Source organism: Balaenoptera physalus (assembly GCF_965194825.1).
Source record: "Balaenoptera physalus genome assembly, chromosome: 3".
Lineage (NCBI taxonomy): Eukaryota > Metazoa > Chordata > Mammalia > Artiodactyla > Balaenopteridae > Balaenoptera > Balaenoptera physalus.
The window spans coordinates 173035202-173107290 of NC_138890.1; positions in this window are offsets into that span (position 1 = coordinate 173035202).

Consider the following 72089-nt stretch of genomic DNA (forward strand, 5'->3'; position numbering starts at 1 on the left):
AGTACAGTAGTGCAGTACAACAGTTGGCACACAGGGGCTGGCATCGTGTTAACAGGTGAGAAGAGTTATTGACTGGAGGAGGGAGAGGAGTTGGGAGATGGTAGAGCTGAAGGGTCGTCAGCAATAGGAGATGGAGGGCAAGCTGCAATTTCACTCACGCCTGACGTTGATGGCACAGGTTCTGGTTCCTTGCTGGATTCAATTCCATCTACACTCTTGAAAACATGATCCAGTGATGTGTGGGTAATAGCTCTATTTTTTCTCATCATAGATGACACAGTAGCACTGAATTGCATTCTGAACAGCTGCTGCAACCTTTGTGTCCCATTCTATGTTCGCGTCCTGTGCCTCAAAAACTAACAGTGCCTCCTCAAATAAAGAAAATCCCCTTGCCATTTCCTGCATCGTGAATCTCTTCAGTTCTTCAGTTACTTCTTCCTCTTGTCTCTCTTTGTCCTTTCTCTGGGCCTCCAATTCCATCAGGTCTTCATTAATAAGTTCCTCGTGTTGCTCAGCAAGGAGTCCAATGAAGTCGTCCTCTTGCAGATCTAACTGGAAATAAAGATACTGAACTACTGTACTCTATACAGTCCTGTACGGTAAAGTACACAAAAGCGCAACCACTTGTAGAGGGTGCACGTGTGTGACAAAGTAAGCCAGATATGTGAACTAACTTACGTGATTGGACATGCAAGCTCACGTTCGCATCTTTGAAAGTTTGAAATGTGAAGGTTCATATGTAAGGGACTTACTGTCCTCTGTGCTAAGTAGCACAGTGGTGACTGGCTGAGTGGCCATTTAGACTTTCCCCACAGAGTCTGCTGGACCAGTTGCCCAAGGCTCCCCTACTGGCAGAGCTTCCGGGGTGGATGGAGGGTCTGCCTCCCTCATCTCTCCCTCTCTCTCATCACCTGCAAATGACCACCCACACAGCTCTCCTTTTCACACACACACACACACACACACACACACACACACACACACACACAGTGCTCGTAATGCCATAGGCCACATCAGCAAATTCGCAGCTCTCCTTTGCTGCCTTTGACCAGCCTTGCAGGCAGAAGTGGCTTGGAGACCTCACAGCTCCACCACCCAGAGGCCCTTGTCTTGCCGACCCTATGACAGACAGTCAGGTTTGAATACCTCCCTTGGTGACTAGTGTATGGGACCAAATCTCTGAGCTGCTCAGCCTGATGGTCCAACCTGTTTACTCCCCACTAGCATAAAACAGAAACATTCACAGGACTCCTTGGCATTGTTGTCTTCTTTTTTTTTTTAACATTCTGTGCCTCAGGTACCAGAAATGCATTTATTTATTGAATCTACATTTAAGTTGTAGGTAGTATCAGTGAAAGAGGTAATGTGGGAAACTAGCAAATTAAAAAAAAAAAATCATAAGGAAAACTCTCATAGCCTTGCACCATAGATGTGTCCTTCTGATTATGTCCATTTTAATATATTTAAAAAAATTTTTAATTTATATTGAAGTATAGTTGACTAACAATGTTGTGTTTGTTTCAGGTGTAGAGCAGAGAGATTCAGTTATACATTTACATGTGTCTATGCTTTTTCAAATTCTTTTCCCATTTAGGTTATTACAGAATATTGACCAGAGTTCCCTGTGCTATACAACAGGTCCCTGTTGGTTATCCGTTTTATATATAGCAGTGTGAACATGTCAGTCCCAAGCTCCCAATCTGTACCTCCCCCCAGCCCTTCCCCCTAGTAACCATAAGCGTGTTCTCTAAGTCTGTGAGTCTGTTTCTGTTTTGTAAATAAGTTCGGCAGCAACATGGATGGATCTGGAGATGATCACACTAAGTGAACCAAGTCAGACAGAGAAAAACAAATATCATATGATATCGCTTATATGTAGAATCTAAAAAAATCATCGTTGTCTTCAAACTGCCTTTTCTTTGTGTTCTTCAGTTCACATCCTTTATGTCGGAACAATTAATGGAAGGCAGGTCTACTTGGATCGGGCAAACCTCACCTCCAAAGGGAGCGTGTGGAGTTGAAGACACACTTTGCTTCCATCAAGGTGGGTCCACCTTTGGACACACAGGGCCTGGTCCTCCAGCCAGGGGACACGTGCTGTCTGGAGAACACCTGGGGACAATTCCCTGCCCCAGGAGGGATTCACGGGGTGCTGCAGAAAAGCACACTCACTAAATCGCAAACAGGAGTTCGCTAGTGAAGCCTCCACTTATTTATTCAAGGCTGTTTGTGCATGAGCCACACACCATTAAGCGGATGCCACACGCTCAATTTTACAACACATATGCAGCACACGGGGGATGAGTGGTGGGGGGAGAGCACGAATCAGGGATGTTATAAAAGTTCAGTACTCGGGGATCCTCGGCTAATGTGCACGATGTCGATAAAAGCGAGGCTGAGTTGTTTGTGAGCCTTGTTCAGCTCTGCTCTGGTGTAGTTTAAGGCTTGATGGATCAAACAGGATAACCCAGAGCTCATTTCACCCAGGCCTACCAGGCTGTTCCAGCGATGCCGTGCATTAGAATGCTGCTTACAATCTCCAGGACAGCCGGCTGGCTGCTCAAATTCCCAGACTAAATGACTCTCCAGGTCCAGAATGGTTTATTTAGCTTTTGCTTAGAGTTTTGCCCAGGTTGGATATATTTGTATACCTGCAGCCAGGTTTAGAGACCATTAAAAACACAGCTGTTCGAGTGAGGACTTGGCATGCAAAAGCAAATCACTGGACACACAAGCACACGCACACATCTTCTGCATGAAATTACTGGGAAGTTTCAGGGAACATATTCATAGGAGTATTTTGGCTTTTCAAACACTCATTCACCAAATATTTATAAAGGATGAACTCTGTGTCTGATCCTACCCGGAGGCAAGGGAGAGGGCAGTGAGAAACTGACAAAGCCACGTTCCAATCTTGGTCAAAGTTTTTTCTGCATCCATCTTGGGACCATGAGATGTTGATTCTTCGAGATGACACATGGCCTTTAACCAATGAAAGGACAAGGACATGTGACCAAGGAGCAGCTATCATTCTCTTTAACCAAAAGGAAACTGCTCCAAAGGAGGAGACACACAGGTGCCTACATACATTTGTCATCCTGAACATCATAAAAACATTTTCACCACGTCCTGTTTCTTCTTCATCCTTTTCTCATTCCTAATATGGAATCAATGAACATTTTCTAGTTTGCAATAGAAGTTGAAAAACAATGATGTGGGTCTTTTTTAGGCTCTAAGGTAATGTGGGAATGGAATACTCCTAGAGCATCCCTACCCAGACAATCCCTGTGGTCTTGTTAATCCAACTCTACAATCTACAGAGTGGAAAGAAAGATGGCATATTACCCAATGGATTCCAGTCTTGTATACAGTTATTCTGCATGGCAAATCATTGCTTCATCTACTCCCAGTTCCCAGATGCACAAACAGTTGTTTGGGCAAGAGATCCTTACATCTCTCTGTGGCAACCTACCAAAAGTTACAACAGATTCTGATGCACCTGCATTACAAAAGGAAAGATGATTTTTATTCCAGGGAAATTAAATGGTGGGGTGGACAAAAGTAAAATGGACACAGGGAGAGAAGTGATCATGACATGTTGCTCTGCTGATGAAACTGTTTTGATACGTATTGAATTTTTTTAAATTCTTTTTCAAATTCTTTCTCCAATTAGGTTGTTACAGAATACTGAGCAGAGTTCCCTGTGCTATACAGTAGGTCCTTGTTGGTTATCCATTTTAAACATAGCAGTGTGTACATGTCAGTCCCAAACTCCCTAACTATCCCTCCCCTCAACCCTTCCCCTCTGGTAACCATAAGTTTGCTCTCTAAGTCTGTGAGTCTGTTTCTGTTTTGTAAATAAGCCCATTTGTATCATTTTTTTTAGATTCCACATATACATGATATCATACGATATTTCTCTTTCTTTGACTGACTTACTTCACTCAGTATGACAGTGAAACTTAGAAAATATTCTAGATATGCTCTGCCAAAAAACAAACAAACAGACACCTTTGAAGTAAGGGAAAGAGCCATAAAAGATAAGCATTAAACTATGAATTGAGACATTAGGCATGCATAATTAAGAAGATGGGCATGGAACGATGAATGAAAAGAGGAGAATTAACCTCAATTACATGGCTACATATTCATTTATCATGAAACCAGCACTTTGATCCTGCTGTTTTGGGACTTGCAGCATCTAAATTTATCACTGTTTGGATTCTTCCAAATAACACCAGCCAATATCCTGCCTCACAAGGGATGGTGGGGACCCTTGAGCTAATATGTCTGAAGAGCTTAATATTCTGGGGATGAAAGGATTCATATGAACATAAGATATTATCAAAGCTAAACACATTTTAAAGCCCCAGGACTCCGATTGAGTTTCCCTTCCTCACAGGCCTGCTGAATAGTTTCAGTGTCTCCAACGTGACTTTGAAGTTTTATTAAAGATGGCTGAAAGATCAAAAGCCTGAAAGCTTAATACATAGAGACATGTGATTGAATGATAGGATTAGCCAAGCCATACCAACGTGATATTGTTTTATTAGATATCCTTTTATAAACTAATTTTATTTAAAAAGTTTTAAATAGAGATAACTACCAAGAATAGGAAAAGAAAACCCATATTCCTACATTTATAATTAACAGTTGACAGTTGTATACTATTTGATTACAGTCTATTTAAACACATGAAATATTAAAGCTATAGCTAAAATCACTTCCTGTGGCCCCCACCAGCAGGAGTCCTGTGCACCCCAACTTCTGTGCTAAGAGTCAAGTGTCAGAAGAAAAAAAAGTACACTATTCTGTTTTTCATATTTACTTCATTTCTATATTTCTTGCAGAATATATTGTACTCCTAAAATTATATACTATTTTGTGTCTACTGTTAATTTGGGAGGATATGACACTATACTTACTGGTGTCCATTTTGCTTTTTTGTTCTCCATTTATTTTTGAGATATGTCTGCCCTGATATGGAAACATACATACCACAGTCAAGCTAGTGCGTTAAAACTGGTGCCATATTAGGTATCCTACCTCCAACTAATAGACATTCCATTTGTCTCTGAACTTTCAATATTACAACCATGCTGCAATAAACACTCTTTTGCATATCACTTGGTGTTCGTGTGCACACATTCATCTAGGTTATGTAGTTATGTATCCAGAAGTGGATTGATTGCTTGAAGGACATGCACATTTTTTGTTTTTTCAGTATGCTGATGCACTATCTCCACAATAGCTGGACTAGCTAGATCCCCCCATGCTGAGCAGAAAAGGCCATTTCTCATCCTTTCTGACCAACATATACTCCATCATACTTTTAATCCTGTTGTAAGAATAGCATTTCCTTGATGTTTGAATGTGCATTTCTCTGGTTATTAGTGAGGGTGAGCATCTTTTCAAAGATGTGATAGGTACATTTCCTCTGTGAGGTGATCATTCATTTACTTTTCTTATCAATTTCTAAAAGTCCTTCATTTATTATGCATATTTACCTCTTGCCTGTTACATACATTGAAATTATCCTTTTTTCAGACTGTCACTTGTATTTTAAACAATTACAGTGTCTTTTGAGATATTAGGGTTTTATATTTTGAAATAATCTAATTCACCTATAATTTTATTTTTATTTTTTAAAAATTTTTATTGGAGTATAGTTGATTCACAATGTTGTGTTAGTTTCAGGTGTACAGCAAAGTGAATCAGTTATACATATTCATATATCCACTCTTTTTTAGATTCTTCTCCCATATAGGCCATTTCAAAGTACTGAGTAGAGTTCCCTGTGCTATACAGTAGGTCTTCATTAGTTATCTATTTTATATATAGTATGTGTATATGTCAACCACAATCTCCCAATTTATCCCTCCGCTCCCACCCCCTGGTAATCATAAGTTTGTTTTCTACACCTGTAACTCTATTCTTATTTTGTAGATGAGTTCATTTTTACCTTTTGTTGTAGATTCCACATATAAGTAATATCATATGATACTTGTCTTTCTCTGTCTGACTTACTTCACTCAATATGATAATCTCTAGGTCCATCCATGTCACTGCAAATGGCATTATTTAGTTCTTTTCTATGGCTGAGTAATACTCCATTGTATATATGTACCACATCTTCTTTATCCATTCCTCTTTTGATGAACATTTAGGTTGCTTCCATGTACTGGCTATTGTTTGTTTGAGGTTTGGTGTTTAAATAATCAGAATAAACTAGAGAAGAATAACTTTATAACATCCAGGACAAAAGAACATTGTCTTAGAGTTCTTCACTTTTAGTTTCTAAATCCAACTGGAATTATTTTTGTGTACTGTGTAAATCAGGAACTTAATTTTATTTTACTTTATTTTTCCTTATGGACAGTTAATGGTCTTGATTCCACTCATTAAATAAGCTTTTTTCCCACTGGTCTATGATGCGAATTCCCTCACCTACCCCACTCTACACCTGTGTGGTCGCATCGTAGTATCTCTGTTCTGTTTTTCCCTCTGTCAACACCACACAGTTTATTACAGCTCTTGGAAAGTCTTCACATCCAAACAACTGTTCCTCTACCAGTTTTGATTCTTCAAAACATTGTATCTACTCATGCCCTTTTAATTTTCCATATAAATTTCTGAATTAATTTGTAAGTTTCACAAGAATATTACTTTGTGGTTTTTGATTGAAATTTTTTTAATTTGCAGGAAAATTTGGGGAGAAGTGACATATTTACCATCCTGAGTCTTCTCATCTGTGAATAGGAGAGTTCTGTATATTTATTTGTATCTTCTCAGTCTTTTATGGCTTTTTCCCCCATAATTAATGGACTGTTGGTTTTACTTTAATCTCAGAGTGCAGTTTTGATGTTTGTGTTTTTCCTGTAATGAACTATATTTTTAATATTACATTTTTTAATTCTTTATTTCCAATATAAAGGGCATATTTACTGGTATCCATCAACCTTATGCAATTTGCATTGGTTCTAATAGCCTGTTCATTGATTGTCATGGTTTTTCTGTGTAGACAATCATATAACTTCACATAGTGACAGAACCATCTCTTCCTTTTCCAACTGGTTTAAATGTGTTTTTTATTTCTTATTGTTTTCCACTAAAACAGTGAGTGCCAACTTGAAGACTGTTGTAAGATGGGCAACTTGCTGTTATTTCTGATTTTTAAATAGAATATTCCTAAGATTCATTATACGATGTATAATGTTTCTTTTAGGTTTTTAGAAGATACTCTACATGTCAAGAAAGAGCCACTCCATCCTTGTTTGTTAAGTTATGTTTGCTTGATGATGAATGGCTATTGACACCATGAAATCTTTTTCCTGTGTCTGCTGAGATGAAAGAATCATTGATTTCTCCTTTAACCTATTAATGTGGCAAGTTATATTGAAATTTATCTTTCTATGTTTATTCGAATGATGTTTTTCCTTTTTAACACAAATAATAAATGCACATATTTCAAAAATTGGATACTAGGAAAGAAAGTAAAAAAACCGTAAAGCTTAGAGCAAAATACAACACTTTGCTACTCCCCTGCCCATTCTTCTGTCTTGTTCTACAAAAGAAAAAAAAGTGGATCTTCAGTTTTTTGTTTAAGGATAAGATGTTGATCTCTGTATTTCTAAACAATGAGTTTATTCTTGCTTTCTTGGTCTGGACAAGACCCTAAACCTGGAACTTCTCTTCTTCACACTCTGGTGTTGAACAGCCTGTGTCCTAGATTTCAGGCTCTCCATTTCTTGGTTTCTTGATTCCTCTGGGGTAGGGAACAGAATGGGGGGTGAGGAGCTTGCTCCAGGGTGGATCAGGTGCTCAGCCTGCACTTGCAGACCCCCCATAGGTGGGCATGCTGCCCTGGGGCCCACAAGGCCCTCACTCATCTCACCCTAGCCCTGGCTCGTTTACTCCTTCTTTCTGTCACACACAAATTTCCATGGCTTCCTGGGAGATGTGCCTTCTCAACTTATCTGTTGTGAGTGTCATAGTTACTGCATTTGGTCATCAAATTTAGTTAGTCATTTGGCTAGGTATGGAATTCTATGATGAAAATCATATTCTATTGTATTTGAAGGAACTGCTAAATTGTCTTCAAACTTCCAATGTTGATGAAGAGAAATGTGAAGCTATTTTTTATTTCTTACTGCTCAAATATAATCTAATTTTTAAATCAAATTCTGATTCATGTTTTTCCCATCTCCCCTTTATTCCCTGCAGTAATGAAATTTACTTTTTGGTGGATATTTTTTATCTATCAATAGTTTACCAGGCTCACAAGAGAAACTTTCCAAACTATGGGCAGTTTATTTCTCTTTGTTTTTTTGCAATTCCTAGCAATTACACTCTGGACTCTTGTATCATCCTTCACATTTCATTTACTCATCCAATTTTCTTTTCTGTCATTTTTCTTCCACTTGCTGAGGGTTTTTCTATACCTTGTCTCATACCCTTCTATTGAAATGATATTTCTGCTTTATTTATTTCCCAAGAGCCTTTTCTTGTTTTCTGGCTGTTCCTTTTTCATGGCATCCAGTTCTTGTTTATGGATGAAGAATCCTTTTGTTTCTCAGGATATTTATTATAGCCTTGTTCTTACTCTTCTGTCTTGATTTGAAATTTGCTTCATTCTTTTCATTTCATATACTTCCTCTGACTTTTCCCCTTTATTTTGGTCTCTTTCTTGTTAGAAAGAGCTCCTGATCACTGGATAAATTAGCTCCTGGTTACCAGTTAGACACTAAAGTGGTGATTAGATCCTCTAACTAATGCATGCATGACAATGCAGATTTTTCCATTTCCATTATCCAAATACCCTTATTTGGAGGGTTTTTTTCCCACTCTTGGGGTTCTTAGATCTCCCTATGAAGCATCCTCCACTGCTTATTTACTTGGGGACACACCTACAGCAGTTTAGATTCAGAAAGCTGAGAACAGGTAAATGAATGGGGTTTTCATGATTCAAAACAGTGAGCTTAGCTTTCCCCTTCCTGCTTCCAGACCTCTGCCTTCTCTGCATCACCCACAATAAGAATTTGGCTGCAGTTTTCCCTTAATTCCTCATCAGTTCAGCGTCCCTTACATTTACTTCAAAATATTTATTTCCTTGAATTTTTCTTTTCCCATTGCTTTGTCCCTCATGGAAAGATATACTTTCCATAACTCTACTTATACTTTAGAGGTGGTGCAGAAGAGAGAGAGGCTAAAGCAGGTGGTTAAGTCATAAGGTTTGCCAGAAGTATTAATAGATTTTCTAATTTTTAACCTTTCTTTAAACTCTCATGTAAACCCTTGTCAGTAATGATATATATTTACTACATGGTTGGATTCAATTTGTCAATATCTTACTAGGAATTTTTACATCTATTTCAAAATAAAATTTAATATTTTTCTCATGCTTCTTTTTTTTAATGATTTGGGGATCAAATTTATACTAGTTTCACAAATAGTTCATTCTTGCTTTTTCCTTATCCATAGTTGTTTCTCTCTTCTCTGGCAGAGAGGATCCTGGCTCTCATTAACCTCAATGTGGTCACTGCCTTGGTCAGTCCTCCTGATACGAAACCCATACAGTACCCCTGCAGGTACCCTCCTCACTCCGCTGGACGCCCACCTTACTTTGTGCAGGCTCCGTGCCCCAAGTCATGTTCCTGACCCCACCAGGCCAGTGGCTCTGCTCCACGTGGAAGCCAACCTCACCTGGCCCCACCAAATGGTTTTTGGACTAAATTGTTTTACAGAAGCAGAAAGGTTGCCCACATTTCTTTATTTAAGAAAAGGAAGTAGAAGTAATTGAACCACTTACGACAAAAGTACCCCAATGAATCAATTAAAAAGAAAGATTTATTATTGTGGAGGAAATAAATATATAGTCAGTATAATACATATTATTATATAATATAAAATTATGATATATATTATTGTGGCAGAAATAAAAAAACAAATATATAGTCACTATAATGCATATATTATATAATATAAAATATAATGTATATGTTAGTTTATAATTTTATATCATATTATATAATAATAAATATACTGACTACATATTTATTTCCTCCACAATAATAAATCTTTCTCTTTACCTGACTCAGTATTTTATAATTTTATATTATGATTTTATATATATATGTATAACTGAAATCCCTGAACAAGAATAAAGCCTGGCTCTACCAGGCTTTATTAATCCAGTGTGATTAATTTCAGCATGGTCTCATCAACAGTGGATGACATAACCTCCACCTCCTTTCACTCCTGAGGGTCACTGAGAACCGACTCCACTGTTCAGACTATGTTTCTGTTTTCTCAGTGTTCTCAGTTTTAAAATTAGAAGTTGGCTGAGAATTGACTATTATTATGTAAATTTATACTTTAACTGCATATTATAGTCCTACTGGACTAAAGCAAATCTATTTTTTAGGGCACTCCACCACTGGAAATATTTTTTTCCAAACAAACAGTTTCATCATTTTGGATCAGATTATAATTTATTTTTTATCCTTCTGCTTCTTTTGGAGTTAGGTCTGTGTTTGGTTTTACTAATGCTGTGGTTGTTATGCATAAATTGTAAGCACTCTCAAAATGCAATTTAATTCATCCTCAGCAGAGCTGTGAATGGTGGGAAGGTTTTTTCAATGACTTTGTTTTTCTAATTTTATTAAAAAAATACAGCAAGTCCATTTTTAAACTTTTCATACAAAAGATACAATGAAAAAAAAAAATCTCTTTTTTCTTTTTACCCAAAATAATTAACTTTAATAATTTGAAGTATAACATTACCTTATTTTATAATAATTTGAAGTATAACATTACCTTACCTTATAAGTATAACCTTACCTTATTTTATAATATATTCCTATACTTTATAACATTTAGATTATGCTATACTTTGAACACCATTTTGCTTTCTTCATCAGTTATTTTACAGTTAGCATTTGCTATGTCTATGAATATTATTTTAAAATTATAAATAAGCAGAACATTTTACTTCATAGATAGAATAAATTTTATTCTATAGTCTCCTATTCTTGGATATTTGCCTTGTATCCACCTGGCTAATATAACAGATAAAAATGTTCATTTTGCATGTTTTTTGCTTATTTATTAATTATATTTTTAATATTTCTTAGGAAAGAATCTTTGAGAGGAAATTGCTATAAGATCTTGTGTTGGCACCTGTCTGTTCTGTTTTCCCTGAGATTACCAGGTTTTCTAACACATGGCAAGTTCACAAAATTTTTACCTAATGAATAAGTGAATGAATGGCAATCAGTCAACCCAAATCTAAGATGCTTTAAAACCTCTTTTTTTTTCTTTTTTTAAACATCTTTATTGGAGTATAATTGCTTTACAATGGTGTGTTAGTTTCTGCTTTATATATTGCCAAATTGTTTTCAAGAAAGATGCTTCCAAATTATATTCTCCCTATGCGTGGTATCAACCAGAAAATGCTACTTTACAATAACAAACACTGCTGTTTTGGGAACTTAACACACACAAAAAGGTTCTTCTCTTGTCCATGTCCCATGTCTACTTCAGGTTGGCAGTTTTTCTGTTCATCATTATTCTCAAAGAACCCAGGATGAAGGAGGCTGAGTGGAAAATGTGCTTCTAGCCTTGGCTGGGAAGACGGTATCACCATATGCTAGAGGGAGCTGGAAGCTCACCCACATGGGACACACACCACTTCTGCCTACATGCTCTTGTCCAGAGTTAGGGTTGCATGGCACATCTACCTTCAGGAGCAGAAAAGTGCCCCAAGGATAAAAACCAGGAAAACATTTGGTAAATAGTATTAATTATTACCACAAAGTGAATAGCCTTTGCTAGTACTGATATTAATTTTTAAAGTTTTAATAAAATGATAGAAATTGTATCTGCTCAGAATTTAAAGTTCACTGAATACAAGTGAGCATGGAAATTGTTTTATGTGTTTTACCTTTGTTTTTATGAACTTTGGGCCTTGTATTTTCTCCCTGTATTTTAGTAATACCAATATTAACAATAACAACAAAGTAATAAAAAGCTCATATTATTGCTCACTTAAAATTGCTGAACACTGTTCCATGGAGATGCCAGTGCACTAGTAATCGATGTGTATGAGTTTCTTATATATTTAAGGCATGACTTCTTCATCAAACACATTGCAAATATTCACTTAAGTTTCTTGGTCCTTTCATTTTGCCTATGATGTTACCAATGTGGTGAAAAACTATATCTGATCAAATCAATTAATGTTTATTCTTGCATTTACTTTCTTGCTATTATGCTGACAAATCCTTCCCCATCCTTAGATTAAATGTGAATTTGCTGGAGAGGGTGTGGAGAAAAGGAAGCCCTCCTACACTGTTGGTGGGAATGTAATTGGTACAACCATTATGGAGAACAGTATGGAGGTTCCTTAAAAAACTAAAAATAGAGTTACCATATGATCTTGCAATCCCACTCCTGAGCATATATCCAGAGAAAACCGTACTTCGAAAAGGCACATATACCCCAGTGTTCATTGCAGTACTATTTACAATAGCCGAGACATGGAAGCAACCTAAATGTTCATCAACAGAGGAATGGATAAAGAAGATGTGGTACATATATGCAATGGAGTATTATTCAGCCATAAAAAAGAAAGAAATAATGTCATTTGTAGCAACATGGATGGACCTAGAGATTGTCACACTGAGCGAAATAAGTCACACAGAAAGACAAATATCATACGATATCACTTTTATGTGGAATCTAAAAAAAGGTACAAATGAACTTATTTACAAAACAGAAATAGAGTCACAGATGTAGAAAACAAACTTATGGTTATCAGGAGGGCAAGGGGGGAGGGATAAACTGGGAGATTGGGAGTGACATATACACACTACTGTATATAAAATAGATAACTAATAAGGACCTACTGTATAGCACAGGGAACTCTTCTCAATACTCTGTAATGACCTATATGGGGAAATAATTTTAAAAAGAGTGGATATATGTATAGGTATAACTGATTCACTTTGCTGTACAGCAGAAACTAGCACAACATTTTAAATCAACTATACTCCAATAAAAATTTTTTAAAAAAGAAGAGCTTGGTGCAGAATTACATCTCAATATCTCTGATATTTCAACGTTTTTCTTTCACATGTATATATCTCTCCTTTTTTTTTTTTTTTGCTTTTTAAAAAATATATATATTTATTTTTTTTTTTTTTTAACATCTTTATTGGAGTATACTTGCTTTGCAGTGGTGTGCTGGTTTCCGCTGCATAACAAAGTGAATCAGCTATACATATACATATATCCCCATATCTCCTCCCTCTTGCATCTCCCTCCCACCCTCCCTATCCCACCCCTGTAGGTGGACACAAAGCACCGGGCTGATCTCCCTGTGTGATGCAGGTGCTTCCCGCTAGCTATCTATTTTACATTTGGTAGTGTATATATGTCCATGCCACTCTCTCACTTCATCCCAGCTTACGCTATATCTCTTAAAATAACAATTTTTATTGTATTTCATGTGATAATAAAGTTAAATCAATCATAGTAGAAAAAAATTAGTGAAACATCAATACTTTCTCATTTATAAATAAACTTACATTTAATCTCAGAATTTACCTTTTTCATTTCTTTGGGATTATACTGAATCATGATGTGAGGTCACAATCTATGGAGACTTTCCTAAACAGCTAAAAAGTATAGACAAATGATACAACATGTATGCAAAAATATGTAGAAAGTAATCTTCATTTTCTCCACGATTTGTAATGAGCCCTTTCCTACGCACTGAAATGTTCTATTAATATATGCTAGGTTCTCCTATTGCACTGATCTGATGCCTTTGCACTATTATTGGATAGATGTGTGTCACTTCCAGAGGGAGGTTGGAGATATGAGAAGGGACCAGTCCATGCAAGCCTTTGTCACCTACATCAAGGTGATTTGTCCTCAACCCAAGGGCAACAGAACATTACAGGGATTTTTAAGAAAGCTGGGTGATGTTGCAAGGGAGAATGACAATAAATACCTGTGAAATAAAGAAGTGAATTGCATAAACTAATGAATAAATAAATGAATTTTGCTGCAGACATATGTAAAAATGCTGTGGTGACAGATTGAATGGTCTTGAAAGATAAGAAAGCATTTTCCAGGCAGTGAAATGCCAGGGAGGGCCTTTTTAAGCCAAGGAGACATCTAGGATTTCATGTGAGAGATGATCCTTATCACTCACTCACGCAGACACACACACACACACACACACACACACATGCAATTATTACATCAGGATGATTGTTTGTGATTATTGGATTCTTTGATGGAGATTCCAATCCAACAAAGTCTTTAGGTTTGAGACAGAGAGAGAGAGAGAGAGAGAGAGAATGTGTGTTGACGGTGATGATATGGAGGCTTTATGGATAGAACTCTCTTTACTCTCTTCCTACCATGAGGCCCCACTCTCCTGCTTCAGGGCTCATGCCTGCTTTGTGAGCAGATTGTCCTCTAAGATTACAGGTGATTCGATGGGATTTCACACTGTCAGAGCTGAATTGATTATGTCACAGTTTGGGTCGTGGCGTTAGATTTTGAACGGGAAGCTAGGTCAAGTTGACATTCTAAAAACATCGTCTACTCTTTTTGGAGGAAGAAACAGGTAAGCAGTTTAGAAGGAAAGGCAAAGCTGAAGAAGAAATTGGTATAAGATTATTTTGTTTCTGTCACGGGAGTCCTAGGATGGCAACCAGTGGGGTTAAAAGGTAGAAGATGGGGCTGGCAAGGGACAGGACTGGACAAATGAACAGGGTCAGGTGGTGAGGGGCATGCTATCCCTTGTGAGTTAACTGAAGGTTTGCCATGGAAGGGTATTGAGTTACGGGGGGGGGGGTGTGATCAGGTGTGGGTACAAAGAACACACTAACAGCAATGTGGAAAAAGATTTTGAAGGCCAAGATAGGAGCCAAAGAGACCAGTTTGGAAGAAACGTGTTATGGTATTCCAGGAGAGATGGCAGTCTATTAAAATAGGGTGCCATTGGTGGGGATGGAGAAAGTGAATCTGATTTAAGAACACTGAGGAAATGGAATTGCCAAGAGTGGGTTGGTGATCTGTGTGGGTGATGAAAGAGAGGGAGGTTTCAAGAATGCTGCTCAGAACATGGCTGGGGTGGGCAGACAGTTAGAGGAAACAAAGTAGAACAATAATAGAGTTCCTGAGAGAGCAGAATTATCGTGTCCAGTTTTGGTGTTTCTGAGCTCCAGGAGCTTGTCAGCCCTAAGGGTGAAAGTCCACGTGTCCTGGGCTTGTCTCTCCTCCCCTCAGGAAGACTGCAGAGGGAAATGTGGGCAGCTTCACTGGTCAGAATACACAAGGCAAGGGGCAAATTACCAGGGACTCTGTCCTGGTCTCTTTGTTTGGAAAGAAACAAACAGGAAGAGCTAAGAAACAGTTGAAAAGCGAATTCCCAGGGACAGCGGCTCTGGGTGGTGCTGCAGAGCCGTGTGTGGGCATCTGGCCACCATGGATACGTGTCCCAGCTGGCCGAGTTTTCCCAAACTACCAGACAGTCACAAGCCATTCACCCGTGGTCTGGAGAAAACCCAGCCGCCAACCTACATCATCACCTCTGCTGTGAAACAGACTGCTCTGGGATGCTTTCGAAATACAAACAGGAAGTTGGGAAGCTTATGTCTGCTGATGCTGCCAGCTCGAGGAAATGGGTGAGTCTCCTGCTTAAACAGAAGGAACCCAGGAAAGGGACTGAACTAAAGGTCCCTTATCCTTCCTCTATGCCGCTACGGGGGTGTTGGCTTCATCCACTATAACACCAGAGACGCTGTCAGTCAGTCTCTGCAAGAGAGTCCCACTCAAAGAGATGTGACCAACGAGTTCAATGAAGGGGCTACTCGTGGACATGTAAGTCAGCTCAGGTAACCAGCGAGGGCCCAGGCGCCCTGCAACAGCAGCTAAAGAAGGAGGGGAGGGAGGAGCATCACCTAAGACAGGTGAGAGAGCTGGAGCTGAGGAGCAGGGACTTAGAGGGATGGAGCCAGGACACAACACCTGGGTCTGCAGCACAGATCTTATTCTCTGTCCCTATCTTCATTAACTCTCCTTGACAGGAAACCAGAGGGACAGGGAGCTGGCAACTGCAGGCCTTAGTCCCCTTGGAGCCCAGGCGAGATGGAGGCCAGAAGAGATGGGCCGAGAGGGGCAGATGGAAAATGACCAGCACAGGGTTCTCTGCACACAGTGTGGCGGATCAGACCAAATGTGTTTCCCAGGGGTCTGCTTAAGACTATAGCTGTGCTCCTTCTGCCCTCCTCTGGCTGCAAGGTTGCCCCCTGGTCCTTCCCTCCGAAGGGGAGGGGCAAGTGGACAGGGAAGAAAGCCGCTGGGGATGAGGAGAAGATGAAGGGGACCGATAGTGTGGGAGAGGGGACCCAGCATGAAAAGGAGGCGGGAGCCCCTTGTGCTGAAGGCCGCACTTCTGTGCCCCTGTCGCCCAGCACTGCCAGCTACTGCTTCGCTCCAGAAACCTCTGCTTTAGGTCTGTATCACCGCTTGCAAAGGATTATCTGACAGTTGTCTATATCAAGGCTGGCTGCTTGTCACATTGATCTGTTGTCAAGGGGAATGGTGGCTGAATTCTCTTTAAAGAGAATAAAACTACTGTTGATAGTTCTGAAAGTAACAAGAGTCACAATCTAGCAAGATGGTGGAAAGGTGTTCAAAGCCATTCCCACCCTTGCCTGGCCATACCCTTCCCCCGCCACCATGTCTGAACTGCCATGGCCACCACCAGGGAGGTGACAGCACATGGACCAGGGTTCAAGTCCAAGGCCTTTTCTGGCCCCCTCCTTCCTCCCTATTATAAATATGTGGGTTCTCTCAGGCCTTACGATAGCTGAGGACAAGTTAATGCCAGCCCCGCCCTGATGATCTGAGATTTTCAACCCACCTGTGGAACACACACCCCCACATAACCACACACACCACACACACACCCTACACACACCCACACACACCCCACACACACACACCACACACCCACACCCACACCTATACACACTACACACACACCACCCACACCCACACCACGCACACCTACACACACCCACACACACCCTACACACACCCACACACACAACACACATCCACACAACCCTACACACCCACCTACACACTCACACCCACCTACACACTCACACACACACCACACACACCCTACACACCCACACACACCCACACACCTACACACACACACACACCTACACACACCACACACATACCTACACACCCACACACACCACACACCCACACATACCACACACACCTATACACTTACACACAGCACACACACCCACACACACTCACACACACCCTACACACACCCCACACACCACACACACCCACACACACCACACACACTCACACACACCCTACACACACCCACACACACACATACACACTCACACACACCCTACACACACACACACACACACACACACACACACACACCCCACACACACCATGGAAACTCTCTGGAAGTCACCCACCGGGTTGCAGTCCTCTCAGGAGCCCTACAGCACATCGCACTGGATTGGAACTGGAGAACTGAAAATTCTCTGCCTCTTCCTCAGGTCCTCTCCCCACCCCACGCACAGCCCCATCAGGTAGGACGCTGACACTCTTTGTCGCATACATACAATTTCTAGTTCCCTATTAACCAATCTGATCTTTCTGACAAAGATATCTCAAACTCAATCTTTGAGTTAAATTTAAGGGCATCCTTGTGACTGTATATGTTTTATGGAAATGGTCTACAGTACCAAGGACTAAAATGTCACTGATTCAGAAACCAAGCTGTTTAGTGGATCTGTGTAGGCAAGGATGAATCATAATCCCTGGTGAAGGCAGAGTGGTGAACGCATGTATTCCTGTAGTAAACGCCTCAAATAGCAGGAGAAGGGAACCAGCCCCCAAAGAAGCTAACGAGACAGCCTTCACCACCTCCTTCGTAACTAAGATAGTGTTAGCTAGTCAGTGAAACGCTCTGATTCCTTTCTCTGTCTTCCTTCTTTTTTTTAAGTGAAATCACATGTTTAAGGAAGAGAGGTGCTGAATACATATATTAATGTGAAGTTGTCATTTCTTCCAAGGAAGAGTGTGCCAGCAGAGTGTGGAAGTTGAGTATGAATTCTTTAGTCTTTTAGATAAGCATTTAAAAAACATTTATAGTTTCCCCCCTAAATATAAAAGTAAGCATATATTGTTTTAGAGCACTTGAACAACATGCAAAGGCACACAGACACACACACTCACACTCACACACACACACACACACCCTCAGTCAATTCTCCCAGTGATGACAATAGTTTTGCATATTTACCCATATCCTTTATTTTGATGGATGGATAGATAGATAAATAAATAGATAGATGACAGATCAGATGGATAGATAGCTGATTGATTGATAGATGACAGGTGGATAGACAGATGGGCAGATATGAAGGTGAGTTGGAGCACTTGTACAGAAAAGGATAAAGTAGTACACAGGAATTGTGATGAAAATGATGAGCTCTTCTCTTTTTTAGTTAAGCGCCTGCCTTAGTTTGAGTTCTCCTGGAACCGACCTTGAGATCAGGATTTGGGTGAAAATGGTTAATTTGGAAGGCGACCCCAGGAAGCACCAGTAAGAGTGAGGAAGAGAGAGATGGAGCGGGAGAAGGCCAGAGCGGGGTGCCTTCCTGAGCAAGTTACAACTGTGGAAAGCTAAGACTCCTGGGGCTCCAGGAGACTGTAGTCTACTCCAGTAGACTGCTCTGTGGGATGAGAAAACATGTACTTACCCATCCCCCTCCCATCCTTCATCATCTGGAGGCTGCTCCCAGGCACGCTGATTTGCTGGCACTTTCAGTCAGTCTCACGTGCACACCTCTGATGGGAGAAAACAGCCAGGGATGGAGCCACAAGTGCTTTAGGAGGAAGGCTGGGGTGTGAGCCTGAAGGGAGGGGTGTCCAGAAATGTGGGCAGGGTGCCTCCTATGCTTCCAGCCAGATCCACCATGTCCGAATTCTCTCCTCCACCTCATGAGATGCTCTGTTGTCCTGTTGGCTCCACCTCTGCAGCAGCAGCTCTCAGAACTGCTTCTTCCTCTCTCCCTTTCAACCCTCAGAGTCTGGATCAGACCCTGACAACCTCCTACCCAGAGTTTCCCAAAGTGTTACCCACAGAACAGGAGTCCTATGAGCTTCCTTGAGAAAAGAAAACTGCTCTAGGGATCGAATAACTTTTCTAAATTCTGCCTTATGTTTATCCTCCTTGGAAATGCATAGTGATCAGTTTAAAAAATGTTTAATTTTGTTTTACCCCTATTATTGTAACATCCTTATTATAAGTGATATAACAATGTAAAATTAATAACCCATGGATCTCAATTGAGGAAGTGCTAGATTATTGTAGCAACTTAACTTGTATGTCTATTGTCACATCCCCTTCCAATACATATTACCATATTTTCTTTAAACTTTATATTTTATATTGGAGTATGGTTGATTAACAGTGTTTTGTTAGTTTCAGGTGTACAGCAAAGTGATTCAATTATACATGTACATGTATCTATTCTTTTTCAAATTCTTTTCCCATTTAGGTTGTTACATAATATTGAGCAGAGTTCCCTGTGCTATACAGTAGGTCCTTGTTGGTTATCCATTTTAAATATAGCAGCATATTACCATAATTTTTATGCCACATTCAGGCTTCTACAATCCTGCCTTCCATCTTATAATTCCCTAATGTCCCTTCAAATATCATGTACTTTAGCTAAATTATACTCAGTTTAATTTCCCATTTGTTCCCTATGCTTTTCTGCATTCGTTCATGGTTTATTATTTATTCATCTATGCATTAACAAGTCTTTTCTGACACGCAATTATCCCAGTGTTTAAAAGAAGTAAAATAAAAAAAACTTCTCACCCTTTGCTGACATTTCTTTGGGCTCTGGCTAAATGTACCTGGATTTCCTGCAGACATCTCTTTGCTTGATTATCCCACTGTTATTCATTCATTCAACTGATATTCAGGTGACAATAGAGCATAAATAAATGACCTGTCATATTTTTATCTGAAAGTCTTATGTATCTGGGGTCTTTATTCTCAGATCAGCCCCTTGGGGGAGTTCTACCTTTTGCCATTTTCTGGAGTTGATGGCACAAGAACACCTCTGCCCAATGTCTACTGACCTGAATAAATCAGGCTCTTTAAAGACAGGAGGACTTGCCACTCACCAGCCTGCAGACACTGGGTCCAGTGTCTCCCAATGGAAGAAAGAGCATATGATTATCAGTTGCTGCAGAAAGTGCCTGCCCACACATGCTGGTGACCTCCTGGTTGGCATTTCATGAAATATGCAACTCTTTAAATTGGGGATGCAAAAGAAACTTTTAAAGGACCCATTAATCTTGTGAGAAGTGCCTGGGATCTCTCATGAGTAGGAACAGTGATGAGAGAAAAGCTAGGCAAAGGTCTCGTTTCCATTTCTTATACTCAGTTAGAAATGAAAAGAATTGAATATACCCCACATTTCAAGAAAGAGAGACAAAGGTATTAACTCTCTGAATCACTTAAATGGCTTTCTAGCAAAAGAGTATCATTTCTGTGTATATGGTGAGAAAGATGATTAAATGTTGGGCATTTTCTCCTCCCATAACAAAGCAGTTCCACTCTACTCACATATTTCAGATGTCATATTCAGCTCCACGTACTCTGTCTTTAATCTGCAGGTTGATAACATGAATCTGGGAGAATCTGTAAGCTCAGAAAAGCAGGTTGCTGGGGAAATGAAAGAATTCCCACAAACATACCACAGAGCACATGCGGGACCAGGCTGAGCACAGACGTGAGCAATGTTGAGCGGGGCCTCATCACAGTTCCTATTACATCATCTCAGGAGGTCACAAGACCTTTGTTCAGTGTCCAGAGGGAAATAACGCACTTTGAAAGTTTCCTCAGTAAGGTAGTTGTGAGCTAGAGTCTGTCCATAAGGAAGGTCTCAGATGATTTCAGTTTGGAGGAATTTGCCCATCATGATTATTCAGAGATGCTCCAAATTCAAATACCTCAAACCAAATGCTAACCAAGAAGTGAGTTGTAGCCAACACCTCATAAGAAGAATCCACATTGAGCCTCCGATAAATTCTGAGACTTCTGGCTTTGGGATAGTCCCCAGGATAATTGAGAAGTTGGACTTTATTGCTCATGAGTTTCTGACAAATTACCAATCTGGCTGCTATACTATTTATATGTCTCTCACATCCCTCTCACAAGAGATAAGGAATCTGGCTCTTTTTAAGAAATGGCTGACTGCTACAGGCTCGTAATGAGAAAGCTAATAAAGAAAGAATTTTTAACAGGATAAGTGGCTTCGTGAATAAGAGATCCCTTTATTACTTCATGAATCAAAGTTAAAAGCTTTGAGGAATTGTCTGCAGTGCAAAAAAAGAAAAAGAAAAATTTTAAAAGTGGGAAACTTCTCAGTATGTTGGCTGTTGGTGCAGTTTATCAGAACTGAACCAAGAAACTTATGAGATTGCCACTTTATTTTAGGGAATGAGAAACCCTAATGTCTCCTATGTGTCACTGACATTGATACCCAGACACATTTCTGATGCCACATTTGGTGTGTGTTTTATAGTTATTGCTAAAAGTAGAGACAAACAATGCTTGGGTTATTAAGCACATTACTGTTTTCCAATTTTTAGGGACCTAAGGATAGGAAAAAAAAAAAAAAACAACCAACCAACCAACCAAACAAACGAAAAACCAGCAGTGCTAGGACTGAGGAAGAAGGAGCAGAATTACTGCTGAGGCACCGGAGGGATGGGGCTCACGGCCCAACCGATGCTTCCACCTGGCCTCAGTTTTCTGGAGTTCGCAACGCCCTGCACGACGTAACCAGGAGTAGTGGACTGCACACTTCGGGGAAGCGGGATTCGCCCACAGGACCCAGTCTCGCTGGCAGGTGGGAGCACTCAGCGGCACCGCCTGGGGCCTCCTCAAAGCTCGGCACAGTAATCAGGGGTTCTGAAGAGGAACGGTGCTCGGCGCTCGCTGGGGTCCGCGGAGCGTGCCCAGGGCACAGCACTGATTGGCACGAGCAAAAGGCAGTCCTGACGCTGACCAGTGGGCAGGTGCCACCACCAGGTGCGCGGGATCACAGCGCCCGGGGCCGCGACCAGACCGCCGCGCGCGCCCTCTGCCGGCGGGAACGAGAACCTGCTGCTCGGGCTGAGTGGGCGGGGCCCGCGGGGCTCGAGGGGGCGGACAGGAGGGCCCGCCGGGCTTCCGCGGGGACGCCTTTGCAGCCCGCGCAGCTGTGCACGCACTTGCGAACCGGTCTGTACCTCTTCAGAGAGCGGCCTTGGGGAGGGAGTCTCTGCAAATACTGCTGACCTTGACAACACTGAGGGGGCAGTGGGAACCCGGGAGATGGGAGGGAGGAACCCAGGAACCTCCCAGGTCCCCTTACACCTGCGTGTGGTTGAAATAGTCACACCTTCTGCAGGAGAGCGTCAGCAGCGGGAAGTCTAAGTCCAGCAAATAACCTTAAAACCAGACGTGCTACCCACGTGACCCGGGCCGCTGTAAATAAGTGGGTGGGCTGCTGCCTTTGGGACACCTTCCCCCGCCAGCTGAAAGCCCGCGCAGAGGGTGACGGACGGAAGGTTCCCAAGAGGCATCTTCTCAGGGGAAACGCCTCCGACACACTTCCTGTGGCCTTCTCGTCGCTTCGCCGGCCATGTGTCCACCGCAGCAGGTGGCCGCCCGCCGTGCCCCTCCTCTGCCTCGGACTGTTGATTGCCAGGCGCAAAACCAGGGCTTTCATCCCCGGAGCCCGGGCGCCCAGAGCAGCCGCTGGCCCGCCTGAATGCTCTTCCAGTGTCTGGGGGGCAAATAAATAAAGGGACGGATGAACGAGGGGACAGTTGAGAGAAGAGAAAATGTCTCCCACACAAGTCCTCTAGAAATTATTCTACCAGGTCCTGAGATGGAGCCCCAAATCCTGGGGAGGTTGCTTAGGACAAGGAGGGAGGGAAAGTAGGAAGGGAGGAAGAGAGGGAGGGAGGGAGGAGGGAGGGAGGCAGGGGGTTGCTTTGCTCAGACAGCAGCCCTCAACGCTGTTTTCAGCCTTGTCTTCTCAAGACATTTTGAATCCCCGCCTTCACTGGCTCTAGCACTAGAGAGCACAAAGGGAAGCTGCGATCTGTACGGCGTGGAGAACAGAGAGGCACAGCCCACGTGCGCTGTGGTCCCCGTTCGGTTCTCCCCCACCGCGTCTGTCTCCTGTCATGGCCTCAGGGGTCACTCTGGGGCCACGGGTGTGAGGGGGGAGGGGAGGGCCCACCGAGGGCCCACCCGCCCCGAGGAGAGCTGCTGTGGCCAGAGTCACCTTTTAATGTGTTTTCCTCAGGAAGCATCCGGGCTGCTGCAGCTGCTGTGGCATCTGGGAGATCCCACCAGCACCATGGAGTCTCCAGAAGCCCATGCAGTGGCTCCTAAGGTCTGGAAATCATGGATCCCGAGGCTCTGGGATCTCCCCTGATGCTCTCATTTCCATGGTGACGGAAGGAAAAGCCTGCACAAAACCCTGCTCCCTGTTCACCCTGGCCTCAGTCTCAGTACCAAGACACCTCTCATTCCAGTGACCCCTCCCGGATGGCCACACCCCTTCCCCAGCTCTGGGGACACAGGGCGAGCTCTAGTCTTGGGATGCAAACAAGGCCCATCTCACTGCTTGCCCACACCGCCTGTGTTCAGCCGGCCGAACTTGAGCTCCGGTCCTTCCCACGTCACCAGCACCACTGTCCTCTCCCGAGCTGCACTGCTCCTCAGCTACCCCCATCTTTCTCAGATGGTAGAAGCCTTGAAGACAGGACCAATAATAACTATTTCTCCATCTAATATGACTTGTAACTTAAAAATAATAGAATGCAATGATTTTTTAAATGAATAAGTAATTAGGAAGGAAGCAACTTCAGACAACTTTACTGGAGAGATCCAGGATTTGTTTTTCTCCCCACAGGATATTAAAATCAAAAACTTATTTGTAGAGTAAGAATCTGGCCTGGAATGATTGGATGGGGAGGGAGCAAAGTGAATGGAGAGAAATAAGAAAAGGGAAAGAAATGGGGAAGGAATGAGAGAGAGAGAGAGAGATTGACAGGGACATTTAGGAATCTATGGATTTGGGGAAGAATGACCAGTGCTACATGGGAGATGAGAGAGCCCATTGGATTCCCCACTGAGTCTAGAAAATGCCTCCCAGGTCAGGGCAAGGACAGATGTCCCAGCAGATGCCAGAAAGGTACTCAGCAAACCACCCTTTGTTTTCCTTGCCAAACCTCTGTGCCCCATTTTCACTTGCCAGGGATGCAGCAGTGTCAAGTCTCCATCGTTCCTGTTTCCAGGGAAGTGGGCGCCAGAGCAGTGCTAGCCCTGGAGGGACAAGCAAGTGCCCGGCGGGTGGAGAGCCTGGCACTTGCGAAAGCACCTGGGAAACCACCTGGTCACTGGTCTCCTTCCCCGACCCAGGAGCAGGAAGCAGCCCCTAAGCTCTGTCAGCCAGTCTTCCGTGGGCCAGGCTGCAGGTGATGCCAAAATGCTCTGCCCTGGCCAACTGTGCCGATTTGGCTGGGAGCACAGCCCATCCTTGGCCTTTGAAGTTGCAGGTGGATCTGAAGGCAGCTGCTGTCTGCATCCAGCTCTTAAAAATGATGTCCCTGCAGCTTTTCCTGTGACAGAAAAAGGCAATTTAGCCTCTCTATTGGAGAGACTAAGAACCCACGATTTATCCCAATTAAAACTTTGTATTATAAATCTGGAAAAATCATTATATTATTATGTCTAAGGTAGAAAAGTTGAGTCTGTGTAATATGCAAATGAAGAGAGAATGTACAGTTGATTTTCCCCTATCCTAACTTAGGCGCTTTTGACAAGCATCAGAGAAACAGGAGGAAAATTAAACCAAGAGGGTGTGGTCAGAATGACCGATTCTTTGTGGGACTTTGGGAACTTTGATGAGAGAAGTATCTATGTTCTTTCTCTACTGCACACATTTTAGTTTTCTTATTGCTCTTCTTTATTAATAAAGATGATGCTATAACCCACTTCAGAAGTGCATGTGCTCGGACTATTTCTAAGAGGACATAGTGGATTTGGGTGGATTATATAAATAGGGAAATTGACGTTTTCTACAACCACAGACAGAATTAGGTTTATCTTTTGTGCTACACAACAGAGCAAAACTCTTTGGTTCTACTGGGACGGCAGCAGGGCAGACTCTGACCTGTAGCGTGTATATTGGAGAGCTGGCCACCACTTTCTCCTTGGGGAATGTCCTCGAAGCTTAGTTGGAGACTGTACATACTTGGATAGACTAAAGTAAGTGAGCAGCTTGCTGGGAAGGAGGTTCAAGTTCTCACCCCTACAATGAAAGCAAGGAGCGCTCCCCTTTCCAACCGCCTCCCACTGCCCCATCTGGGCCTCTTTGTTCAGCATCTGAACCAAGACAAGTTCTGGAGCTCCTCGTTTGCTGCGGGTTCTCTTGGCTGAAATTTGGCCTTGAAGGACATGGGACAAACAGAGGTCCCACCAGCGGGTCTCCCTGTATCTTTCAGCTGCTGAAAGACCCACCTTTATGTCCTTCACCAAAAAGCAGATGGAGATGTAGCAGAGCGTGAAGAACGGAAAACTGGACTGGAAAGGGGTCCATTGTGATTTTCAGTCTCGAGTAGGTGCCAGACATTACATTTCTGCTTGAACTCCGAACAGCCCTCGGCACCAGCACCGAGGCATTTGTTGGGGGTCCGTTGAGGTAGATGCCCTGGAGCTCATCAAACGCCCAGGTTGTTTCACTGATTGCCCAGAGCCCTTCCAAACAGCTGAGTGTCACACACTGGCTGGGAAAGATTATTTTCCAGATGGAACCCTGGCACCCTGAACAATCTCATTTATAGGCTCAGGCCAAGTGTTATGTGCGTTGTAATAATTATTTTCTACTTCTGGCCACTGCTGAGGTAGCTACCTGTCTTTATAAATCAAACATATTGAAAGCATACATCCAAGCCAATTACTGCTCCAAAACTCCAACATCTTGCCGACTCTTTTGGCATCATTTTGGGGAAAAACTATAAAATTAGGTATTGCTTCTTAATGCAACCCAAACTGTCAGATTCATCCAGGCTAGCTACACCAGTTCTCCTCTTGACACTTTAAATCAGTGTGAAGATGCTGTCCTGTTCCACGGATCAAGTCCAAGCTCCCAACTGGCTCTCAGTATCTGCTGCAGTGCGGCCAAGCCTGCCTTCAGCACTTGTATGTGACACTTTAGTGCCAGCCTCGCCAGGCTGCTCAGCCCTCCCTGTGTATACCCTCACTCCTTGTTCCTTGGGGGCCTGGGCTTTCCATTTTGCTTGAGTATAGTATGCTTTTGGAGTCAGAGGGCTGGCAGGGAGGATGTTAATATACCTTTTCTCCCCTTCTGGGAAACACATTTCTCAAGGGCAGGAAGCCTACCATTTCATCCTCCATAAGATGTAGCTCAGGGCCTTGCACATAACAGGCCCTCACTAAATATCTGCTGATTAATTAATATTTATTGAATGAGTGACTGAATAAATGAATGACCATCTTGAGGCCAGTAAACCAAATGGATGAATAACTATGTTGGGTTCACAGTAATAAACATTTTAACTGATACTGCCCTTAGTCCTATTTGGGGAAAGGTATAAAACTTTATCAGATAATTGTTTATAAAGGAATTTACATGCATGACTTTTACAGCCATGATTGTTTTTTTTTCTAAATGGTAAATCCCATAATATTTGGGATATACAGAGAGTTCTCCCTTAAAACTACTGAATACATGCTTAGTTTGCAAAATAACTTATCTCAAGTTTTTTAAATTAACAGTTACCTTTATATACAAAACATGATCGATGTTCAAGACAATCTGTACCTTGTCAATCAAGTGGACTCCAATTGTAAAAATTTTTTCTTTTTCTTTTAGCATCTTGCTGTTTAACATTAGCTACACTTTCTAAATGAAATACACACACACACACACGCATACACACACACACTTTGGCCAATTCAGCAGATTAATCTTGAACAATTTTAATGCTCTTGTTTTTATTATTAATGACCTAAGTTTTCTGTGTTTAGCTCAAACTTAACTCCTTCTTAGCTGGTTGCTCTGTTGCCTCAATTTGGATATTTAAAATACTTGTAATTGCTGTCTTTTCACTTATTCAATCAATAAATACTAACTCTCTGTTCTAGTTTCATTTTTCTAGGCATTGAAATACTCCTGAAAATTAAACGGACAAGGCCCTCATGTTGAAGAAACAGACAATACATAAAGTAAACAAGTAAACTGTGCCGTAGTTTAGCTGATTGGTATTTTGGAGAAAAACAGCCCTGGAGAGAGGGCGGGTAGTGCTGGGGAGAGTGGTTACAAATTTAAGTCAGTTGGTCATCGAAGTGTCCTGAGAAGGGGACATTTGGGTAAAGACATGAGGGAGGTGAATGAGAGGTATGTGGGTACTAGGAATAAGATGCCAGCCCAAGGGAACAATAAATAGACCAAGTGTCCTTGATAGGACATGGTCAGAGTGTTTGGCTGAGATCTCATTACCTTCCCCCATCTGTTCAGCACCATTCCCAGCCATCACTCACCTGTGCTGAGTTCACGGTCCTGGCGTGGCCCCCGACCCAGGGTCCCACCACCAGAAGCACCAGGGCTGCAGCCACTCTCAGTGACTTTGCTGGTGGCTCCCTGGATCAGATCTGGGGTCAAGGGTGTCTCTTCCTCTCACAATTACCGCTGTCCTCTACGAGAGCGATGGAGGTGTCTTCCCCAGGGAGCACTTGAAATGCCAGGGGGGCCTCATCTGGACCACGGTTCTTCCCTCTTGTGATGGCCAACATGTAGCCTTAACTTAATCTCCTAAACAAGATGGCTTTACTTTCCTTCTGTATAATTCCACGTTTAAATCATCACAGACATTTAAAATTATTCAGTTGCATTCACTCTGAGATATGAGTGGGCAGATAGTTCATCACAGCTGTAATCACCACATTTATGCCTTGAAGATACGTTCAAAGTTTATTCCCACTCCACAGAAAGTAAATTGAAACTATGATTCCATTCTAGTTGCTCCCGTACTTAAAAAAAAAAAAAAAAGTCGTCACTGACACCGGCCTTAGCCTTTGCAACCTGCTGCATTGTTAGAAGATTTATGTAACTATTAAGCATTTCTCCCTCTACTCTGATTTAAGAGCATTGTCTTATGTTCTTTTCTCAGTGGGTGCATCTCCTTTACTTTATAAAACAATCTTTCGTATCTTCATGTCTCCATCTTCTCAGACGCGTAAACCTAATTTGTGCAACCGCGGCCAGCTTCGTGCAAAGCTTTCAAATAGCTCTTTCTCCTTTCCTGAGTCTCTTCATCCAACAGCCAAGGATCAGGCATTTCTGACCCAGGAGAGACTTTGAGAGAAAATATAACTGTCAGCAGGTGGAGAGGAATGTAAATATTTAAGCTAAAGAAGGGCTGCCGTTTAGGCACCTAATGCAGGCCGGCTAGCTGTCAAGGTTGCACTGCCTGTCACAAGTGCAGGCCTCTGGGCACTCATGTTGGAGGGAACCCGCCAGGCACCCCGGAGTCCATATAGGAGGCCACAGAGCCTGTCCTGCTGACAACCTTCACACGGTGAGTTTTCTTCTCCAGGGGTCTGAGGACCTTGTTTTGTCCTCTCATCAGTTTTTCAGGTTATTTCTGAGGTTCCAAGGAACTGGGCTAAGCAACGACCCTTTGTTCTCCTAAGTGTGCAGTTTTCCGGTACGGAACGGTCTTTCTCTCCTGCAGTGGCATACGGCTGTCCTGTAGAGGTCATACAGGTTAACTGCTTCCTGCAAAATGCCACGTGTTGCCTGACTGATGGGTTTATTTGAGTGCATAGACAGCAGCTTCCCTTTGGTGGGGTCCGGGTAAGTGAAGTGTGTCATATCCATGCTCCGTGTCACCACTCCAGTTCCTCCACCTATTACCCATGAGGGAAGCACTTTCCGGCATCACATGTGAGCATCGTGGGCTGGCTGAGAGGGATGGTGTAAAGCCAGGAAAGCATCCTTCACACGTGGCTGCGTGTCTCCCAGCGTCCCTGGTAGAGTTGCGTGGATTGAGATCTGGAAGAGATGGTGAATCTCATGTAGTCAAGTCCACACAATTTACAGATATGCAAACTGGGGCTTTGAAGAACGAAGAATCTTGTCCAAAGTGGCAGAGCCAGAATTAAATTCCAGGTTTTCTGAATGAGCAGTAAGTGTCATTCTGTGTTTATAACAGAATATACTGATAGTCAAGTTGGAAAAAAAAAAAAAAACAGCATAATCATAACATGGCAAGAACAGAAGCATCTGTCAAACAGTGACAGATGGCAGTGGATAAGGAGGCAGCAGAAGAGCCAAAGAAGGGACAAGAACCAGGAAGTCCTGGGTTTCCAGCTGGACAGGGCTGGTTCAGGTCTGCCTGGGAGAATGATGCTGGTATCCTCCTCCTCTTACTCCACAGAGGGGATTTTCCCTCCAGCAACTGCAAATCATCCCACTCATTTAGTGAGTTATTGATTTATCTGTTCAAACTGTCTTAAGTGCCTATATTGTGCCAGGAACTGAAATGACTGCTGGGAAATGAAGATTTAACACATACACTGGCTGCCTTCCAGAAGCTTCCAAAATAGCTAAAATTTTCCAAAGACAAAGAGGCAAATAGCCAGTAGTGGCAAATATAAGAAACAATTGAGTTCATAGGAGCTTCACTTCTGAGGGTTGAATGAAGAGTATCTCCACACGACCCTAAGAAAGAATGGGACAATAAAGGGCTGGTATCAAGATGGAAACAGAGTATTAAAGAAAAGCATGGGGGTGGCGGAAGACGGAGAGAGAGAGAGAACATTAGGGTCATGGATGTGCCCAGGCCCCACCCAACATGTCAAGAAGGTAGACACCCTAAGACCAACCCATTCTCTCTGGGGCAGGTGCTCTGACCACAGGGAATCTACCAGTCCTTGAGCCCAGGTACAGGACTAGGTCACTGCTGGGAAGATGGGGGACTCCAGGGAATTCACAGTTAATGGCATACCATTGACATCAGTCTGAAAATTTAGCAGCAATCCGCCTACATTAATGTGCTGCCTTCAACTTTCCATGTTGTTGTGACAGATGATTAGCAAGGCAGTGCTTGGGGAATTGTCCCTGCTACTCATTATGAACTCATGCAAAGCCATATTGAAGTAAACATCTGTCAACAACTAAGTTAGAACCACCTAAATCCAGCCTCCTATGTTATCTATATGTTTGTTTCTGAGACAATGAAAATTCAGTTGTAAAATAAGTAAGATGCATGTGCCTTATGCAGAATTGCATAATTATTTAGGATTAGTTTTCAAAACCCATATAATATGAACAATCGTACAGGTTTGCAATGCTCTTTTCCTTAATGCACACACCCACATCAGAGCTCACGTATCACACTGAAGTCAGAGTGAAAACAGAGGATGGCATGTAAGCGAGACAAGAATAATAGATGCATGAGCTATAAAACCAACAAAATAAACTCAACGTTTAGACGTCAAAGTTGAGTTACAAAAGGAAAAGTGAAGAGGAGATTTGGAAAGGAAAAGATCACTATGATAATGATCCTCATCCTATGAAAGCAAAATCTTAAGCTTGGTGTTTTCAATTACATCTCTTAAGAAGCAAATCACTGAGATCCATTATTGGTTAAATATAACAAATGCAGTAAAAACGTCTTTTAAGAACAGACTAGATATGCTCGTTGAGAATAACTAGAAATGCTGGAAAATATATTTTGCTTGAAGACATTGGAGCTCTGAAATGGTGGTGGGGACCACCCATTATTGAAGTGTTGGGGACCAAGACAGGAGAGATAAAGAAAACCAGACAGGTGAGCCCAGCATTGTAAGCTTTTTCCCTCCAGGAGCATCTTCTGATTCCAGAGAGATGACAGACTCGGAAACTACACAGAGCTTTGGATCACCCTTGTGGGTCTAAGGGAACAAAAATTGGAATCCAAGATCTGCTGTAGGGGTCAGGGGTGGGAACACCCTTTATTGAGTTAGGTGTGTTGATCCCCTGCCCAGATTTCTAAATGCTCTCCCTTTTTTGTAGCAGAGCTGAGTTTCCACACTTGCTCTGTACTCTCATCCCATCACCAGCAATAGTAGAATAAAACTGACTTCTGTTTGCTCGCCTTCTCTGGTGCGATTTTTTTCTTCAACAACATCTATCTCAAGTAGTTAGAAAAATAAATAACAACAAGTTAAACCTAAATAAATTGAAGAAAGGATCTAATAAACAAGGGAAGAAATTAATGAAGTAATACATACATGAAATTTAGATGAAATGGACACATTTCCAGAAAAACATACCAAATCCTAAAAGAATAAATACTAAATGTTAATATCCCCTAAAAATTGAAGAAATTGCATGGAAAATTTTCATAGGAATGTTACAGTCTCTAATCTTTTACCTGTGATTCCAACAAATGTTTAATGAAGATTAAGGAGGTAACAACATCAATTTTATCTAATTACTTCCAAATCTGTTTCTAGAGATACAGGGCTCCCCTGAGTTGTTGAAATTGATAGAAACTATTCCAACCCCTTTCCTAGACACAAAGGGTTTTTTTAAGGTGGAAGGCTTAATAGAGGTGAGTTCAGAGATCTCCATGAGGTTTCTCAATGTGTTTTAAAGCTATTTGGGTCCTATTTGCTTGTCTCTGGAGTTATTTCCAACCTCTGAGTGAGTTAAGTCCACATCAGACCCAAGTAAGGAAACTACTTCAAAAAAAAAAGAAAATTGCAGGTAAAGGTCACAGAATTTGGTGCGATTCTAAATGGCTGTGGTCCTAACCCTCAGGTGTGCTAGAAGACTATACCACATGAACTGACTATCTTTCCCCAACCCACACTTGTGGACTGCCACTAAGACATTTCAGTCAATAAATGGTTGAAATATATCTGAGTCATTCTTTATGGGTCAAGTTTAACATTAAAATAGTGAATCCTGGGTGGTTGAGTGCAGCCTTGTGTAATAGGATCAAACACCCAGTTATGCATGGACACCTGGGCTTGTCCACATTCAGTCCATAAAAGATAGAAGGGCTCAAGGCCTTTGATAATTGTGTAAAATATAGTTTACTATATTTTCTTATCTAAAGAAAGTAGATACCATTTGGACGACCTCAGAGGTACCAGAAGAACAGCTAATACAGGTTACAACAACAATGCTGGTTCAAAATGTTGCAAAGCTACAGATCGGATGAAATGATGGTGGAGAAAGAGCAGATATGACAAGTCTCTCAAGATACAACTGTCACTGATGTAAGTCAAAGATGAATGAACAAAGGGAACAGAACTTCTGCCCAGAGGGTAGGCATAGCAGTGACCCATGGGCCTGGCATTTTTATAGGCACCAGGACAGCCCAGTGAAGCACCAGTGAAAGGGGCCAACACTGGTGTCCAGGGGAGAGGGAGCCTCTGGCAGTGGACTTACAACATTATGTTCCTGTCGGCAAAACCAGCCCATTCATGGTGGTGGTAACTCCAAGCTCTCCTGGCCTCTTGTTCAGATTGCAAGCTCAGCAAACTCTCTCACTAGTGAACCACCTGGCTGGCTTTCCTACGTGGGTCTAACTCACAACGAGAAATTGTGCTGGTTTTGCCAACAGGAATGTTTCATTCTGAATAACAATTAGATTGTTCATAGTATAGAAGTAGCCATCTGGTCCTCTGGTTTTATGTCAGTCTTATGGGCTTGGTTTTCAAGACCATGGCCTCCAAAAAAATGGACCTTCTCAGTGTGACAACGAAGTCATATTTCTGAGCCTGTAATGCCAAGGTCAGATCCTAACCTGAAGAACCATTAAGGATCATCCACACTGGGATTTGGGACACAACTCTGCATCATTTTTCTGCCTTTGGCCATATTCTAACTTCCACAATTTGAAACTTCAGCAATAGTATGTGCAGGGAAAAGTGAGAGTCATCACCGCTGGAAGATCAATTCTGAGAGGCACTAAAATCCAGGATGAAGGAAGTAAATAGAAAATGATGTCTGGTACTGGGCGTATTATTGATAAAAGACCAACCTGTAAATATTTCTTTATACCAGGAGAAAAAGAACTTTCAAATTTTTCTATGAAGCAATAGATAATAAATACACAGTAACCATTATTATTAATTAGACTACATACAATGTCATGAGTAATATCTTTATTTTGTTTGTATCTTGCATTGTTTTATTTCAATGAAAAGAAATATATTTAGAAAGGCTTACAAAACTCCATTTAAACAGGATTCCAGTGTTAACTCCTGATTCTTTTTACAAAATCATGAACAATTGTGAATCCTCTTACTGTGGGATTTTCAGCCTAGGGGGTGAAAATGTACATTGAAGACCACTGGATCCTGACCAAATGTAATTTTTTCTTTGCCCAAATGAGAGGACTCCCTCCAGGTTAACTCAGTCTGTACATTTTTTAAAAGGCATTAAAAATACTAGGTACTAAACAAGGTTAAATTATAACAGTGAAACATCTGGGAAACCTTGGCCTTTCTTTCATCCCAACTAAATGATTGTCTCTCTGATCTTATCAACTTATATCTAAAAGCTTAGTAATCTTGTCCCTGGAGAGGGGGAAAAAAAAACACACAAAAACTCAACTGCACCAACTCTATGAGGAAAGGGCAGGACACTACAATGAATTGATGTTTAGCTCTCATCTCTTTTATAGTGGCAACAAACAAACCCTCAAAAAACAACCCTGTTTTCTGTGAAAAGCTGTCCTGGGAAACACTTTGGCCTGTGAACCAAGGGCTTTTCAAGGCTCTTACACTCATAGGTGACCCACCCATCTCAAAAGTTATCCTAAACAATGACCAAGTCAATAATTGTTCATGTAGTGGCCTGTGTCAATTCCATGCTTGATACTAGATTTCTAAGCACAAACAGGGCTCATTTCCTGCCTTCAAAGGCTCACACTTATTAAGAGACAAAGATGTCTCTTAATAGATAATGATGCCCAAATATGGTCCTCATTGTGACAGCTTTAACAGTGAAAATAGAAAATCTATATAACATAGGAGTTGTTATATAAACCATGGGAGACAGTCAGTTTATTAGTAGGAGTTTTCTAGAGAAATAGAACCAACCGGATGGATGGATGGATGTATGGATAGATAGATAGATGATAGATAGATAGATAGATAGATAGATGATAGATAGATAGATAGATAGATAGATAGATAAGGATTTGTTTTAGGGGATTGGCTCACATGATTGTGGGGCTTGGTAAGCCCAAAACCTGCAGGGTAGGCAGCAGGCTCGAGGCCCAGAGAAGAGTTGATGTTGCAGTTCAAATACGAAGGAAGAAGTCCTTTTTCTTGGGGGACCTCAATCTTTTTCTCTTAAGTCCTTCAACTGATTGGATGTGGCCCACCCACATTTGTGGAGGGCAATCTGCTTGTTCAATGTCCACTGATTTAAATGTTAATTTCATTTAAAAAATACTTTCATGTAAATATCTAAAAATAATGTCTGACCAAATATATGGGTACTGTGGCCTAGCCTGGTTGACATAAACGCAACCATCACAACAGTGTTACTTTATAAAATTAGAAAAACTGAATGCTGACATAGATCTGGGGATACTTTAGGGCTTTGGGCAAGGACTATGGGTTCTGTCCAGCTGATAACAGGGGAACTGACTGAAGCTATGGAGAAAGATTCCCTCTTCCTATTCAGAGCAGCCAAGCCACCCCCAGCCCCAAGCAAGAGATGAGGATTTTAATTAGTAGAAAGTCTGATTCAGAGAAACCCTAGAACTAGGGAAACCAGGCACAGAAGAGATCAAATGCACAGCTGATGCTGGGGAACTTAGTGAAATACTGACTGTTGAAGGCCAGTATTCATTCTAACATCCTGCTTTTAAAAAGAACATATGCAGGAAACCTTAAAGAACCAAGTAGGAGATTGGAGAGTTTGTCCCTGAAACTCAAAGGACAAAGATGAAAGGTGTTGATGTTGTCTGGTCCATGTGAGAATTCTGGCTTCTTACATGATCAGTGAAGAGTGAAGGTCATGAGCATACCAGCTGCCCCTCCCCTTCCCCCCCCCGCCCCCCATCCTGCACACACATTTACAGAGAGCTCCTGCAGGGTTCTTTTTTTTTTTTTTTCTGCCTCATTTAAAAATATAAACAGGTGACCAAGGAAAGACAGACATTTGAGGAGAGCCTCTAACATGAAGTAGAGAAACTAAAACAAACAAACAGAAAAATAGAACCCGGCATAAGCAGGGTAAATGCAGGAGAGTTGAAATACCCACAGAAATAAGCATCCGTGAATTTGCATCCATATAAATAAATTGGAATACTATGAAAAAAGAATATCAGAGAAAAGGGAATGTACTCCAGAAATTAAATAGGGTAACTGAACATTAAGACAAATCAGTAGGACATCATGAGACAGAAAAAAAATTAAAGAAAACTCCCAGAAGATAGCAAAAGACAAAGAATTGAGAAGGGGGTGGGGAGGTGGTAAAGATAAGGAAAATAAAAGAGTCAGACTATTGGCTCAACATTAACTATTCAAAAAAAGTCCAGAAGGACAAGACTGATAGAATGGCTGGGAGTCTACTGTGATCGGCTGATAATGGCTCCCTAAAACAAGTCCAGGCTCTAATTCCTAGAACCCATGACTGTTACCTTGTTTGGAAAAAGGGTCTTTGCAAATGTGGTTAAGGGTCTTGAAGTAAGGAGATTTTCCTGGGATATCCAGGCGGACACTGACTGCCGTCATAATTGGCCGCATAAGAGAGGCAGAGAGAGATGTGAAACACACAGATGAGAAACACAGGAAGATGTAGACAGAGATTGGAGCCATTTCATAGAGTCAGAGACTCGGGCTCAGAGAGATCCAGCCAGACATTTGATGTAAAGTGGCTCCTGGGTGCCTGGCACACAGTGAAAGTTTCATACAGGCTGAAGCATCTTTCTGGCAAATAGACTGGTTCATGTGAAGATCTGAACCTCGTCCTAAGAGTGAGATGCACAAAGTAAACAAGTATTTCATAGGAACTGCTCTCAAAAAATAACACCTTGCTTATACATAAGGAATTATTTGGGGCAAATAGTTTCTACTTGCATGGTGAAAATACTTCCTAGGATAGCTGACTATGTTGATAATCATAGAATGAATGGAATTCCATTTCTTTAGTCATCAGTACCCAGCTAGGATGAGAAGAGGAAGGTGGAGTAAACAATATGGTACCCACTGAGGAGGTCAGGGCTTGATGGATGCTGGTGGCGGACAAGGCAGAGGACAGAGGGCTCTTGACATCTGGCAAAGGAGATAAGCTCAGAGGCAAACTTAACCTCTTTCCAGTTTTTCCCGGAAAACACAAAGCCACTTACAGGCAGTGAAAGGAATGACCAGGGCTGTCTTTGGCCAAGGTAGCTCAGGGTGACACTTCTAGCTCTTGTCCTTCTGGACACATGGTAGGACTGCATCTAAGAGCACAGACAACCCCGTGCTTTGGTAGAGAAAATGTGAAACCCAGACATATGACACTTGCAGACAGAAGGCACTGTGTGGCCAGCCCTGCCCTCTTCTCCCTGCTGTGGAAGGTGGAGGTTATACCAGCCCAGGTCCTGAGGGACCACATGAGCAGAGCCCTCTGGACAGGAGGTCTGAGCAAAATATCAACCTTTGCAGTGATAAGGGCCTGTGGCTTGGGGTTCCTTCCGTAGAATAATGTAACTTTACTGACTGGAACAGTTACTAGTTTGTTTTGGTTCCTTTTAGATGGATTAACAACCCCTATGTGAATCTTCCATAGGATGTATTTTTCTACAAGTGAAGGATGAGGATAAGCAATTTTTCCAGTAAAACCATGTACAGATTATTCATTAACTGAATCAATGGGCTATTGATGCTCTGGGCTTTAATTTCATACTTTGCATAGAACCGTGCTCTTATAAAATGTGAACCATTAAAATCATTTAAAATAGGCAATATGAAGGTATGTCATGCATAGAAGATGAGAAGTATGATTGTTGTTGTTTTTATAGAATGTACACTAAGTAACTTAGGAATCTATGTTCCATCAGTGAGAGTAGGACTACATCACTTAGTATTAGTAGATATTCAAAGTCATTGCACTTCCCAACTGCTGTGTGATACTTTGGGAAGAGATACTGTGAAGCTGGGTCTCCCCAGGTAGAGTGTGTCTTCCTGAGACTGTGTCCTATTCACCCTGCAGGCCCATTGTACAACACAGCAAATAACAAATAGCAGACAAAAAATTCAAATTATTCAAAACTTTGTGAATAATCAGTATTTCCAAATTTATATTTTTCCCCTATTTTAAAATATGACACAGCATGCAGTAAACATTGAAATAGATTTTAAAAATCTTTTAGATGGTCAAGCAGACATAAAGAAAGCTGGATATGTCAGACAGAGAAAGACAAATGTATGATATCACTTATATGCAGAATCTTAAAAAAAATGATACAAATGAACTTATTTACAAAACAGAAACAGACTCACAGACTTAGAGAACAAACTTATGGTTACCGGTGGAAATGGTGGGGGGAAGGGATAGTTAGGGAGTTTGGGATTGAAATGTACACACTACTATATTTAAAATTGATAACCAGCAAGGACCTACTGTATAGCACAGGGAACTCTGCTTAATATTATGTAACAACCTAAATGGGAAAATAATTTGGGAAAGAATAGATACATGTATATGTATATCTGAATCACTTTGCTGTACACCTGAAACCAATACAACATTATTAATCAACTATACTGCAATATAAAATAAAAAGTTAAAAGAAAAGATACTTCACCCCAAAGAAATGCTGAAAAGCTTTGCTGGATTTCACGGTTTGTCCAATGGCCATTAAGACAGCTGGTGATGCAGATGTCTTAAACAGGACCAATCTTTCTGCTAGAAAATTTGGCATGCTGATTATATTAACATATGGCATAAATTTCTTAAATCAGAAAGAGTAATATAAAGTACCTGACGCTAAATGTTTGAAATAGAACAGAACTTTTATCATAGGCATATATTAGTTTCAGAAGAATGGCTCTAAGATAAGAGATTCCTAACTATTTCAAAATTGTGAAGTCAAAAGTAGAAATGTCAAGAAAGTGGACAGCCAGTGCTGTTTATGAGGAATTTCTTGCATATTTTGAATGACTGGGTTGTATAGAATAATTTCAGGAGAAAGGCTTTAACCATTTTTTGTGACATCAGCTGTGATTTCAGAATTTGTTATTGCCTATTCCTTGTGAGTTCCATAGTGTCGTTTCTACAAGCTGTTGCAGTGCAATATACACCTCATGGGAGGAAAGCTTCTTTGGCTGCATGTTAAAAACTATTCACCCAACAGTGAGGGGGAGTTAATGTCTCATCTACCTGGAAGTTTGGAGGTAAGTTCTTTAAAGGTTGATCAGATCACTGACACATCTCTGTCATCAAGAACCTGGTAATTTCCTTCCTACTATTATCCCCAGTTTATTGGCTTTTACCCTGAGTATTGACTGTCTAGGATTGCAAGAAGAAACCTTAGTTCCAGATATAATATCCTCCTCCAAAAGAGGAAGGGGAATTTCTCCTGAGGTATATCTTTTATCAGGATATTAGACTTTCCCAGAAGTTCAACAGCAGTCTTAGACGTAAATTTCAAAGTCGAAAGCAAAGTCAGATGTTGTGCTAATTGTTTTCTCTTTTTTATTATTTGTAAACATTTTATTTTATTTTATTTTATTTATTTATTTATTTTAACATCTTTATTGGAGTGAAACTGCTTTACAAGGGTGTGTTAGTTTCTGCTGTATAACATAGTGAATCAGCTATACGCATACGTATATCCGCATATCTCCTCCCTCTTACGTCTCCCCCACACCCTCCCTATCCCACCCCTCTAGGTGGTCACAAAGCACCGAGCTGATCTCCCTGTGCTATACAGCTACTTCCCACTAGCTATCTATTTTACATTTGGTAGTGTATATATGTCAATGCTAGCTGTTTTCAATAAACACTCAGTCAACATCCTTGCCCTTTATATGACCCTCCTTCATGTATTAAAAGTGCTGGATGTCTAAAAGCTACATTTCAAAAACTTCCCTCCAGTTGGAGCCCTGGGTGATAAACTGTCGGTGAGACACACTTAAAATGTCCAAGTCAGGAATGAGATAGGACTCATCTTGCTGATGCTGTGGCTGCCAGAAGATCAAGAGGAGTGAGTAATTCAGTGACTGGTGGTAATGGTAGAAGCAGCAGGAGCTCCCTACCATCCTGTGCCATTGAAACTACCCAGTGATACCTCTGACTTTCCCTCCTCCAGCTCTTTCATTTAATCCCTGTGTTAAATGACGTTCTATGTGAAAAGTTCCATGTGGATTCTACTTCCTGCCTTGAGCCCTGACTGCAGCACACTGACTGGGGCTGGACACGAGACCTATAGTCCATGAAGGTGTTGCCACCCAACACGTGGAAATAAAAAACTGACCTTTTGGTAAAAGAAGAAGTGGGGAGAGGGATGGCTGTGGCGTGAGCAACCAACAGTGACTACCTTGCATCATAAGTCTCTAATACATTTGTCTTAACTAAAAGTGATTCCACTCTGCATGGTTAAATGATCTGTGTGAGGGGTCCATGGCAACAGCTAAGCCCTTTTCAAGAATAAGATGCTCATGTTCATGTTTGCCAGCATGTTTGGGGCCATATTGTTTTTCTATGGAGGTGAAACAGATCCTCTTTCCCTTAAGTTTATTGTGCAACTTTGAAGTGATTAAATTTAAGGATATGACACTTTTTAATTCATTCCACCCATGTATTTATGCCTTGTAACAGTTCTAGTGTTCTATGCATATTTTATACATTTTTTCAAACCTAAGGCTTTCTTCTGTCAAATTAATTTGTAGTTACCTCTTAAAAATATACTCTGAGAATTTTTCATGTTATCAAATTTAAATTCGTTTGACAATTAGTCATCTCCTCATATAAAACATATTTCTGTAGGTTTTAAGAATGTATTCAAATATCTTTCATATCATGTTATATTTTATTGGGAAAAGTATAAATTCTGACTGGTTACCTTTATTCACGTGCCAAGACAATGGAGCCCCATCTCATTCCAGATTGCGTCTTGGAGAAGCACACTAATGTATCAGCCCCCTTCTCAGAGTATGATGGTGGTGGCAGGGCACCCAGGGCTGGTCTTTGACCTGTTTGCAAGCAGATTTAATCCTTAAACCTTCCCTATGCTAATCTATAGCACAGAATATTAGCTCAATGGGCTGCAAGTCCTAGGCCCCATGTCAGCTGATTCTTCCTGGTTTGGACAATAGTTGGTACTGGAGGGAGATTAGTGGCAAGGTGGGGGCGAAGGGAGAAGACAAGCTGTTTCTCTGCATCTACCTTGGGTGCCATCTCTGTAATCTCATATTTTTCTGTCTGGCTCAGTCTCTTGCCCCAAGATTCCACCCTCATGTTCTTTTCTGCGTCATGACCTCAGCCTCTGCCCTGGTAGCACTACTCACTGCCAACATCCAGCCTTGAGAAACTACGTATCGATTCACCTCTGTTACATCACTGCTCCCATTTAGCTTCTTAGCTTTTGCATTGCTGTGTAAACAATGGCCTAGATTAAGTTCCCTGTATTTTGAGCTGTAGAGCGGTTTCTTTTTTATATGGGATGATGCCTGAGTCCTATCCCCAGACGTGGACACATGAACCTGAAGGTGCTTAGAAGCTGATGATTTTGCTGGAGGAGCTGAATGCCTCAAATAGACTGCACAAACAAGGAAAACTTGTAAATGAACAGCACAACCCGAATTTGGGGGCCGGAGATTTTTCACACAGCCAGGGAAGACAAGAGCAAGAAAGATCTGTCAAAATAGGCAAATGAGATAGCGTTTGTTTATACACTGGGGCGCAGATGCTTGCCAGCTTCTAGGACTTTGGAGAGTCCAACCAGACACATTACAGTGAGGCATCCACTTTTAGTGCATTGTGAGCTCGATCACCAAGTATCTTCTGAATAAGAGAGGAGGGCTCAGGTGGTGTTATGTGACGGTCCTTAGAAAGCAGTTTTGCCTATTGCCTTGTCACTGTGTTGGAAATGTCACCCTTTTGGAATCACAAGACTACTGAGTATATCCCCAGAAATCTTGGGGCCATGACGTCTTTTTGGCTATTTCCCCTGACAAGAGTTAGAAAGCCATTTTATAAAAGAAAAGAAAAAAAAAACACTAAAAATGAGATGTTCTTATAGAGGAGCCAGGAATGATATGGAAAAGATTATGTAGCTAATGGGGCATGGTCCCAAGAAGAGAATTAGGGGAATCTATGTGTAAAATTAGAAAAGTAAATACACGGTATGCCCTCTTCGTGACGTTGCTTGTGGCTGATGACCCAGGCAGGGTACTATTACATGAAGCCCCACACCGAATTGCAAGGGCAAAGAAAAACAATTTAATGAAAAGTTACATTTAGTATTCTTCTATTTTTTTTAATCAAACTTCTAAAACTGCCAGATTTGGCATTTATTTTTTGAAATTAAAGAATTATTTTGATACTAAACTACCAATAACCAACATTCAGTTCTCTGAAAGAAGTGTGGTTAGAAATGACCATTTTGGTGTGACCAGTCTGACAGTTAAGATAGCAGCCATATAAAACCTTACACTAGTTTCTCATTGTTTTTATCAATTTTCTTTTTTTGAAAACACTATTATAATAAATAAACTGATAGTGATTGGAAATGCACACCCACACATACATATTTGCCCAAACATATATTATATGTTTGCATTTTAATAGGATGGCGTGGCAATGTGGAATTTAGCCAGATTCCTGAGTCCTCTTCCTTCAACTAAAAAAACTACAGCCGACAGAATTCACTTGTTCATGTGGTAGTGGGGATTGTGGCTTCCCCTTTCTTAACAGAGAACTTCTGGGACATACAATTGTTTTCCTGCCTTAGTTGCTTAGAGTCCTTATTTTCAACCTCTCTAAAAGTGAAAGAAAGCCTGATTTTACTGCAAACTTTCTCCACTGAAGTGCTGGGGAAACTTAGATTGGTGCACTTCATCATTATACAGAACAGTTGCACATCTTAAATGAACACGTCAATTACTCACAAGTCTAAGGTCCTGAATGCCAACTGTACATTATTAATCAGCACATGTAAATATTTTAAAACCCTGGTGAGAAACACATTCTGTGAAAGCCCTTCTGCAGCAGAGTGGATAAACAGCAATTTTTAAAGCAAAGGGTGGTGGTCGTATAACAACATTTATTCAAAACTCCACATAATAGGGTTAAGAACATGGTTCAGAAGCTTTTTTTCGTTCCACCTTTATCATAAGGGGACTGGTTTCAATGCCACAGCCATTAATTCAATGTGCTTAACCTTTGCAATAACCAAATCTAGAGTTGGTTCTTTTTAATCAGCTCTGCAGTCTCTAGCAGTTTTTATCTTGAGTTAAAATAATTGTACTTTAGTGACTAAAGAGTTGTTTCCATTCTAGCCAACATTTCATTATCGAAGTAAAAAAATTTTTTTCCCTACTTCTGCACCTTTAATTTTCCTTTTCCTCTGAAGGCACTGCCTTTTTCCCCTTCTCTGCCCATTCAACCCTACTCTATCTTTAAATTTCAACTTCTCGTCTTTGCGTTCTGTGGATATTTCCCTTTACCTCTCAGTGGGAATTAACCTCTCCTCCCAGTGATTTTATTTCAGTTTCCCCAAGAGAAGTGTAAACTGAGTGAGAACAGCATCTTCTTTACCCCCACACAACTGCAGTGTGTAGTACACACTGCACCCAGAGGTACCTCAAAAAATATTTGCTGAATCATGCTGAATGAATGCATACATTCCACCCATCCTCAATTTGTAGCTATCTGCACTCAATCCAAGAAGAGCTTTTGTTCTTTTTTCTAGGAAGAAGCATATCCTCATGATTAAGAGACTCAGCATTGAAGCTGGTAGAGACACGGGTGGCATTTGGCGTTCCTTAATGGGCTGCATGAGGTTTAAATGAAACGATCTAGAGAAACACTGTGCCCAGTGCCAGGTCCATAGTAGGTGCTTGAGAAATTGTAGCTAGTGTTGTTCACTCCCTGTTGTTACCATCGCTGTGAAAGCACATTCAGGGCGACAACCATAATAATAGACATCTATTGAGTCATTTAGATCCTGGACATCTGGAGACCCCAGTTCTGCTAAATTCCTCACCTAACTTATCCTCCAGCCAGCACCGGCAGAGGCCTTGAGTCTAACTTACCTTCATTACAGAAACAAACAAAACCCCAGTTGGAGTCCTTGAAATATAGCCTAAGCATTCTGCTGGCTAGTTCTGGAATTTCCGTGAAAATTTTCTCATTGTTGCTCATTGTTAAAAGATGCAATATCTTACATGAGGAAGAAAAAGAAAACACTGGACTTAATGGTATTTATCATTATTTCACCAAAAATAAAAAGGTTAAGTACAAATTGAGTTTTGTCAACTCTGTGATCAGGTGGAGAGTGTAGCCCAGCAGTGGCGAATGCAGACTCTGGGTTTCAATCCAACCCTGTCACTCATCAGCAGGGTGACCTTAGAATGTTTCTGAACCTTTTATTTAGTGGCTCCACTTACTCACTGTGAAAAATGGAAGCTAACATTCATCATTCTCTTATGAGAATTCTCGGAGGATGAATTGAGTAAAGTGATGAGAACAGATCCTGGTGTGTGGGGTGTGTACACAGGTATTAGCTTTGTGGTTTTTAATAACTCTCAAATCACAGAGAGGAACTGTGTGCTTACGGACCAAGTTGGATAACGCCAACAGATCCAAGGGCTTTTAAATCCCCTTTGAATCTTTACCAAAATGCTACTGAGATATTTTTAAAAGTAGGAAGAGCCTTCTGATGGGTCAAATTCCCAGTTTGAAAGGGTAGGATTGGGTTTTAGTAGAACACTCCATCTTTACAACCTGTATGCAAATGCTCGGATACTGCCTTCTCCGGGGTCCTTTATCACCAAACTGTTGTAAATCTTGTACTCTATCTCATAACACAGTTGGTCTAGTTTAGTATAAAATAATATTTTCTAATATTTAATTTAGAACTTAAAATTTCCCATGAAATTTTCAGTAAAATTGAAGCTCCCCAAAGCTACAGAACAAACCAACCATCTGTTTCCCAGCAGAACCGACTTGATCGAAGCCCATGCAAAGTGAACTTGACCTTCATCAAAAGGTTGTACAAGAAGCAACCTCTAACGGCACCCTTTGAATTTTACACAAAATTGTTAGCTATGAAATCTGTCACACTGCTCAAGAATCTACCGAGTATCCCCTAACAAACTCCCTCAGAGGGTGAGGTCAAGAAACTTTAAAAAAAATTTTTAGATAAACCAGTTTCTTCCTGAGACACTCAGTGCAGACTCTGCCCCATTATCTCTCAATGTGCCTCAAATTTCCCCTGTGCCTGTTGATTTCTTGGCTTTGGTACTATTTCCATCTTTGTTGGATTTGCACTACCTTCATTTTGTATTGATTAATTTTTACCTAATTCTCAAGGCAAGTGCCATTACGTCACTTTTTAGTATTTAATCTTTTCAAATAGTCAAAGTGCTTTGGAAAATACATCTTAATGTAAGCCTGTTCCAGACTCTTTATAGTTCAGAGAGAATACAATTATGGGGAATAACACAATGAAATATTTAGGGCCACATGCCATGGAAAGCTGGAGCGCTGTGCCTGCTTGCATATGCTGACAATGAGAAAGGACCAGAATTATAATAAATGTCCCTGCTCTGGCTTAATATAGAGATTCTAGATTTAAGGATATCGATTCTAGGCTACCACCTGAGACTAAGTAGAAAATAGCATCTGATATAATAAGCTCCTGCCTCTCTACATGGCTAAGTAGCTGGTGGCAGCTTTGAATCAATAATCTGTGCTCCCACTGGAAATTTAGAACAGACTTGGCTGGGAGATCTTATGTGAGAAACAATAACCTTCTGTAATTCTGTTTCTTGTCCTCACCTGTGTTGCCACTGATGACCTTGGTCCCCAGAAATATGCCATGATTCACAATCTGGTTAATATAGATTTTTAAAAAATCAATAGAGAACATTGTCATGGTTCTTTTGGGGTTGGTGGTAGAACATGATCCTTACAAAGATACATTTAATGTCAAGAATGTGTTTTTTTGGTGAGGGAAGAAAAATCACAAAATATTTGCAAAGGATTTGGCTGGAAATGCAGATGGTAAAAACATGTTTCTTAAGTGTGATATTAATCTGGAAATTACCAAGTTTATGCGTAGCAGAAGAGCCTGCCTCCCTGCATCCAGGTCAGGCTGCTAGATCCGTGAATAAGGCATCCCACGTACAGCCAAATCCTGGCATCCACAGGGTTTCCAAAAAGATAAAATGACAGAGTGTTTACCTCAACTCCCTCAGGCTTAGATGGTTCACTCCTGGCCATTTGCAAGACTTGGAGAAATCAAAAAGAACATTAATATTTATAAAGAGACATTTTAGTCAAAAGTCAAGAAAGTAGGCTATGAGGAGGATCTAGGGCATGAGTATTTTAAAAATATATGAAAGGCCACTTTGAGTATAGACTTTATGTCCTCCAACAAACAAGGAGACCTGATGTGTTCAAGACACAAGTGCAAAGACACTGCCATCACCCTGGGTGCACGTTGACTCATAGGTGCAATATGGCGCAGTGAGAATCACCAGCTGCAAGAATGGCACTCAGACTGCAGAAGGACCGCAGAACAATATCCGAGCTGCCCCTTCCCATAATTTCTCTACACGCAAAAATGCAAAACAGGGCTGGGGTATTATAGAAAGAATGAGATGCTTCTGTCTATTTTTCACATATGTCCTTGTCAATGCTGAAATTCTTTACAATAAAAAAAGCCAACAGCAACATCAGTATCTCCAAGACCACCCTGTTGATGGACTCTCTTGCAACACCTGTGATTGAAAAGTCCACTCACCAGCTGCTCAGGCCAAACGTGATGGACCAGATGCCTCTCTTTCTCCCACCCTTGTATCCAGCCCCTCAGCAAGTGGTAATGTCTCTGGGTACAAAGTACGTCTAGATTCTGTCCAGTGGTCACCACCCCCACTGCTGCCCTCTGTCTACATCTCCAACATCCCCTAACAGGTCACTTCTGTGGCCCTACCTGCTTTTCTGCTTCTACACCTGCTTGACCACAGGTTCTCAACACAGAGTCAGAGCCATCCCTGCAAAATGGGGATCAGACCACATCACTCTTATGGACCCCCTCCGAGATTCCCCATCTCACCAGGGGGAAAACCAAAGTATTGAGGCTGACCAAGAAGGTCCTCATGTGACCTGCCCTGCTGCCAGCCCCTCCGTACCCTCCCCACCTCCTTCAGGCATGTGCGGTCCTTGTCTTCTCTGCAGAGCACACTTCCTGCCTCAGGGCTCTTACACCTGCTGTTCTGAGCACCTGGTGTGCTCCCCTCCCCGTATATGTATATATATCTGTTAAAATGTCATTGTCTCCCTGAGGGGTTTGCTGACAACGCATATGAAAGAGCAACTTACCTCTTTTGACAGTTCTGTTCCCCGGCATCTATCAACATCTGACATGTCTGCTGGTTATCATTTGTTGTTGTTGTTGAATGATGTATCCCCAGTGTAGGCAGGAGTGCCTGGCACATGGCAGGAAGTTAGGAAATATGCACTCTGGGAATAAACATAATTATAAATAGAATAGATATTTTCTTAACAACCCATAGGTCATTTAGAAAAATGATCACTCATAAAGAACCCTGCAATGTGGCAATATCATGTTATTATGTGTGTGTTTGCGTGTATATATTATGTGTGTGAATATGTGTGTATGTGTGTGCATACATATACATATACCCATCTGTCTGTATATTTGTACGTGCACATGTACATATAACTTCATGATGATCAATACCTGAAAAAATTATCATTTTATAATTTTCTTGCTTCACATATATGTTTGAATCAAAACATATTATAAGCAGTCCTTCAAGGATGTGTTGTAATTATTCATTTACAGACCTTAAAATCTTTTTTCAGTATTATCTAAGTTTATTTCTTTTTTGTCATTTTTATCTGAGTTTACTTCTGATCAAAGCTTTTATCTTCTTTTGGTGAACACACTTGATTACATGCGAGGGACAAAGAACACCGCAGATATAGAATATTATCTTTGAACTTGCCTCTTTGTCTTTTGCCGAATGCTATACTCTACTTTCTGAATGTCTTGCTGTAAATTCAGATACAACAAAAACAACTCCTTCTCCTTCTCTGATGGCCTACGTTATGACAAGTCGCTTTATCTCGCAGATTTTATTTGTCCTACAACATTGGTGAGTCCATGGGCGAACATGACAGACGGGGTCCCCCTATGAACTAGAGGAAGAGGCAGGCTTAGAACAAACTGTGATAAGTGATGGGAAGGAAATGAAAATTTGGGTTAAAGGAGGGACACATTTTAGAGGGAAAGGGGCTGGGAAGACTTTTTTTGAGGAAATTATTTTTAAGCAGGGACTTGAAGAATAGTAAGGAAATAGCAATTCAAAAGATAAGGAAGGAGTGCATGGAATTCTTCCAAGAGAGGCAGCTGTAGCCCTAGGTCAAGAAGGGGCTCAGTAAGAACTGGGAACTGAGAAAAGTTGAACAGGATGTGAGACAGGAGAAGGAGGAAGAGAGAAGATGAAGTGGGAATACCAGGTTGGGATCAATTCACCCAAATTCCTGCAGTGGGTTATATTTTATTCTAAGGCACAATATGAAGCCTTTGAAAAGTTTTAAGCAGGCAAATTAAATGATCTGATTTATATTTCAAGAAGATTGCCTGGTGTGTGGAGAATATATTGAAAGGAACAAAAGAAAAAAGAAGATACAGAAGATGCAGGAACTTTTTCAATAGGCCAGGTGTGAAAGCAGAAGATTCAGAGAAGTGGGAAGATTTAAGATATAATCTGAGAGGAAACTGAATTTGGTGACCACTGTGTATGGAGAATTGAGGGGAAAAGAGAATCAGAAACAAGCAATGATTTATGGCTACACGATTTCCAAAAATGTGGAAGTTTGGAGAGGAAATATGTGTGAGAGGAATCAAGAGTTCAGTATGAACAGATTAAAATGAGGTGCCTGGGAGAAATTCACGTGGAGAGTTCAAGAAGATGAGAGGAAGGGACTAGGATGGAGAATTAAAATTGAAAGTCATCCACTTACAGGTAATATTTAAATCCACAGGAATAAGCAATAAATTGTAAAGCAAGTACTCGTGCAGGACAAATGCTGAAAAGACTAAAGGGGAAAGTAGAAGATGAGAATGAGGCAAGGAGACCAGGCAGCGGTGATGCTGAAAGCAGGAGGAACCCCAGGGAGTGCCCTTATTGAGGTCAAGAGAGCATTTAATCAATGACGGGGTCGTCAACCATCACGAACAATGCGGAGAGGTCAGGTAAGATGAGGACAAGGCCATCTATGGGTCTAACAGAGCCGTTGTTGATGACCTTGAAAACTGCAGCCTGGGTGACGTGAGGCCAGAGGAAGCTGGGTTGGATGCAGCATCAGAGTCTTATTGGGACAGGGAGAAGACACCTCTTTAAAAGTTTAGGCATAAAGGGAAGCAGAAATATGGCACAGTAGTTGAAAACAGACACAAGATCAAAGGAGATGATGGAAGAATGAAAAACATATGGTGTAACAGGAATGACTGGGGGAGAGTTAATGACCCAGGAAAGAGCAGGGTTAATTGGAGGAACAATGGCTTTGAGAAATCAAGGTGACGTGGGCTCCAGGAACACAAGTGAAGGGACTTGCTTTTGAAAAGAGGATTAACAAGATGGACCAAATGCAGGTAGAACAGTGCAACGGGGAAACCAGAAAGTTTGAAATAAGGGTATCAATTTTTAGTGAGGCTTGCTCTAAAAATACCTACATGCTCATGCCCATCTCAGAGTCTGCTTCCTGGGGAGCCAAACCTTCGAGAGCCAACTTGAAGCTCCAGTCAACACCTGTCTTTCCCACCAGACCCTAAGCACCATGAGGGTAGATGAGGACAGATGTGTTGCCTCCCGTGTTTATTGCTATGTCTGTCACATCTAGAATAACTCCTAGCACTAAAGAGACATTAATTAATATTTACCATATGAATGCATGAATAAACAAGTGAATAGTTCCCATATTAAAATTCTTCTATAGTAGAGGTGAGAATTTTTTAAACCCAACTTGGAAATTATCCCAGGCCATGTTGTAGAACTTTGAGCAATGAATCCATTCCACATTTAAACATTTGAATAGATTTGAACTTGCCTTTTGAAAAAAAAAAAGAAAAAAAAACCTTCTGGCCTTACAAATGGTGACCCTGTAAACCGACTGCATGTAGCAGTGAAGTGTAGTGTTGCCAGATTTAAAAACAATGTCCAATTAAATTTGAATTTCAGATAAACAGATTTTTTTTTTTTTAGTATAAGTATGTACCACACAATATTTGGGACATACTTATACTTAAAAATCCATTGTTTATTTGAATTTAACTGAGAATCCTTTATTTTTATTTGCTAAATCTAGAAACCTAGTGAAATAGCCCTTCACCAAAGCAAAACACTTCATTTCTCACAATAAACCGTCACCTGGGTCATCTGCAGCCCGAACATTTGTTATCATCTACCTGCTCTTTAGTTTCTTGCTCTAAACCTCAGTTGTGAAGTGTCAGCTCGGCAAATTCTATCAAAACCACATTCAGACAACTAGTATCATGAAGAATGATTTAGAAGAAATGTTAACAATTTATTTTCCCAAGATGATTTTAGTTTTCTCACTCTATTAAGTGTGAAAATAGACTCTATTCAGTAGAACATGTTACACACTGGAATTCCATTTACTTTGGTTCCCAGTAAAATCACCTTCAACAGATGAATCACACTTCCATGTGACACTAGCCGTGCTCATAGCCCGTGTAGGCTGGGAATCCTCCTCTTCCCCTCCAGACTTGGTCTTACTGCTCCACCTGGCTCCCTGTTCCTTGGTGGTGACCATACCAGGGCTCCTTGTTCTTAGATGTCCTGTAGGACCAGCCACAGAGGGGCCCCAGCAGCAGGTCTGTGGGTGGGAGGAGAGTGAAGTCAGGGTCTTGCTTCCTTTGGCATTCTTCCTGTGGGGGAGGACTGTGCTGGCTGCATCTTTCCACTGAGGGACACGGCACCTCTCAAGGTGGCCCCTTCTGTATCACTCTCTGTTCTAGCTTCCAGTAACCATGGTCTCCCCGCACCACTCATGCCTTCAGGTGGTAACAGGCAGCCCAGACATCATAGTGGCCCTGGAACACTGCAGCGTTCCCTTGGTTTCCCTGGTAAGTAATGTGATACAAGGGTGGAAGCGTTAACAAGGACACTAGCTTGGATGAGCCATCTGGATCCTGCCGGTTCCTGACCAATACACTCTCCAAGTACCAGACATATGGGGATATCTTTTCATTTTATCAGGCAATTGTTACTGAGGACATCATTCATCATGTTCTCCCTCAGAGTGGAATAGAGAAACACCACTCTTACTTTCCTGTGTAGTTCCTTTCTCTTCTCAGCCAGCCTGTATGTGGTACTACGTCTGTTTGTCTGTCTGTGTCATGGAGGAGGAGAGTGGGAGAAGAAACAAATGACAGGAAATATATGAGGTCGTCCCTTGGTCTCTGCTGTGGTAATGGGTGAGGAATGGACAGGAACTGTTTTATGCTTATATTCAAATAAGCACTTATTGAATAGTTAGCCATAAAATCTGTGTAATCCTGCATATTTCCCTTTTCACCTTGACTATTAGAAAGATAAGAAGTGATTTTTCTTAGGCTGGATATTAAAATATAATTTATCTTTTCTCTTTTCCTTTTCTTGTGATGTGAGTGTGTGTGTGTGTCCTTAGAGTGCAGGTATTACTATATTTTTATTTTCAGTGTCAGCTGTCCTGGTGTTTCATTCCGAGTTAGGACAGTGTCTATACTAATGTAGACAGAGAGCTGCTAAATCCTTTCCTCCCACCCATTAGGGTAGCAGAGCTCCTAGGATGATATCACTTATTTTATATTTTTTTTCTTCTCTCGCTTTCTTTCTCCACAGATGATGTAATTTTCTTGTGAGGATCTTTTCCCAACAATGACCAATAGGGGTGTTTATTGAATGCTACTACTCCCTGTAAACTTTCTCTAGTGGGTGAGGAGTTGTCGATGGATGGGTAGTGAGGATGGATAAAGAGACAGGTTTTCCCAAGACCAAACATGCCTCAAAAAGACTCTGAGTTTTCCTTCTCTCCCTGGGATGACCATGACAGTGTTCAAACTCCCCTGGAAAGAAATGTTTCATCCTCTGTGTTTCCTCCAAAGGCTCCTGTTATTCAAGGGAACTCATAATAGCCTGCTCCATCCTTCCACTCGGGTCAAGGAAGTGATGATCTTGCATTCACAAACCCTCATCTTGCACCTCTAGTCTGAAAAATGAATCAGGAAGCTGGTGTACCCACAGTTCCATGTATCCTGTTTCCCATTTCCGCAAGGTCATCACCTTTGACCTGGAATCTGTGTTCACCTACTGCATCCAGCCTTGGTTCTATGGTGTGATTCCTATCTGTGTGATTCCTGGGTTTGACCCTCCAGTTACTAACCTTATATTTCACAAGTTGTTTCTCTGTCTTCTCATTTATAGACACCTTGAAAAGTGACACGCACAATCAAGGTTATAATACATTTTTTAGGAAGATGAGGATGAGGTTTCCTTAGAAATAAGATTATCACTGTGACATTTCCAAAGAGCAAAATAGTTAAACATTTTCCTCTTCAGTAAGTATTGCTGGGAAAACTGGACAGCTACATGTAAAAGAATGAAATTAGAACACTCCCTAACACCATACACAAAATTAAACTCAGAATGGATTAAAGACCTAATGTAAGGTCAGACACTATAAAACTCTGAGAGGAAAACATAGGCAGAACCCTCTATGACATAAATCGCAGCAAGATCTTTTTTGACGCACCTCCTAGAGAAATGGAAACAAAAACAAAAATAAACAAATGGGACCTAATGAAACTTAAAAGCTTTTGCACAGCAAAGGAAACCATAAAAGAGACAAAAGACAACCCTCAGATGGGAGAAAATATTTGCAAATGAAGCAACTGACAAAGGATTAATCTCCAAAATTTACAAGCAGCCCATGCAGCTCAATATCAAAAAACAAACAACCCAGTCCAAGAATGGGCAGAAGACCTAAATAGACATTTCTCCAAAGAAGATATACAGATTGCCAACAAACACATGAAAGGATGCTCAACATCACTAATCATTAGAGAAATGCAAATCAAAACTACAATGAGGTATCACCTCACACCAGTCAGAATGGCCATCATCAAAAAATCTACAAACAATAAATGCTGGAGAGGGTGTGGAGAAAAGGGAACCCTCTTGCACTGTTGGTGGGAATGTAAATTGATACAGCCACTATGGAGAACATTATGGAGGTTCCTCAAAAAACTAAAAATAGAACTACCATACGACCCAGCAATCCCACTACTGGCCATATACCCTGAGAAAACCATAATTCAAAAAGAGTCATGTACCACAATTTTCATTGCAGCACTATTTACGATAGCCAGCACGTGGAAACAATCTAAATGTCCAATGACATTGGATAAAGAAGATGTGGTACATATATACAATAGAATATTACTCAGCCATAAAAAGGAACAAAATCAGGTCATTTGTAGAGATGTGGATAGACCTAGAGTCTGTCACACAGAGTGAAGTAAATCAGAAAGAGAAAAAATGTCATATATTAATGCATATATGTGGAATCTAGAAAAATGGTACAGATGAACATATTTGCAGGGCAGGAATACAGACACAGACATAGAGAACCGACATGTGACCACAGTGGGGGAAGGGGAGGGTGGGACAAATTGGGAGATTAGGAATGACATATATACACTACCATGTGTAAAGTAGATAGCTAGTGGGAACCTGCTGTATAGCACAGGAAGCTCAGCTCGGTGCTCTGTGATGACCTAGGTGGGTGGGATGTGGTTGGGTAGGAGGGAGGTGTAAGAGAGAGGGGATAAATGTGTACATAGAGCTGATTCAATTCATTGTACAGCAGAAACCAACACAACATTGTAAAGCAATTATACTCCAATAAAGAAAAAAGGAAAGTAACTACAGGAGGGTGAAGTGGCCTCATCACTCATTGCTATTTTAATATTTAAAATTAGATTGTGGCTTTCACACAGGGTTACTAAAAGGGTATTAAGTTCTAACGAATATATTTTTTGGTCTACCATTTGCTACTATTTTATTATTCATGTGCTGCAATCAGACATGACAGATATGACTTCCTTTTTTTAAATGTTGATTTTCCTTGAGTATATGTCTATGCTTGTATATTTACTGCATCTGTTAATTTCTGGGAAATGTGATTTTAAAAAACACCTCCTATGATGATTATGGATTTGTTAATGTCTCTTTATTTTTTCCCATCAGATTGTACCTTATGTGCATGAAAGTAAATTCACTTGTTGCACAGAACTCTGAGGTTTGTCTTTGGCTTGGGATGATTGACAAGGATTCAATCAAAATGCAGACACTCACTGATCCCTTACTCTGTGGAAACACTGTTCTAAGGGGTCACCTGTATGAGCTATTTAATTCTTATACAGCAGCATGGGGAAGGTAAGTTTATCATCTCTATTTTTCATTTGAGGAAATTAAGGCAGGGAAAGCTTAACTGGCTTATTCTTGACGCTGGACTGTTTCTTGTTATTAACCTTTAATCATTAATACCTGTCATTAATAACTGCACCCATATAGTTGTTATGTGAAATATCGTGCTTAAGCTTCCATCATACATTTCTCTAATGCTATAGCCAGTTCAAGTGAGAAACACTCACTTATGTAAATGAATTCTGGTGCCGTCCAATACACACATGCACAAGTTTGACCACAGTACCATTTTGTATATATTCTGATATATGTATCATATTTTACGTGTATATAAATGTGTGTGTATTTATATATAAAGATACTGAGGAGGGAGCCAACGGACATTCCGTGACTCTCTGCCAAGACCATCATTTATCCTGGAGGGAGGTCTGTACCCCCAAAAGGGATAACAAATGTGACAATGTAAAGCAGTCATAAAACATAAAAACATATCTCTTCAGCCATATCAGATCTTAATGTGTCATGTAATGAAAGAACATTTTCACCTTCATTCACTTACACATTCACACATTTGATTGGCGAGTTGTCTGTCAAGCCTTGGAGCTGGGGATGCAAATGTGAGTGTGCCAGACACACCTGCTTGCGGGGATGGCGCCTCATGCAGCAGGTGCGACCAAGCACAAGCTGAGCAGAAGTGGTAAGGAATAGGTAAAATCTAACTTGGGGAAAGGAAGTATTTCTGAGTGGAGTCTTGAAGAGTGGGGAGCAAGTCAGGGGCGCACACCACGGGGAGAAGCTGCTCCTGAGGGAAAGGAGGACCAGCCAAAGCCACACACCAAGAGCTGTGTCGTTGAAATCTATGCTCTCTTGTACTAAGTAAATCCCTCTCAACCCTTCTTCATACTCATTTTCCTCCAAGGACGATGTTCTGAAAAGCAACTACGATGTCCATTAGGAAAATGGCAGAATTTGGGGGTGAGCTGTGAGCAGTAAAGTCTGCTATCTGTGCTATGATTTCCTGGGCTGTGATGTAAAGACTGGAAATTGCACCACGTAAAATGCTCTCGTGAGCAATGGATCTTTTAAAGTTTGGATAAGTGCTAGAAAAAAGGGACCTTTCAGCAAGTGTTATATCCACTTTAAAAGAACTTTAATTGTATTTTTTGAAAATAATCACTTTGGGTTCTAGGCACTGCAAGATCAAATATCACCAAAATAATTTTGATGCTCTGACATATTTATTGACCAAAAAGGGATTAACCAGGTCAAGCTGTTTGCTGTTGCCAGAAACGTGTGCTATAATCGTGTGTTTGCATATATATAGCTCGTAGATGAGAAGCACAGTTTGAAAGTGAATTTTACTAAAATGTATGGCTGTTGGCCCTGAATTCCATTTTCATTACTGAAATGTTTATATGCTGTGTACACAGCTGTAAAGTGGTCCAAACTCTTCTCCTCCGTGGAGAGCACCGGTTTTTATATCATCACTAATGTCTTGAAGATACCACTGGAATGACATAAGTTTTCAGGCTTATATACATTTAACAACAGCGAGACAAAACATAGTTTCCTCTTCTTTGCAAAATGAATAATAAAAGCAGGGCAGTGCTTTTAGAATTGACCTATTTCTTGATTATTCAACCAGGATCATCTCTATCCTTGCCTGATCTTTCAAACATCAAGGACAAGAAAATATGTGTAATGTTGAGTGTAAATTAACTATTCAATAAACCTCCACTTGTTTATCGTACTAATTAAGTACTCACTGCAATTTGACCAGAGCTGAGCTGAACATACCTTCTGTTCTATACGGTTCCAAGAATAAGAGCGGGTTTAAACTGAATGACAAGGATAGGATTTCTATGGTTAACCATCTCCCATATTGAGCAAAAGCAACTGGTTTTCAATTTACAGCTGTTTCATCTATTTATTTATGAATAGGCAGCAAAATCTATACTTGACAAATTTTTGTCAATTCTCAATCAGCTTGTTCTGTACATTTAAAAGAAACAAAACTCTATTTTCTTAAGTAGATTTTTGAGGTAAAATACACATAACATAAACTTTATCATTTTCAACTGTAAAATCCAGGGGCCTGGATCCAGTACAGTCATAATGTTGTGCCAGTATCACCCCTAAATGGGGTGGAACTGCTACGCTAAGTGAAAGAAGGCAGACACAAAGCCACATATTATATGATCCATTTATATGAAATAACCAGATTAGGCAAATCTATGGATAGAGGAAGTAAAGTTGTGCGTGCGAGCCAGGGCCTGGTGTAGAAGGACTGTTTAATGGGTATGGGGTGGGGTTTTTATTGGGGGTATTAAAGAAGTTCTGGAACTAGTCTTCCCTCATGGTCGACTCTGTGTCACTAATCACAGCTGTCACAGGGGAAAGTGCCTGATGGGTTTGGAGACCCTATGACTGACCCTGCCATGTTGTTATTTTCTATCATCAGGCCATCCAAGATCTCCCCAGGCACTTTTTTGGGACCCTGTTGTTGCTCTAAAACAACAGACAAACCACCTGTGAGCAGGAGTTAGTAGAAGGGAGGATAAGTGAAGTCATTATCCTCTACCTGGCCTGGGACTTAGGACAGATACTGGAAGGGATCAGCTTCATCTGCAAGATGAGGGAATTAGACCAGGTGATTGCAAATTCCTTACAGATCTGAAATTCTGAGACACAAACAAAAACCAAAAAAAAAAATGACCAGCTCAGATCTCTATGAAGATCTGTTGAGTAGTGGAAGTTAGAAATTTCTGAGTAAGAGACAGGGCTCCTTCAGAGACCCCTTGCTGGATTGAAATCAAATTTGTTTTAGGACCAAGTTGGCATCTTGCAGGGGAGCAGGATCTTGAGGGGCGGGCATGGCCTCTTGGGCAGCTTGCATGGATCGGGAGTGAGAAGTGCGGAGCACGTAGAGGAAGGACCTAGAGAGGATTTGGCCGATGGACCAGGAAGGCACCCTTTGTTCTGCAGAAGCAGCGATGCTGATTGAGGGACAAGAAGGTGGTAGGCAAAAGAGACATTCCCAGGACCTCATGGATAATTTAATTTGCCTGAGGATGTGTTGGGAGCCACTGAGGTTGGAAGCAAGGCAAAGATGAAGACGGTATGTGTCTTCTAACCAGATTCTGGTATCACCAGTGAGATTGACAAGAGCAATGACTCTCACAGATGGTCATGCACGCTGTGTTCCAGAACTTGATGCAGATACACACACACACACACACACACACACACACACACAGAGCACAGACACACCTTTCAGCCAACATTAGCACCTTCCACCTACGCTTAGCACCAATCTGAAACTGTGGTTACCTGCTAACCACTTGTACCCATGCAAAATAACTCTGACTTAAATATCAGAATCCAAGAAAAATCCGTAGTAAATGACTAAATATAAACCTGGTATTTCCTAAGAAATAGAAAAATGAGAAAAACCTCAAATAACTTGCATTCTAAGTGGGCGAAGAAAATTAAGATATCTTGATTTGGGAAAAGGAGGAAGGAGAATTCATGTGTGTTCCATTGTCTCACGTTCATTAAGGCAATTAGAGAAGGGGTGCTGGCCACACAGCCCTCGGAGCCTGGCTGGAGGGGCAAGGCTAGTGTGATCGCGTCCACGCAGGTGGGAGCCCAGCTGCATCCTGCCCTGCAGCTCAGGGGGTCCATGAAGAGAACTCACAGAAAAGAGCACAGTGGTTGCGAGTTCGCCCCATGATCTTCTGGGCAGAGAGGGAAAGAACATTGGAGTTTGTCGGCTGAGCCTGTGACACCGGTGCTGTGTGAAGCCGAAATTGTAAAAATTGACTCATCAGAGGGGCTGCCTTCCCCCACTGTGCTCACTCTTCCCGGTGCTTCCAGGGGTGTCCTTTGCCCTCCTGGCCAGGACCCTTGGCACCCCTGGTGGGTCTGCACATCCACACCTGGAATGATGAGGTCTGCAACTCACATGGCAGCTGGGGAGAAGTGTGGCTGGTGACACATACACCCAGAGTAAAATAAAACAAGACGCAAAGAAAAATGTGCAGCACAAAGGCCGCCTTCCCATGGCAATGACTGCACATCTCTAGAACTCACCGTAAGAGTGCCGTCCAATCCTCCTGGGCTAGCTTCTCAGCCACTTAATACAAGTGTGCTGTTCAGACCTGGTCCACACATGGCTGATGCCTCTCCAGCCTCCCTTCCCAGACCTCAGCTGTGGCTTCCAGCCCACCCAAGGAATTCCGTTATTTCCCAGGTAAGTAAACAGACTATTTCCCCACTGTTCTTCCAATATCGTGTGTCTCTAAATTCTCTTCTGTCCACCAGGCATAGTTCAGGGCTGCGCTAAGCTGAGGAAGGTCACCTGCCTGTAAAAAGGGAGGGAATGAATTCCACAGGTGCAGCCTGAGACTTTCACAAAACCAAAATCATTTTCCATTGATAAAGGAGCCCTTTAAGATCACCCAGAAGATCACATTTCCTTGTTTTTTTCCTCTTTGTATTACATGGAGTTCCATACATCCTCTTCACACAAACACACACACACACACACACACACACACACGCACACACACACATCCCTACACCCAAGGCAGCTCTCATCACTAACGCTGAGCTGCAGATAAAGGTCAAGTTTATTACAGCTGAGACAGAAAGAGGCACATTCCTCCTCTTAAACGCTGTTTCATCTTCTCACAGGCATAACAAATGCTGTGCAAATGGCATCAGTCCTGCAGTTCACACTTCATGTGGGAGGTCTTGTGGATTTAACAGACCAGAAGAGGAAGAGGAGGAGGAAAGGAGAAGGAAGAGGAGGAGGAAGGGGAGGGGGAAGGGGAGAGATTCTGGTGCCAGTAGGGGTGCTACTTCTTCCTCTTCAATCCTGCTTCAGAGCAAACTTCTCTGGAAACCAGCAGGTGGCCTCTCCCAGCTGTGGCTGCTCATGAGAACCAAGAAGCAAGATGGAAATAGTTTATCATTAAAATTTTGTGTTGATTCATTTTGTTATTATTCTCCCTAATTATAAGATAAATATGTTTATTTTTAAAGATTTTGAAATCCTCAGAAATATTATAAGAAAGCAAAAATCACCTTACTCTCCCATGATAAATTCTTTTAAGGAAACACAGGGCTCCCCTCAAATCCAAGTTCACAGAAATATATTATTTAAGGTTTAAGAAAAGCTGTATCAAATTCCTAACCTCAAGGATTTGCAAGGCAGCCCTTGCCCATTAAATATATTCTTTCTATGAACACATAGAGACCTTTACTAAACAGTCTTGCTTCTGTGTCTTTACTACTTTTTGAAAAGATATTTACTCAAGAACGCCATGTGTGTCTGTGTGTTCTGCTAGATCAGCAGTGAATATTTGCATATTTGCCAATAACTCTGGTAACTTCTTGTTCAATGTTATGTTCTATAATTACTGGTTCTCCCATGATTTATCAACACCCAGTTGGGAATATCTGTTTGCATTTCAGAAAGTGCATTTCAGAAAGTCCACTTAGGCAATGGAATGAAAGAGGAATTGGAGAGAAATAAGATCCGAATGAAAGAGGCCAGTGGAAAAAATATTTCAAATGTTTTCCAATGTCCAAAAAATATGCTGAGGGCTTGAAATAATGCATTAAAAGGTGGATAAAGAGGCAAACATAGACTTGATCCTTATTTAGGAAATAGAATCAAGGAGAGGGTGTATCTGGGAAAGTATGAGGTAGAGGAGAGATCAATGATGACTTCAAATTCTGGCCGAGATGGAGCAGTCAAAGGATACAGATTTGATGTGGAATGAGGGTGACTCTGTGAAACTGGCCAGAGAGGGGGTGCATTGATGGAGGGCAGTTGTGTGACAGTGTCACTGTGAGCTGTGCTTGAAGGGTGGGTGGGTCTTCAGATGATTTTCCCAGAGCTGCCTGCAAGTCAAGGCTGGAGCTCACAGGAGAGGTCAGGGCCACAGGCACAGACTTGGGAGCCACGGTGGTTCAGTCCTCAGCAGAGGATGAGGTCACCCCTGAAGCAGTGTCTGTGGGGCCTGAGAAACCCCAACCCACAGAATCTAGCAGGGCAGTAGTGCATCCTGGGGAGGGACTGGAGGGGCACAGCAGAAACATTCCAGAACACAGGGAGGAAGATCTTCGTGATGGAGAGAGTAGTCACTAGGGTTACTCATCTCTGATGAAAACAGATGGAAAAATTCCCCTCGGCTCCATTGGATGTTTCCATCATGATAGGAAGTCCTTGCAATAGTCTCTTCAATGGTGTGATGGAGGCTGTGGTCAGAAGCCAGATTGGAATTTGTTGGTTAAAGTAAAAAAGGACAAAGAGAGTAGATACTCAAAAATTCCTCTGGGGGGTTTAGCCTTGACAGGAAGATACGGAAAAGCCCAAAAGGCAGAGGGAAAGGCAGGATCCATGGGAGACAGATTTTAATGGAAGGAAAAACACAACTTCTAAGCTGAGAGGACCAGGTTTGTGGAGAGATGTCAAGGTTGAGGATGTGAATTTGGAACACGGTCCCCGAGGAGGATTTGGAGATGCCCCCAAATCCAGAATGAGACTTCAGTGTGGGAAGTGTGGCTAGTGGAACACTGGCTTCTTGGCCAAGTAACTGCTCTCAAGAAGCTTTATTTACTAAAAGATAAAAAAGGTTTACACTTATACCAATGAAAGATCTTTTCATTAGTCCTGGGCAAGTACATGGGCTTCTGAAGACTTCTCCTCTATCCCTTGTTCTTTCTAAATCTATTGATAGAAAAGCAGATAGAGATATAACTACATACAGGAGAGATAAATAGATCAATAGATAGATTGGTGGATAGATGATAGGTAGATGATAGATAGAGAGATTGATAGATAGAGGGTGAACAAGTCAAACCTTCTTGTAAATAAATAATTGATAGAACACTGACAAATAAATCAATGATACTTGAGTCCTTAGAGAGTCTGTGTCTATGGAATGCTTTCAGCAGAATGTAGCTGGTGACTAGGATTGCCAATAGAAAACAAACCTAGAAGCTGGGCATGTCTGAGGCATGGCTCCTTGGAAAATGACGTGGAAGTTATATAATTATCTGAGTATAAAATGGATATATTTCATAACCAAATGCACCCTTTTCTAGTCTGGACTTTATATGCATTAGTCTTGGAACAGTGAGACCCAAGCTGCGTCCCAGACCTCTGCCTGTTCAGCCTTTGTCTTGCACTCCCTTATAGCCTGGAAATTGTTAGTAATTGGGTAACACTGATAATTCCTGGGAGTTCAATTTCAAAACTCAATCATATGTGTTATCTCAAGTCATCAAAAAATAACAATTACCACAAGTACTTAGCTTATATTAAATTCTCACACAATCAATATAAGAGGCTAAGCCCTAAAATGAAAACATGACCCAATATTATCTTTATAAAATTTAAAAAGCATTTCAAATATTATGGTCTGGACTTTTTTAATAAAAGATGTGGTAAAGTTAAATATCTCCATTGAGTATCTTGTGTCATTTTCTCTGCAAAATGTACATTTAACCAGGTCTATTAATAGTGGTGCCTAAAAGACAGAAAATGTTGGCTTCTTCATGCAACACATCGAGATACATTTCATTTCATCTGATTGTTATAAGGCTAGTTTCAGGTTTTAATTGAAAAAATTATCTTCTTAATAAAAGAAAGTATCTTTTTTTCTAATTCAGAATGATTAACACTTAAATTAAGATAATAAAAATGATACTGTGGGATCCTGATGTGGGAGAAGTGGTAATAAAGATGCAATTAGCCGGTGTCTCCTGTGTGCAGGAAGCAGAAACAAAGAAGAGGGAGGAAATGTCTCTCTGCTCCTTTATTGGCCTCACCTCTCCAAATCGTGGGCACAGTTGCCACTCTGGAGCTGAAGCACCAGATGTGCATCCAAACGATGTGCATCCAAACATCCAAAGGAGGCCAAGGATATTCTGGAGAAGAGAAAATTGTAGGGAAGGGAGCATCAAGGACTTATTCCAGATGAAATCATCAGAGTCAATCCTAGACAGCGTCTGTGGGCAGGGCCTGTCTGTACTTCCCTGTGAACTCCAAACCAGGTTCTGATCCAAACGAGCTGTGATGCCCTGGGAAAAAAACAGCCCTTCAACCACTGGGTCCTGTGGGACTCACAGCCAGGCTCTCTGGGACACTTAGGGTGGAATCCGCCCATCATGCCTGAGCATTGTGAGCCCTGGGGAGGTGGGCTCCATTCTTCAACCGGTTGTAGGTACTGACTCAGCAGAGTTTTCTCAGGTCCTCACAGGAGATGCTCTCTTGCTCTGTCAATATTCTGCTACACCTGTGGTTCCCTGTGGGGTTTACGTAGAATGGAGCATACCTCAGTACCACGTGACAAAACCACATAGTCTGAAAGTAGCCCAAGAGAATTAGGATAAGGTCTCAGAGAGACACCTTTGTGCTCTAGCTTCCATCTCATGCTCAGATTTTAAATCCTCAGGGGGAGAAACACGAGTTAATATATTCATAGGAACCTAAAAACTCTTGTAACAAACAACTCACTGGAAGTGGAGAGCTTAGTGAGGGCTGGGTATCAATGCTCAGCTGTTTCCCATCACTGACAAATATAGATTCAAGCAAATCTCATTCTACTGTGTTAGCTGATAGTCCAAATTACACAATTTGGTAATTTGTGATGGGTCCTCAAGCCATCAGTTTGAATTAGCCAAGCTCTTCAGAAGTTTTATGCTAATTTAAGATTTGGGAAAGATGAAAAAGGGCCTGAGTTTGTTGACAAGTGTTAGAGAAACAGTTATTGTGACACGTGTTGAAAATGGCAAGGAAGACTTAATTCAAGGCTATTGCATTAGGGAATGCCAACTAAAAATGGCTGCTCACCATCTTGTTCTACAAGAATGAAGTCACTGGCCACTGCAGTCGCTGACCTTCAACACAGCCTGAAAGGAGCTCAGGGCAGAGATCAGGAATGAGGCAGTCTGTGCGCTTGGAAAACTGGCAGAACAGGCCTTCAGATAGTTAGGTATTTTCAGGAGGAAATTTTATGAGCCCGATTTCTTGCATCTTCTCATATCTAGACAAGCACTAAGATCATTAATGGACACACCTGTTCCTTGTGACTAGCAGCAACCTTCTGCCAAATGTGTGCTGGGTTGCACGTGCCCCCCTTCACCAAACCACATGTATACAGACCTCCACCCCACCTCTTAGGAGCAGTTTCTCAGAGCTACTGAGAGGGTCTCTCCTGGGCTACAGCCTTCATTTTGCCCCAAATAAAGCTTAACTCACAACTCTCACGTTGTGCTTCTTTTTTTCTTTTTTTCTTTTTTTTTTTCAGTTGACAGGGAGAGAGATTGGACTCAACTCTGAATACAGAAATAACAGCTGTGGATTTATAAGCCAATGAGCAGAGTGAGGGGTTCAGTGAAAGAAAGTGGTTGAGAGGAGACACCAAGGGTGGGGGGATTCTTGCTGAAAGCAGACAGGGTGACCAGATACCAAGGTGAGGGTTCTCTCTAAACTGACTCAGCAGGATTCTTCCTAAAACTGGGCTGGTAGGGCCAGCAAGGATGAGGCTAAGGTTGAAGACCAGCCAAGAAGCAAGCTCAGGGGAGAGAGTCTTTGTCACAAGTTAGAAATGGAGCAAAGAATTCAAGGGCGTACCTTGCGGGGTCTGGCTTTGTGTCAGACTTGTTTCAGAATGGTCCTCCTCTCCTGGTTCTCTCCCTCACATTTTATAAAACAATTTCCGATCTCAGTAGAGTACTCCAAGATCAGGTCAGCCCAACAGTGTTGTAAGTTCCCATTCCGGGGCCTGTCTGCCCACGTAGAGTGAAGCATGCTGTCTGCCATGTTCACCAACACACAACCACTAGCCAGTGCCTGGCACATACCAGAAGCTCATGCATTTCTGTTGAATGGATGAATGAATGGAGGAACAAATGTAACTGAAGATCACAGTAGCTTTGGAGGACATGGAGAATATTCCAAAGGCCTCTATATTGACACCAATTCTTAGCCTTTATTATTAGGTCTTGGGGACACTCAAATACATGACCATGTCCCTGTGCTCAGTGATACTTTGTGAAATGACAAAGAGAACTTTTGATTCTGCCAATGTATAATGCTATATATTACTTCAGAGTAATATACTTTAATATATAAAATTACTCTGAAGAGTTACATCATGATCTTGTTGCATGAAGAATGAGCTAGAAAAAATTCACTTAAAAAAATGAAAGCCCTAAACTGAAAGAAAATACTCAAGCACCAACCGACTCTATGAACAATGGTTAGATTACCTTATGGATTTTTAAAAAAAAAATTATTGGAGAATAGTTGATTTACAATGTTGTGTTAGTTTCAGGTATACAGCAAAGTGAATCAGTTATACATATGTGTACATCTACTCTTTTTTTAGATTCTTTTCCCATATAGGTCATTACAGAGTATTGAGTAGAGTTCCCTGTGCTATGCAGTAGGTCCTTATGAGTTATCTATTTTATATATAATAGTGTGTATATGTCAATCCCAATATTCCAATTTATCCCTCCCCACCCCTGGATTTTTTAAATTATCACTTTCTACTTATCTTTGCCCACCCCCATCTCTAATCCCAAATAACGTCTCTCTACGTGAAAAAGAATCCCCGCAGGCTGACAGTAGAACATAAATGCTCATATTAAAATTTAGAGGTGATCTCAAGCACCTTATTACTGAAATGATTCTGCTTACGCCCATCTGAGTAAATCTGTTGCCAGAGATTCTGAGGCTATTGGGCTTTAATGGTTTACAATTTTTGTAGCATATTAAATTACCCCTCATTGTAATTAGTTGTGTCTGTCTGGAACTATGGAGATTGTCATTGCAGAGATGCCTCAGTTGTCATCTCCTTCAGTCTTCGTCTTGGTGACCTGCTCACAGCCCTTCAACTGATGGTCAGGCTGTGAGACCAAAGCTCCGTCCGCTACTGCACATCTTGCTGGCTAGTTTCCATTTATAACTGTCCTGGGCTGTATTAGAAGCCATGAAGGCAGCATTTTGGCTTTTGCTTCTCCTAACAATTTCATGACAACACTAAGATTTTTGTTCATGTTGGTAGTGAATCTCATTGAAAATAAAGAGATCTAGAAATCATTTGATTCATACTAGTATACTAATATGCTATAAAAATCTTCTCTAGTTCATACACAATTATTTTAAATATATGAATTATAATCTTCCTTGATCAAATACTTGAATAAGTTTGAGTGTTTCTGCTCTACTAATTAAAAAGGTTGCCATGAAAATGCTTGCCTTTACATCCCCTGGAAATGCTTCATGCAGTAAAGACAGGAGTGGACTTCGATCTGTGACACATACCATGGTGCCGGAGGGGCTGCCTGACATCCTAGACAGACATGTGGTGCCCCAAGGAAGTGAGCTGGTGCAGCATAAGGTGCCTGACCTCTGCTCTTGCTGCTTTCCACCCGAATCCACAGGAGACTCAGTGTAAATGGAATCAGGTTCATGAGGCTGAGAAATAATTCTCCAGACAAATTACCTGTGAGCACACCTGGCAGGTTAAACTATGTCAATATTACTGCTACTGCTTCTGAATATTTCAGATTACATGGTGGATTAAAAACAGAACTCAAAATATCCAAACTTCAGAACTTCCTGTTTTGAAAGTGAGATGTTCTCATCATTTTTTTAAAAAGTAATGTGGTTTCTTTTCGTTAAGAAGAATTGCAGGATGCCTTATTAGGGGCAATGGAACGGTCTCCTGAACATCACTGAGGAAGAGCCTGAGGGTCCCGGATGAAAATTACGAACATTTGATGCCAGGTCCTCGAGCCAAAGAGAACCACACTTGTTCAAATAGCAGGAATCTGAACTGTCCAGTATTAGCAAACTTTCATTAAACGACCTAGTGGGTGCCAGGCACTTTACATAATGATTTAACTTAACCATTGGAACTGATGCATACGACCATTAGCAGTAACAACTTTTCACAAAAGAAGAAAATGTGCCTCAAGGAAGTTCATTTGCCCACTGAAGTCTCCTAGGAAGTACATTGTCCTGATTGGATCCAGCCCCCATGAGCTGAGTTCAGAGTCTAAGCTTCTGGCCAAACATTATTCTCTCATTTTTGCACATAAGATACACATCTTCTTATGGAATTGTTCTGCCTACAATCTTGTTAGAGATCCCTAAGAAAGAGTGTGCCCCAGATTTGCTCATGCAAGCAATTTGACACTGAGCACCTGTTAGGAGCTGGGGACATTTTCACCCCAGTGTTAAAGTATAAGGTTCAAAACACAAACAGATACAGGACAATAATGATGCGTGCTGTAAGAGAGGTGTGTAGTACTATGGGAATTCCCAGAAGGGAGATTAGGGTGTAAAAGGAAAAGGGAGCTAACGGAGGCCATGGGAGATCCTCTTCATGAAGGGACAGTCAGAGACAAATTATGTTAGAAAAGAAAATAACTTGTTCACAAAGAGGTACAAGAGAGTCTGGTCTACAGACGGACCTCTCATTAAAAAATTTTAAAACCCAGGTATTTAAATTTTTTTAAAAATCAAAACTACCAAGATTATCAATTCATAGTCTGATCATGGTGGATAAACGGCAATTTTCTCCTATGATTTTCACATTCTCATGGTTATGATATATCTTCAGACATTGGTAATACAATATTCAGTGATAAAATTGTTTCCACTAAGGAGGCAGTAACTTATAAGAAAGCCTCAAAGTATTGTTTATTAGATAGACTAGTGTTATACAGAGTGAACCTGTTATTTTTCTTTTATTTCAGGGTGCAAGATGTCATTATCTCTGAATGTGGGATGTGTTGTGACAGGTCACAGACAATGATGACAGGACAGAGAGCCACTCAGCACCACAGCCCCATCTTGTGGTCAGTTACCCACCCCTGTATCAGTTACTCGTCGCTGCATAACAACCAACCCCAAAACCAGGGCTTTAGAACAAGAGTTATCTGTCTTTGCTCCCATGTCTGTGGATCTTCAAGGGTTTTATGCATCTACACTGGGCTTGGTGGGGATGATTCTGCTTCCTACATCAGGTCTGTGGTCCAGGTCCACCCACATATCTTACTCTGGAGCCAAGGCTGGAAGGCCAGCAGCCACCCATGGGAACGTGTTCTCGTGGCAACAGCAGAGACTTGAGATGCTGAGTGGACATGTGTGGGACCTCCTTTGGCTTAGAATTGGAACACTGTCACTCCTGCTGATATACCATCAGGCAAAGCAAAGCACATGGTCAAGTCCAAAGTGAAGGGGCAGGGAAATACAGGCTGTCTGTGAAGATACCATGGAGGGAGGGTGTGGACGCAGAGCTGGGGGCACAGTGCAGTCTACTAGAGCCTTTACTAGAGCTTTCACCACACCATTTTGTGATTTTCTGATTGTGTAAGGTTAGTTTTATGGTTTGTTTTACTTACCACCTTTATTTACTTGTTACAGAAGATGTTTCTTAGTATATAAATACAGCCTTACTGTATGGTTTAAAAAGCTAAAGCTATACACCATTAAGATTAAGAATTAACTTCTTTGATGAGACTTTGTAAACCCTAGAATTGTAGTTATTTGTCAGAATTATTTTATTGCACTTATCGGTTAATCTATCAGGTCAGACATGAAGAAGCATCTAATCCACCACTACTATGTTTTTTTCTTTAATACCTTCAAGAATAAGGGCACATTTTTCTCTGAGATTACAAAATTTGTCAATCTTCCCACCTTGCCAGGAAGTGATAATATCATAGCACCAGGATTCTATGGGCCATAGAGCAGGTACCAGCCAGCATTTCTGGGAAGTCTTCCCTGGCATCGTTCCACACCTGAGGAAGAGTCCCAGTTCTGTATTTTTAGGTTTGTCATAACTAATGACATAGGGTTTCTGGCATGGTCATGGTTAAAATTATGTTCCTTTGGAAAGAATAAAGGAAAAGTAAAAAGATTTAGTAAAATGGTTTACATTATATTTAACCATTGGCATCAGTTTTTGAAAAGGTTTGTAGACACAGACAATTAATATATGCAAATACTTTCTATTAGAGTTGCTATACTTGTGTGCTAACCATTTATTAGCTTTTATCTATATAAGAACTTTCACAAGACTTTTTCTTCTTTCCCAAGTCTCAGGGATTAGTTGAAACAAGATATTATTTAAAGAAAGTTTCATTTCACTTTGTAGAACTATTGGCTCTTTAACTGAGAGTTAGACGTAGATGAAGAAGAGATGATAGCTTTCATATGCTCATTGAAAACAGAAGTTTAGTTCAAAACAAACAATTTTTATTGGAGTAGAGTTGATTTACAATGTTGTATTAGCTTCAAGTGTAGAGCAAAGTGATTCAGTTATATATATATATATATATATATATATATATATATATATATATATATATATATATATATATATATATTCTTTTCCAGATTCTTTTCCATTATAGGTTAAAAAAAACCCACAAAAAACAGAAGTTTAACTATGATTAAATCCACTCTTTTAGTCCATTTTATCCGCTGTAAATTTTTTTGATGATTTTGTGTTGAACAGATGACTTTCACCAAGTCATCTGTTTCTGGAATAAGAGTCTTGGGAGCCCTCACTCAGTCCCTGGATAGGACCGGATGACACTCAGGGTGTATCCCTTGGGACACTGCCGGCTTCGTGGAGAATTCTGAGTCCTTGACAAGAGTTGCTGTAATAGGGATGGGCAAGAGCTCCTCAGAGTGTAGTCATTTACTGCAGTTTTTTGCCGTTTCCCAGAAGATTCAAGGTCTGTTTGTTACATATAGTGAGGCCTTGAGGCAAGTGTAAGGGAGATGAGAAAACAGCAATTGACAAGGCTCAGCGAGGTGAAACAGCTCTGGTAAACTGATTACAGCAGCCATATCGAAAGGGGGAGAGCTGGGCCTCTTCCGAAGGACATACGTAATCAAATGATAAGATCAAATCAGAAGCTAATCTAAGGTGGCAGATCTATGGAGGTCGGTGAGGACACTGACACAGCTCCAGAATATTTTCATTGATCCCATCAGCCCTGCAGGCTGACCGATCACAAGTGACAAGTGTATGTGAGCATTCAGACTGTAAAACCCAAGACTGGCATATCCTCAAGTTAGTGACTTTTTATTTATTCTAATTAACCCAGAGAGCCAGTTTCACTTTATGATGTGCCTATTCTCTTAGTGTTGGTTCAATAAACTGTAGAGCTCCAACTAGTGGAGCTAATTAAAACTTAGGAGCATGGCAAGCCAACTCAATTATTTCCAGCATTCTTCCTTTTTTTTTTTTTTTTTTAAAGGAATTCCTTTATTTTTATTATTTATTTATTTATTTATTTTTGGCTGTGTTGGGTCTTCGTTTCTGTGCGAGGGCTTTCTCTGGTTGCGGCGAGCAGGGGCCACTCTTCATCGCGGTGCGTGGGCCCCTCACTGTTGCGGCCTCTCTTGTTGCGGAGCACAGGCTCCAGACGCGCAGGCTCAATAGTTGTGGCTCACGGGCCCAGTTGCTCCACGGCATGTGGGATCTTCCCACACCAGGGCTTGAACCCGCGTCCCCTGAATTGGCAGGCGGACTCTCAACCACTGCGCCACCAGAGAAGCCCCATTCTTCCTTTTATAAAGTAAGGGAGTCGATCTTTATTGGGACTTAGCTACCATCAGGAGAGCCCTTAAGATAGTTAAAATAAAAAAGACATCTGAAAAGTTTTATCATTCTGAGGTTGGGATGTAAATTTGGAACAGAAGACAATAAATAAACGTAAGTCATAAATATTTAAAGACAAGAAATAAAGTTGCAGTCTAGAATGAAGCAAAACAAAACACTGCAGCAGGTAACTGTCACTATCAGGAATTTTAGCTTAAAAACAAAAAAGAAAAAAGTTTTGTTCAAAGCCAGCTCACAAGCATAACAGAAAGCATAGAAGTTAACAACATAACTAGGTGATAATAAGGAACTCTGTTACTGAGACACAGCATAACTTTTCACTGTTTCTTGTTAAGAGCAGAATGTATATTACATACATACTCAAAGGTCAATTTGCCATTTAACAGAAAAGAAACACAAATATCAGTTTTTCTTATTTTATACCATTCATGCAATCATTTGCAGACAAATTTTTACAAGTCTTTTTCTCTTTTTATAATTATACTCATTAACATTGAGCAAACTTTTTCAAAATTTTAATGTTTCACTGTTACTTTCAAATTTACCACTTGCAAGTAATACAAACCAAAATTTACTTGCCTTTATATTTTTCACACTTACTTTACATTCTCAAATATGTCTTTTCTTACCTTCTTTTCCACTCTAGCACAACCAGTCACTTACGTTTTAAAACAAAATTATGCTGATTTGCCCTTGATAAACAAACATAAACATACCCAATGTCTTCTCTAACTATCCCCTTACAGTCACCAGCTTATTATCTTTTAACATGCTGAGTAGTTCACACATTTTCTTTAAAAGATATCAGTTATTACAGTTCAATTTATTTTAACACAATTTTCACGTATAATTTGAACTATTTTATGGACAGAAAGATCACGATTGATTTATTTTAAAAGTCTGAGATATTTGGCAATACAAATCAATTGGAATTTTAATGAGAAATAAATCTAAATCTTGCATAACCTAGGATATATTAGCAATATTATGTTTTATGCTCTTTTCAAATAGGAAGAAAGATATTAAAAGATTTAAAACTGAAATTATCAAGCCCGTCTGATAATAATTTTCTCGGCTATTTTTCCATGTTATAAATTTGCCTTTCTAACTTTTTTTTTTTTTTACTTTATCATCTTGCAATTTATTCAGCAAGACCATTAATTGAACTCATGGCTAAACATTGTTTTCTTCTGATTTGAGTAAATATCTAAAATTCAAAAGTTGACAGTTTTGAGGCATTCGAAGTACAGATTTTTCTTTTTAATTTCTGGAATTTATTGAGGTCACTTAAATTTATGTAAATACTTAGAAGTATATCTAAACTAACCAGAACAGAAGCTCTGTTGAAATTATGAAACTTTGTAGTCCAAATCTTTTTTTTCTGAAGCTAAGAGAAAATATCAGTGTGCTCAGAAATATATTTCACAGAAATTCAGTCAAAAAATCCAGTCAACTCTTGGGCGGGCTATGGAACTCAGGAGGAATTTATAGAGGAATGTGTTGTGGTGGACCATTTTCCCCCCTTGCCTGCTAGACTGTGGTTTAAGTTCAGGGTTCAGACCCACAGACTTAGAGAATGAACTTATGGTTACCAGGGTGGAAGGTGGAGGGGAGGGATAGATTGGGAGTTTGGGATTGACATGTACTCACTGCTATATTTAAAATAGATAACCAACAAAGACCTACTGTACAGCACATAGAACGCTGCTCAACATTCTGCAATAACCTATTATGGGAAAAGAATTTGAAAAAGAATAGATACATGTATACATATAACTGAATCACTTTGCTATACACCTAAAACTAACACAACATTGTTAATCAACTATACTCCAGTATAAAATAAAAATTAAAAAAAATAAAAGGTACCTGCCTGAATCACACACACAAAAATTTTACCGTGCAAATTGAGTCTATTCACTTCCTGTTGTCAGCCTTGTCATTCCTCCACGGAATGACCTGCACGCGTGGGTGCTGTCATGAGACTCCCCTGTGTTCTTTTATTTATTTATTTATTTACTTATTTATTTATGGCTGTGTTGGGTCTTCGTTTCTGTGCTAGGGCTCTCTCCAGCTGCGGCAAGCAGGGGCCACTCTTCATCGCGGTGCGCGGACCTCTCACTATCGCGGCCTCTCTGGTTGCGGAGCACCGGCTCCAGACGTGCAGGCTCAGTAATTGTGGCTCACGGGCCCAGTTGCTCCGGGGCATGTGGGATCCTCCCAGACCAGGGCTTGAACCCGTGTCCCCTGCACTGGCAGGCAGACTCTCAACCACTGCGCCACCAGGGAAGCCGTCCCCTGTGTTCTTTTGCTGGATGAGAGAGACATCACTTCTCTGGATTTCTCAGGAAGTCAGTACATTCCAGACATGCCAAAAGCCAGCTTCCCATTCCGCCCACATTGCGGGGCAGCCCATGTGTGTTAACACATGAAAGAAAACTCTCCTCAGGTTCTCTTCTTTGTTCTCCAAGCCACGTAAAAACCAGCTGCAAAAGTGCTTCCTCCTAGCTCCGCATCTCCTCACCTTTGCTGATAAATATGCTTTTCTGAAGGAT